Genomic DNA, 72,089 nt, shown 5'->3' on the forward strand with positions numbered 1-72,089 from the left:
TAAGTTATGCATGGAACAATAAATGGGTCAGAATACCAAACTCCCTTTGATTTCACTGAGATTTGTGCACATGTAAGGATTGAAGAATCAGGTTCACTGTTATAAATGAGAGGTCTCCGAAAACAAAGGCTGCAAGGATACAGGCTAATTTGTCTGCTGGTGGCATTCCATTAACTTCAATGGATTTACATTAGAACCAAAGTTTATTACTACTGAAACTAGAATGTATAAGCGTGGTGATGGCTATATAACCAATAAAGTTAAGCTGTGCAAGTTCCTCAGAGCACATTATGATGTTACAAAGGCACTGTATGTTAACAAAAAGACTGATGGGCAAAAGTAATTTCTTTCTTGAACACCACCTGCTTCAAAAAATTCGTCCCGTTATGTAATTCTGCCTTGGTTTCCCCTTTCTCAGATTATGTATAACTTTGGAGGCTCCTAAAGTTCTGGTACTTCATTAGGGTCTCACAGGTTACCTGAGCTGTACACCCCTGCTCTTCGAACCATTTAAAATAAACATCCGACTGAGAGCTCTTGGCTACCTGCCAAGAATGTACCACGAAAAGTAATGAAACTAAAATGGCACACTTCAAAGATAAAGAAATATTTTGTAATAGTTCCATGATATGAAAATGGACATTAGTGTTAGATGAGACAGCAGGTCTTTTCAGCAAATTTATCCAGAAAGCATGTCCTTGGGGGAGGGGTGTTGCATTTACTGACCAATTTATTGATATTTCTTTTTGTTTTCAATGGGAAAAGAATTCTGCCTTTCTATGCATGTATGACAGAGTTTAATAGGATTATTCAGGTGCAGGTTTGTGGGACTGAGGAAAATTCTACTCAGTGCTCGTCAGAAATCTTACGCACTTTCATTCTCAACATGTTTTTTTTTTTAAATTTTAGATGATGTGTATATGAGCCAAAAATATCAAACTGGATGATCAAAACTGATTTGTCAAAAGTAAGCTGGAGTGTCTGTATTTGTTATAATTAAATGCTAAAACCTACTTTAACATATCTTAGTTATAACCGAAAATCTGAGCAGCAAAAGAGGATGAAAACCCTTCATGTTTTCCTGCAGGGCCTTCTCCTTTCCTCCCTTATCCCTACTTATATACACTTTCTGTACAGGCCTGCTCTGCTGATGCTCCTCTACTTCATGAAAGGGAGAAACTAACCAATGCTTCTCACCTGGCCCTTCCATTGTATTAGCTCAAGACTTGTAAGATCTCTTTTTCCTCATACAACCTGCAGAAAAGATACTGCTACTGCATCTCTGGGGTTTGCAGGCCCTTTTGCAGATCAAAGGTGTTGCCGGTACCCAGTGCCGAGAGGCTAAACAACAGCTGGAGTTGGTTTGCTACCTGGTGTGCTACACCCAATAATTACAACGGGGTGGAGAAGCAGAAAAGTTTATTTGCAGCTGCAAAAAGGTACATGGAAAATAAAATTTTAAATTTTGCACACAGAGCAGGAAGTTACACAGGCTTTTATATATATATATATATATATATATATATATATATATATATATATAGCATATTTATTTAATAGCAAGCTGCTTTAAGTATTTATATAGCCAGCCAATTTAGTTCCCAGCTAGTGCCCTTGTGCTCTGTATTATTTTTTAAACCATACATAAAAGCTGCTTTATTCAGCATTGTTTTTTTATATTTGCCCTGTTTGGCCTTTCTCAGTTTCAGGCAGTCTGACTCTGCAGCATATTGCTGCAGATCCTCAGCATAACTGCTGTGAGCGCCTCCAGGCGGGAGGGCCAAGGACACTTGGGCCTAGTACACAGAGCTGCTGCGAGCGCCTCCAGGCGGGAGGGGGGGCCAAGGACACTTGGGCCTAGTGCGAGGGGGCTTCATCAACACTCGTGGTCTTTCATCCCCTCAAGTTACCTAGTGGCCGTGCCCCAGTTTCCCCAACAACTCCCTCCTTTGAGAACACTCAACAACCTTGGCTTTGAGTTTTCTCACTTGGGCTTCTTATTTTTTTATAATAGGACTTTGCATAAGCATTTTGTGATAGCCCTGAAGAGAATGACTTATTAACTTTTGCAAAAGGGCCCTAACACATGATAATACCAGTTGTCATAAATATAAAGGGAAGGGTAAACCCCTTTGAAATCCCTCCTGGCCAGGGGAAAGCTCCTTTCACCTGTAAAGGGTTAAGAAGCTAAAGGTAACCTCGCTGGCACCTGACCAAAATGACCAATGAGGAGACAAGATACTTTCAAAAGCTGGGAGGAGGGAGAGAAACAAAGGGTCTGTGTCTGTCTGTAGTCGTCTTGGCCGGGGACAGAACAGGAATGGAGTCTTAGAACTTTTAGTAAGTAATCTAGCTAGGTATGTGTTAGATTATGATTTCTTTAAATGGCTGAGAAAAGAATTGTGCTGAATAGAATAACTATTTCTGTCTGTGTATCTTTTTTGTAACTTAAGGTTTTGCCTAGAGGGGTTCTCTATGTTTTTGAATCTAATTACCCTGTAAGATATCTACCATCCTGATTTTACAGGGGGGATTTCTTTATTTCTATTTACTTCTATTTTTTTATTAAAAGTCTTCTTGTAAAACACTGAATGCTTTTTCATTGTTTTCAGATCCAAGGGTTTGGGTCTGTGGTCACCTATGCAAATTGGTGAGGCTTTTTATCCAACATTTCCCAGGAAAGGGGGGGTGCAAGTGTTGGGAGGATTGTTCATTGTTCTTAAGATCCAAGGGTCTGGGTCTGTAGTCACCTAGGCAAATTGGTGAGGCTTTTTACCAAACCTTGTCCAGGAAGTGGGGTGCAAGGTTTTGGGAAGTATTTTGGGGGGAAGGACGCGTCCAAACAGCTCTTCCCCAGTAACCAGTATTAGTTTGGTGGTGGTAGCGGCCAGTCCAAGGATAATGGGTGTAATATTTTGTACCTTGGGGAAGTTTTGACCTAAGCTGGTAAAGATAAGCTTAGGAGGGTTTTTTCATGCAGGTCCCCACATCTGTACCCTAGAGTTCAGAGTGGGGGAGGAACCGTGACATGGTGGCACAGTGGTGGGATTAACCTGAAATCATTTTGAGATCCAGTTGAGATTTTTTGAACTAGAAATACAGATTTTAAAAAGGAATTTTTAGGAAGTCCAGAAGCAGCTTTGAAACTGAAAGCAGCTTGGTTTCTCTCTGCTTTGTGGCCAAGCAGAGACAAAAGGGGATTATCTTGTGAATTGCAGGTTTTCTTTGCCTGGAGGCAGGGTACTTAACTCCTGCAGGGAAATTCACAGTCTTCCAACCCAGAGGTTTTTTTTTTTCTTTTCTTCCTAAAAGTAAATAGGGGGTGTGTGCTCTACCCATTTGCCTGGAGACAAAGTGGCAGGGTTTTTTTTAGGATTTTGATTTTTTTTTGTTTTACAAGGAGCACAGGTTTGAAAAGAAATTTTTTTTTTTCTCTTTGGGCTGGGTAAGCAGGTTTCCAAGTAGTTGGAGGTTTTTTGCTTTAATTTGGGCCCAGAGCAGAGACAAGGGAATTGTCTTTTTCTGTAGGCTGACAATCACTATCAGAGAATAGGTATTCTATTCCAGCACAGCAAAATTTTACAGCCAAGTTTTGTTTGTTTATTTCTAAACCTCGGGTGTAAAGTTAGTTAAAAACAGAGAGGTTAGAATGGCCAAATCCTCGGCTCGACTACAGCTGGAATTAGCCAAATTTCAGGCTGAGGAAAAACAAAGGGAACATGAAAGACAGATAGAACTCATGCGGCTGGAGAAGGAGGTACAGAAGGCTGCCCACAAGAGGGAAATGGAGGCAAGGAAGCATGTGGAGGAGATGGAGAGGATAAAGGCCCAGCAGAATATACCAACAAACCCTAGCAATCCTTCTCCAGGTACCACTTCCCATCCCAGAAAGTTCCCCACCTACAAGGCAGGTGATGATACTGAGGCCTTCTTAGAAAACTTCGAAAGGGCCTGCCTTGGGTACAACATCTCTACTGACCAATACATGGTAGAGCTGAGGCCGCAGCTCAGTGGACCATTAGCTGAGGTGGCAGCTGAAATGCCTAAAGAACATATGAACAAGTATGAACTGTTTAAATCCAAGGCGAGAGTCAGAATGGGGATAACACCCGAGCAGTCTCGTCGGAGGTTCCGAGCCCTAAGGTGGAAACCAGACATGTCATTTACCCGACATGCCTACCACATTGTGAAACATTGGGATGCCTGGATATCAGGAGCAAGTGTTGAATCTCCAGTAAATTTGCCCTTCCTAATGCAAATGGAACAATTCTTAGAGGGTGTTCCTGAGGAAATAGAAAGATACATCCTAGATGGGAAACCCAAAACTGTAATCGAGGCAGGAGAGATTGGAGCCAGATGGGTGGAGGTGGCAGAGAAGCAGAAAACTGGTCGCAGTTGGAGCGGAGACCAGAAGGGACCACCCCAGACCACACCCTATTACCGGGGGCCGCCCAAAGCCCCACCTACCTCCCAAAGAACCCTCCAGACCCCTTATCGTCCCACCACCCCGTTCTCCAGCAACCCTCCTCGCCCCAGTGACCCGTCAGCTGGACGATGTTTTACGTGTAACGAGCTGGGGCATGTAAAGGCCAACTGCCCCAAGAACCCCAACAGATTACAGTTCATTGCACCGGAATCACACCAGAGGTCCACAGGCCCAGATACCTCCCAGATACCCTTGGAGCGGAGGGAAACTGTGAGTGTGGGCAGGAAGAAGGTCACCGCATGGAGGGACACCGGAGCACAAGTGTCAGCTATCCATGCTTCCTTAGTGGACCCCAATTTAATCAACCCAGAGATCCAAGTGACGATTCAACCCTTCAAGTCCAACTCTTTCAATTTGCCTACAGCCAAGTTGCCTGTCCAGTACAAGGGCTGGTCAGGAATGTGGACTTTTGCAGTCTATGATGATTATCCCATCCCCATGCTGTTGGGGGAAGACTTGGCCAATCACGTGAAGCAGGCCAAGAGGGTGGGAACGGTCACCCGCAGCCAGGCTAAACAAGCCGTGGGGCCTAGCTCTGTTCCGGAAACTTCTATCAGGGCCCGGTCAGAGGTGATGGACCCGGACCCCAGGCCAATGTCTGCAACAGCAGTAGTGGATCCAGTCCCAGAGACCCAGACGGAACCAGTCCCAGAACCGGAACCAGCCAAACAACCAACACCAGACCCCGTGCCAGCACTGAATCCAGTACTTGCAACCTCAACACCAGAGGGCCCCACCAAACCTGAACTGGCAGCAGCCGATAACCCTACACAAGAGGCTCAGCCGGAGCCTGAATCCCAACATAGTGCACCAGCGGAGAGCGGTTCACAGTCAACAGAAACAGCTCCATCCCCTATATCGCTTCCAGAGGGACCAAGCCTAGGTCCCCAATCCAATGAGGAACTGATGTCTCCAGCATCAAGGGAACAGTTCCAGACCGAACAGGAAGCAGATGAAAGCCTCCAGAGAGCGTGGACGGCGGCACGGAGCAACCCACCGCCTCTCAGCTCTTCTAATCGATCCAGGTTTGTTGTAGAAAGAGGACTTTTATACAAGGAAACTCTTTCTGGGGGACACCAGGAAGACTGGCATCCTCAGAGACAGTTGGTAGTTCCAACTAAATACCGGGCCAAGCTCTTGAGCTTAGCCCATGATCACCCTAGTGGCCATGCTGAGGTGAACAGGACCAAAGACCGTTTGGGGGGGTCATTCCACTGGGAGGGAATGGGCAAGGATGTTTCTACCTATGTCCAGTCTTGTGAGGTGTGCCAAAGAGTGGGAAAACCCCAAGACCAGGTCAAAGCCCCTCTACAGCCACTCCCCATCATTGAAGTTCCATTTCAGCGAGTAGCTGTGGATATTCTGGGTCCTTTTCCGAAAAAGACACCCAGAGGAAAGCAGTACATACTGACTTTCATGGATTTTGCCACCCGATGGCCGGAAGCAGTAGCTCTAAGCAACACCAGGGCTAAAAGTGTGTGCCAGGCACTAGCAGACATTTTTGCCAGGGTAGGTTGGCCCTCCGACATCCTCACAGATGCAGGGACTAATTTCCTGGCAGGAACTATGAAAAACCTTTGGGAAGCTCATGGGGTAAATCACTTGGTTGCCACTCCTTACCATCATCAAACAAATGGCATGGTGGAGAAGTTTAATGGAACTTTGGGGGCCATGATACGTAAATTCGTAAATGAGCACTCCAATGATTGGGACCTAGTATTGCAGCAGTTGCTCTTTGCCTACAGAGCTGTACCACATCCCAGTTTAGGGTTTTCCCCATTTGAACTTGTATATGGCCGTGAGGTTAAGGGGCCATTGCAGTTGGTGAAGCAGCAATGGGAGGGATTTACACCTTTTCCAGGAACTAACATTCTGGACTTTGTAACCAACCTACAAAACACCCTCCGAACCTCTTTAGCCCTTGCTAGAGAAAACTTACAGGATGCTCAAAAAGAGCAAAAAGCCTGGTATGATAAACATGCCAGAGAGCGTTCCTTCAAAGTAGGAGACCAGGTCATGGTCTTAAAGGCGCTCCAGGCCCATAAAATGGAAGCATCGTGGGAAGGGCCATTCGTGGTCCAGGAGCGCCTGGGAGCTGTTAATTATCTCATAGCATTCCCCACCTCCAACCGAAAGCCTAAGGTGTATCATATTAATTCTCTAAAGCCCTTTTATTCCAGAGAATTAAAGGTTTGTCAGTTTACAGCCCAGGGAGGAGACGACGCTGAGTGGCCTGAAGGTGTCTATTACGAAGGGAAATGTACTGGTGGTGTGGAAGAGGTGAACCTCTCCATGACCCTTGGGCGTATGCAGCGACAGCAGATCCAGGAGCTGTGCACTAGCTACGCGCCAACGTTCTCAGCCACCCCAGGACTGACTGAACGGGCATACCACTCCATTGACACAGGTAATGCTCACCCAATTAGGGTCCACCCTTACCGAGTGTCTCCTCAAGCTAAAACTGCTATAGAACGGGAGATCCAGGATATGTTACAGATGGGTGTAATCCGCCCCTCTGAAAGTGCATGGGCATCTCCAGTGGTTCTAGTTCCCAAACCAGATGGGGAAATACGTTTTTGCGTGGACTACCGTAAGCTAAACGCTGTAACTCGCCCAGACAACTATCCAATGCCACGCACTGATGAACTATTAGAGAAACTGGGACGGGCCCAGTTCATCTCTACCTTGGACTTAACCAAGGGGTACTGGCAGGTACCGCTAGATGAATCTGCCAAGGAAAGGTCAGCCTTCATCACACATCTCGGGCTGTATGAGTTTAATGTACTCCCTTTCGGGCTGCGAAATGCACCCGCCACTTTCCAAAGACTTGTAGATGGTCTCCTAGCGGGATTAGGAGAATATGCAGTCGCCTACCTTGACGATGTGGCCATATTTTCGGATTCCTGGGCAGACCACCTGGAACATCTACAAAAAGTCCTTGAGCGCATAAGGGAGGCAGGACTAACTGTTAAGGCTAAGAAGTGTCAAATAGGCCTAAACAGAGTGACTTACCTTGGACACCAGGTGGGTCAAGGAACTATCAGCCCCCTACAGGCCAAAGTGGATGCTATCCAAAAGTGGCCTGTCCCAAAGTCAAAGAAACAGGTTCAATCCTTCTTAGGCTTGGCCGGTTATTACAGACGATTTGTACCGCACTACAGCCAAATCGCTGCCCCACTGACAGACCTAACCAAAAAGAAACAGCCAAATGCTGTTCAGTGGACCGGAAAGTGTCAGAAGGCCTTTAACAAGCTTAAAGCGACACTCATGTCTGACCCTGTACTAAGGGCCCCAGACTTTGACAAACCGTTCCTAGTAACCACAGATGCTTCCGAGCGTGGTGTGGGAGCAGTTTTAATGCAGAAAGGACCTGATCAAGAATTCCACCCTGTAGTGTTTCTCAGCAAAAAACTGTCTGAGAGGGAAAGCAACTGGTCAGTCACTGAAAAAGAATGTTATGCCATTGTCTACGCTCTGGAAAAGCTACGCCCATATGTTTGGGGACGGCGTTTCCACCTGCAAACCGACCATGCTGCACTAAAGTGGCTTCACACCGTCAAAGAAACTAACAAAAAACTTCTTCGGTGGAGTTTAGCTCTCCAAGATTTTGATTTCGACATCCAACACATCTCAGGAGCTTCTAACAAAGTGGCTGATGCACTCTCCCGTGAAAGTTTCCCAGAATCAACTGGTTAAAATCGTCCTTGAGATGTGGAAAATATTGTTAGTCTTTATGTACTTGGTAGTATATTTAGAGATGCATGTGTCTTATTAACTCTGTTTTCCTAGAGCTCCAGGAAGAAATCCCAGCCAGTGTTTCACCCTAGCTGAGATTTGGGGGGCGTGTCATAAATATAAAGGGAAGGGTAAACCCCTTTGAAATCCCTCCTGGCCAGGGGAAAGCTCCTTTCACCTGTAAAGGGTTAAGAAGCTAAAGGTAACCTCGCTGGCACCTGACCAAAATGACCAATGAGGAGACAAGATACTTTCAAAAGCTGGGAGGAGGGAGAGAAACAAAGGGTCTGTGTCTGTCTGTAGTCGTCTTGGCCGGGGACAGAACAGGAATGGAGTCTTAGAACTTTTAGTAAGTAATCTAGCTAGGTATGTGTTAGATTATGATTTCTTTAAATGGCTGAGAAAAGAATTGTGCTGAATAGAATAACTATTTCTGTCTGTGTATCTTTTTTGTAACTTAAGGTTTTGCCTAGAGGGGTTCTCTATGTTTTTGAATCTAATTACCCTGTAAGATATCTACCATCCTGATTTTACAGGGGGGATTTCTTTATTTCTATTTACTTCTATTTTTTTATTAAAAGTCTTCTTGTAAAACACTGAATGCTTTTTCATTGTTTTCAGATCCAAGGGTTTGGGTCTGTGGTCACCTATGCAAATTGGTGAGGCTTTTTATCCAACATTTCCCAGGAAAGGGGGGTGCAAGTGTTGGGAGGATTGTTCATTGTTCTTAAGATCCAAGGGTCTGGGTCTGTAGTCACCTAGGCAAATTGGTGAGGCTTTTTACCAAACCTTGTCCAGGAAGTGGGGTGCAAGGTTTTGGGAAGTATTTTGGGGGGAAGGACGCGTCCAAACAGCTCTTCCCCAGTAACCAGTATTAGTTTGGTGGTGGTAGCGGCCAGTCCAAGGATAATGGGTGTAATATTTTGTACCTTGGGGAAGTTTTGACCTAAGCTGGTAAAGATAAGCTTAGGAGGGTTTTTTCATGCAGGTCCCCACATCTGTACCCTAGAGTTCAGAGTGGGGGAGGAACCGTGACACCAGTAATACAAGCAATACAGGAAAGAAAAGTTTCAAAAGCAGGCTAAATAAACCACTAAGCCAAAACGACAAACCCCAGCCTGAAAACGAGGTTTGCAACCAATCGCTCTCTGGGGCAGTATAGGCAACCTGTGCTCCGGCTCGGGCCTGGGCCTTAGCCTGTACCACCTTTTTATAGGTTTTATAACTGCTATTATTTATATATATAACATTGGGGCCCGACGAGGGCACAAACCCCTTCTTGGGATGCCAAGAGATAGTCCAAAGCCAGCCTGTTTTGGAGGGAAAACGTCCTGAGCTGCTGTACCTTTTTATTTAATGTTTTTATTGCTGATTTTAAATTACTAACCGAGTTTTTTAATTTTAAGGCAATTTTTTAAGTACCATTTGCAGCCTTACAGTATAGTGGCCTATGCATGCCATGGCTGGCCCGGTAAACAGTGGCACTATTTCCAGTACAGAGCATCCTACAAGCGTTTTGGTTGTGAGGGAATTTTTTATATTGCTTTTTAATGCTGTAGTTAGTTGCCGCAGGGTCTTTTTTTGTGACTTAACAGAGGTGTTTTGGGCATTTCTAATTTTTTTTTTGGGCAGTGTGGTAGTTATTGACAGATAAGGAACTCCATGAGCTATATAACAGCTACCTGTCCAGTTGGCTGGAAGCACCTTGTAAGCCTTTTGGCTACATATAAAATAGTGACCCTGTAGGGCCCAGTAAGGACTTTTTTTAAGGGAATTCCTGGGATATTTAAGGCTGCTTTGGCTGCTTTTCCAAACAGTTCATATGCCCCTAAGGGGGCATCCTATTCTCCTGATTGGATACAAGTGGGGGCGTTTCTAATTTTGCCGTTTAAATTACACTTGCCATAGGGACCATTACAAACCCACCATTGGCTTGCTACATTGGAGATATTAACTGGACGGCAAGTTATATTTCCAAACCCTTCTTTTGTGGTAAGAGTATTTGTAAGAGTTTTTTTAAAAGGGGAAGAACCATTACACCCACATTGTTGGCCTTTCCTGTTGGTTTTTATTTAATACCCATTAGCCCACTGTGTAATAACACAGGAGCTTTTTTTTACAGGACGTGCATAGTGATCAGATTGGTTTCGGGTAAAACATAACACTTTCTTAGCGAGTATTGCAACTGAATACTCCTGGTTTTGGTAGGTGGCTTGCTGTAAAGAGGTCTTATTTTAGAACGGCGAGTCCGTTCTTTTTTGCTTTTTGGTGGCGGCTAATTCTGCTAGGATCAAGGGCAGCATGTCAAGGGGCATTCCCGTTTTGGGGGACAGTGGAGTTGGAGCACATACCCAGCAGTCAGTCTGGTTTGTTAAATTAGCAACATGGTGCGCAAGCGAAACAAAGGAGTTATGCTCCCGATATGCACAGTTTGGAAATACCAATACAGAGAATAACAATGTTACTTAATTATTTATTATTAGAGTTTTTTTAACTCAGGGTCTCCAGTACCTGGGTGGGCCCATTTTAGCGTTAAGGTGCCCATTATTTGTGTTGTTTAAACAGTAGCTTTAGCCCGAGATTGTCACTAGATGAGGAGTCAGCAGGTTGGACAGTCCACTGTTCTGCTGACGAGGGGGCGGGTACTGCCTTCAGACGAGAGTGATGGATCCAGTTCTTGTGTCCCTCGATTTTTGCCGCTGTATGGGAGATCAGCAGGACGGTATAGGGTCCTTTCCACTTTTTTTGGAGAGGCTTGTCTTTCCAGGTATGAACAAGCACGGAGTCACCGGGCTGTAAGGAGTGGATGGGAGAGTCCAAGGGGAGAGGCTGGGAATCCTTGGTATACCTGTGAAGAGACAAAAGAACAGCAGATAGGGAACACATATACTGTGACAAAAAAACATTACCTAGCTTCTATTCCCCTGACAGAACCGGGGTGCCATTCATAGGCCATGCCCTTCCAAACATGATTTCAAAGGGACTAAGCCCTGATCTACCCTTAGGGAGAAAGCAGATACGGAGCAGGACGAGGGGCAAAGCATCAGGCCATCACAGTGAGGCTTCTTGGCACACTTTTGAGAGATGCCGTTTAAGAGTTTGATTGGTACGCTTCACTACCTCACTGGCTTGCGGTCTTCAGGGCGTATGGAGTTTCCAGGGGATTTGTAAGGCATGTGAAATGCTTTGAATGATTTTTGACGTTTGTCAGATTCCATTCACGGGGGAGTCCAAAGCGAGGAATGATCTCCTTAACAAACTTGAGGGCCACTGTTCTGGCAGTGCAATTACGGCATGGGAAGGCTTCTGGCCATCCGCTGAACCGATCCACTATGACAAGGAGATATTTGAACCTTTGGGTCTGGGGAAACTCAGTAAAGTTTATTTGCCACACTTGTCCGGGGCCCGGAGTGGGTTCTAGGGCAGCTGGTGGCACAGGATGTCCCGGTCGGGGGTTATTCTTTTGGCAGACTAAGCAGTCCGCTTGTACCTGGGCAGCCAGGGGTCGGAGTCCGGAAGTGATAAAGTATTTTTCCATTAGCTGGATAAGTGCTTCCCTGCCAGCATGAGTGGTTTGATGTAGTTTCTGCAGCACTGGCCGGATTAGGCCCTTTGGTAGGAGGACCTTCCCTTCTGGGGAATGGAGCTATCCCTCCTTTTCCCGGAGACCGAGTTTGTCAGTTAGCTGTCTCTTCTTCCCAGAGTACTGAGGGGTTGGAAGCTCCCCTACTGATGGGATAAGGGCATGCATATGGGCGTTCTCAGTCTGAGGGGATGGCAGGGTGGCAGCATGCTTAGCCTCTCTATTTGCCCGGGCGTTACCTTTGGCCACATTTTGATTCTCCCTCTGATGGGCTTTACAGTGTACCACCGCCACTTCTGAGGGAAGTTGTACGGCTTCGAGGCCCGTACTTGACTGGGGAGCCTTGGGCTGTCAGCATTCCCCTTTGCTTTTATAGGCCAGCATGAGCATGCAGCACACCAAAAGCATACTTTGAATTAGTAAAAATGTTGACCCGCTTTTCTTTTGACAGTTCAAGCGCACGGGTCAGGGCTATTAGTTCGGCAAGCTGGGCAGAGGTCCCAGCAGGCAAACCTTCAGCTTCCACAGTGTCATGGAGGGTCACAACAGCATAACCCGCCCTTCTTTGCCCACTTATTACAGTACTGCTACCATCAGCGTACCACTTATAACCTGCATTTGGGAGGGATACACTCTTTAAATCCGGACAGCTGGAGTACTGGGCATCTATGATTTTTTAAACAGTCATGTTTTTGTTTTTTTGTTTTTGGCAAAAGAGTGGCTGGGTTAAGGGAGGGGCAAGGCTGTAAGGTGACTTCAGAGTTCTTTAACAGCTTAGCCTGGTACCGAGCAATCCGAGCCTGGGTGAGCCAAAGCCCTCCCTTTGCATTCAATAAGGCTCGGACCATATGGGGAGTATAGATTTGCATAACCCCTCCCAATGTTAGCTTCTCGGCTTTTTTAAGCACTAGGGCAGTAGCTGCGACCACCCGTAAACATACCGGCCAACCCTTTGCAACCTGATTTAATTGCTTAGAAAAATAAGCCACGGGACGTCTCCATGCTCCTAACAGCTGTGTAAGCACTCCTAGGGCCACCCCCCTTCGTTCATGTACATACAATGAAACGGCTTAGAGAGATCTGGCAGGCCCAGAGCCGGGGCTTCCATTAATTTTTTTTTTAGGATTTTAAATGCCCTGTGAGCCTTTGGGGTCCAATAGAAGGGGTCATGATCTGCTTTTTTTACACAGTTGTACAGGGGTTCAGCCCACAGTCCAAACTTTGGGATCCATATTCTGCAAAAGCCTGCCATACCCAGAAATGCCCTGAGCCGCTTACGATTACTTGGGGTAGGAACTTGGCAGATAGCTTCCTTTCTTTTGCTTGAAAGCTGACGCTCCCCTTGCCGTGTGTGAAACCCGACGTACCATACCTCTGGGAGGGCGATTTGAGCCTTACTCCGTGCTACCCGATATTCCCGGAGTCCAATAAAATTCAGGAGCCCCACGGTGGCTTTAAGGCAGGGGGTTTGGCCCACAGTGGCAATTAACAAATCATTTACATACTGCAGAAGGAGGGCCTTCTCATTATTCCACTCCTCTAGGTCCCTGGCCAGAGCCTGGCCAAAGAGGGTGGGGGAGTTTTTAAATCCCTGGGCCAACACTGTCCAGCAAAGTTGCTTTTTAACCCTCTTTTGGTCCTCCCACTTGAAGGAGAAGATCTTCTGTGACGGGGTGGCAACTGGGATGGTAAAGAAAGCATTTTTTAGATCGAGGACTGAAAAATGGGTATACTGTCCCCCAATAGAAGCCAATAAGGTATACGGGTTAAGGACAAGAGGGTGCAGAGTCTTAACCCGTTCATTGACTGCCCTTAGGTCCTGTACCAGCCAGTACGTGCCATCAGGCTTCTGTACGGGTAGAATGAGAGTATTCCAGGCTGACTGACATTCCCAGAGAATACCATATATTAGCAATCGATTTATAGTTTTTTGTAAATCTTTTTTGGCTTTTTTTTTGATTGGATACTGTTTTACTTGCACTGGGTCTTTCCCTGGTATGAACTGAATAGTAATGGAGGTCTGGAGGGTGGCCTTTCCTGGAATTCCTGATGCCCACACGAGGGGGTACACCTGGTCTTCCCACGGGCTCCATTCTGGGGCTTGCATGGCTGAGGGCTCAACTGCAAGGGTCATGATTCATGCATTCTTAGGGGGTAAGGTAAGGGTTATTTTATTTTCAGTAAAATGCAGGGTGGCACCGAGGCGACAAAGCAGATCCCGTCCCAGCAGAGGTGTTGGACACTCAGGGAGGTATACTAGCTTGTGGGATATAGTCCTGTTTTTTAAACCGCATTCCGCTGGGGCATACACTGGGCACTTGGTGTTCCTGCCTGTGACTCCCACCATAGTAAGGGAATCTGCTACTGGCAATTGAAGGGGTTGATTTACAGCAGTTTGTGCTGCTCCAGAGTCCACTAAAAAATTTATTTCTGAGTTTCCCACCCGCATCTTTACTTGGGATTCCGGGGGTAGGGTGGTCCGTCTTTCCTGACACCCCTATTCCTGCTCCACCATCACCATCACAGAGGCACCCCCCTTTTCTTTCCTCTTTGGGCACTTATTTTTCCAGTGTCCCTTTTGTTGACACAAGGCACACTGGTTGCGACCCAGTCATCTCTCCTGCAGGCCCGGACGTTCGTGTCCACGGCCCCTTTTTCCCTGGCCACTTCTCTTAGTGCTGGCCTGTACCGCTGTTACCATCAGTCTTGCTTGCTTTTTTTGTTTGTTTGTTTTTTTAGACTATAAGCTTGGTTTGCAGTCTTTAAGATTTGTGCCATGGTCATGCCCATTAAAATTTTTTTTTGTAACTTTTTTTTAATATTAGGGGCTGCTCTGCTCGTAAAAATTCCCTTAATAATTGACTCAGTTGCCTGATCATTGGGGTCTGCATTAGTGTTCTGTCGAATTGTGTTCTGAATACGCTGTAGAAAGGCCCCTGGGCTTTCTTTTAAATCCTGCATTACTTCATATGGCTTTGCCCAATTATTATGTCGGACAGCCGAGTGATGGAGTCCATGCAAAAGCAACTCCTTATAGGAGGTAAGGCGGGTCATATCCCCATGATTATTTGGATCCCACCTGGGGTCTGCTCGGGGGCCTTGTGCATTCAGGTCAGGGACATTAATACGATCCCGGTCGTACTGTCTCTGCGCCTCCTCCCTTGCCTTGGACACAACCTGTTGTCTTTCAACCTCAGACAATAGGGTTCGCAGGAGGATGTTACAATTATCCCAGTCCGGCTTGTGACTGCTGAGGCACCCCTCAAAGACTGAAATAAACCGGCTTGGGTTCATGGAGAATTCCCCAGCCTGTGTTTTAAAAGCTGCTAAGTCTATTGGATTGAATGGCACATGGGTGTAAACTTGCATAGTGGTAGCCTTACGTCCGTCTGCCCCTGGGCAAGCCACAACAGTCTCGGTAAGCAAAGGATAGAGTTCCACCGAGGGGGCAATCTTTGTGACCCGAGGCATTCTACCCTTATAAGGTGGGGGTGTGGGGGCCGAAGGGGATACCGGCTCTGCCATTACAGTGGGGGTGGGGGTCTGGGGACTAACATTAGCTGCTACCGAACCAGTCGGAGTCAAATTACAACTCTGCAGAACTACAGCTTTATTCTAGGTTTCAGAGTAACAGCTGTGTTAGTCTGTATTCGCACATTGTAGGGAGAGTGGTCGCTTTGGATGAGCTATTACCAGCAGGAGAGTGAGTTTGTGTGTGTGGTTTTTGGAGGGGGGTGGGAGGGGTGAGAAAACCTGGATTTATGCTGGAAATGGCCCACCTTGATTATCATACACATTTTAAAGAGAGTGGTCACTTTGGATGGGCTATTACCAGCAGGAGAGTGAGTTTATGTGGGGGGGCGGAGGGTGAGAAAACCTGGATTTGTGTTGGAAATGGCCCAACTTGATGATCACTTTAGATAAGCTATTACCAGCAGGAGAGTGGGGTGGGAGGAGGTATTGTTTCATGGTCTCTGTGTATATAATGTCTTCTGTAGTTTCCACAGTATGCATCCGATGAAGTAAGCTGTAGCTCACGAAAGCTCATGCTCAAATAAATTGGTTAGTCTCTAAGATTTATTCTATTTTTTAAAGGCATAAACGCTTGTGCATACAAATAGTTATTTCATTTACTTATTTACTGACCAAACAAAACTAATTGGAGGATTGTGTTGTAATTAATTGACCCTTTTGGTGGCCACCACTTCTGGTCCTCTAGTTGATATTGAGGCCAGTCAACTGTACAGAATTGTTTTAATTGGCTCTTAGTCATTGGATTCGCACCAAATACCTTCCAGTTTGCTAGAATGCATTTTAGGGGCGTACACTGTGCCCTAACCCCCAAGCTTTGTCCCTGTTCCATACCTACAGGGTAACTCTGGGCGTTCCCAGGTTCCAACAGAGCATACAATCCGGATTTCAAAAGGTTCCTACCTTATCCAAGGGACCGGTTCTTCACCGTCATCCACAACTGCTCCTCCCATATGTCCAAGGACCGGTTCTTCACCGTCGTCCACAACAACTTCTCCACTATATGAGTGCGTTGCACCGTTGTGCCCTCTGGGGTCGATCAAATCGCGTCTCTTCCAAGGCCCCGGTGAACTCACCGGTGTGCACTGGGCATCGGTTCTCGCCGCAATCCTCGACCTCCAGGAGGGGTCCGGGCAAGGCTAAATTGCAGCCTTGTCGAGCACCCAGGGACGCCAAAAGCTGTTGCCGGCACCCAGTGCCGAGAGGCTAAACAACAACTGGAGTTGGTTCGCTACCCGGTTTGCTACACCCAATAATTACAATGGGGTGGAGAAGCAGAAAAGTTTATTTGCAGCTGCAAAAAGGTACAGGGAGAATAAAATCTCAAATCCTGCACACAGAGCTGGAAGTTACACAAGCTTTTATACATACTTTTTTTCAGCATACTTATTTAATAGGAAGCTGCCGTAAGTATCCATATAGCCAGCCAATTCAGTTCCCAGCTAGTGCCCTTGTGCTCTGTATTATTTCTTAAACCATACATAAAGCTGCTTTATTCAGCATTATTTTTTTATATTTGCCCTGTTTGGCCTTGCTTAGTTTCAGGCAGTCTGACTCTGCAGCCTATTTGCTGTGAGTGCCTCCAGGCGGGGGAAGGGGCGCCAAGGACACTTGGGCCTCGTGCGAAGGGGCTTCATCGACACTCATGGTCTTCCATCCCCTCGAGTTACCTAGTGGCCATGCCCCAGTGTCCCCAACAAAGGGGTTGTGAAGAAGTCTGGGTTACTTGACAGCTCCACTTCTACAATAAGTAGTGAACCATAGCCTTCTTGAACTACTGGACTCTAATTTCAAGGCTGTTTTGTTCAGCTGGACCAATAGGGAAAGTTTTTAACGAAAGGGCCGATTGGGGTTACTTTAACTCCCGTCTGGTACCCTAGCTTCAGTGCCATAGCATAAGGCCGCAGTTTCTCATGAAGTCTGATGTCGCTTCAAGTAGTAATAAACGTGTCCCTCCAGCGACCACCTTTCATACCAAACTGCTGGGCAGCTAACCCCCCTCACCCGAGGCAGCCACCTCTGGGGGAGAAGGTGGCAGTGCTCAGGGGTACAGAGGGATGTGACTGGGTGGTTTTTTAGGACAGGAAGTGAAGAAGAATCCTGTAGGCAGGGGCCACTGTGGGGAATCGTGTGGCAGAGCATAGGGATGCAGGTTGGCATTGGGCTAGGCCTTGCTAGTACAGAGCGTGGTGGGGTCCTTAGGGATGGGGCATGACTGTGCCCTGGGTTTGCCTTGCCCCAGGGGGTAAGTGCCAGTGATGGGGGTGCCCTATGGGCTGGCTCATGAAGGGTCCTGGGCCTCAGGCTGCCATGGCTGTCTGAGGGCGACCTCCCCACCAGCCTCTGCGGGTTAATGAGCGATGGGGGGCGGGGCAATGGGCCAGCTCCCCCCTGCGGTCCCGCCCCCTCCGCTTGCGGTGTGCTTCCCGGCACAGCCCCCTCCACGCAGGACCAACGGCCAGCACGGCCCCGCCCCCGGCGCTGCTGATAGGGTGGAAACCGTCGCTGCGCCCTGCCTCTCACAGGAACCTGTAGGAGCCCCAGCACCGCCCCTCTCGCCAGGTCCCGCCCCTTCCGCTCGGGCCGCGGGCGGGGCTGCCTGGTCTTCGCTGGCGGCCCTTCCGCCCGTGTGATGGGGCAACCAGCCGCCCGGGAGCGGACTCCCCTCCAACGCCGGGTAGCGCGCTCGGTCCCGCGGGCAGGTAAAGCCCGGGGCCGCAGGGGCGCTCCGCTGGGGGCGGGGGGGGAGGAACGGGCTGGGGCGGGGGCTTTGCTCTGGGGCGGGGGGGAGTATCAGACCCCTTTCCCGACTCGGTTACCCCATCCCTGGGGGGCTGGTCTCTCGCCTCCATCTCCTGCCCGGTGTATGGTAGATGCCCGCTGCTCAGAAGCGCTCTGTGCTGGGGGCGGGGGAGGCGTCTCTGTGTTTACTAATGTCCTGTACAAGCCACGTTCCCCCCCAGCCGCTCAGCGCTTGGCCCCTCAGTCTCCGTGTGAGCCCCGCCTCTGGGAGCGATGTGGTCACTGCTCGCTGGCCGGGTGCTGCTCTGGCCGAGATTGTCGCGTATCAGTTTAACATCTGGTACTTCCCCGCTCTGCAGCGGAGCGATGATATAGACTTGGTGATGTAATATTATAGTTCTCATTGCTCAATACGATGACCCTGGGAACAAGACGCTTGGAAAATAATTACAAAATTTAAAAAAACCCCAAAAACTTATTTCTCTGTTTACCATGTATGGCTATATATTGTATATTTATTAAAAATGGCACAATACTTTTATATAAAACCTGTGTTTTGGAATGTGCCTATTTTAGGATACGCTCTAAAATTGTGTTGAGGTTTGTCAGTCTGTTGCACTTTTTGTTGCTGCCTTTGCATGCCGATCAGCCTGGATAATTGCTCTATTGTGAATAAGGTCCAGGAGATGCTATAGACACACAAGATTTGGTTTCAAGGTCAGAACTTCATTGCATACTAATTGCAGCCAGTTTGTTCATTGGTGTAACATTGAAAAAAAAAGTTTTTTATTTTTTTTTTTATTTTCTCTCTAGGAAATTGCACATTAGTTGTACAAGTTATTTGCAACTTATGTTGCTTTGTGTACAAGGGGAAGGTTGCCATGGCAGTCTTAGCTTTACATGTTGCTAGGTTTTGGTGACTTGTCATGTTCATTTTATTTTAAATTATTTTGTGCAAGTTTTTTTATATTAACCAAGGTAAGGAGGAAAAATCTTTCCTGTGGTATGTATCAAAATTTTCCAGCAGTGGCAAAATCTTTAATAAACTGGTCTACATTCTACATACATGCAGTCAAACGTATGCTAATGTTTGACAGTTAAGATGCTCTGATTAGTAGGACTCTTATAATCTACAAGGAGAACTGACCTAACTTGATTTTATTCTGTCACCAGTCTTCTTTATATCAAATTATTTCTAAAGAAAATAAAATATAAGTTTGGTAACATAAGGATGTCACTGTTTGCATGAGCATGAATAATTATTGTGACAATGTGGCGTTCCAGTTTTTGCTCAAAACTCTATGGTAGTTGATAGCAATTGGGGTTCCATTTCACATACTTAGGAGAAAGTTCAAAAATTGTAACAAGTTGGTACTTCCACGTGAAGGTCATGTTTGAATAGCAAGGCACTGTGGAGAAGCTTGCACTAATGCTGCTTGTGTTGTTGTGGTTTGGTAATTAAATGGAGGATTTGGATTTCCTCTGAAGTAATGTACAAGCATCTTAATCTACTGACTCTTGAAATCATATTTTAAACGTGGCTTTTTCTCTCCCCCCCCCCCAAGCTTTGTAAACAAATGGAAGAAAAGGCAACGGGGAGAGGGAGCATTAATGTGTTTCATCTCCCTGTTTTATGGTTTTACAAATAGTTATGTTAAGTCACTTTCTTAGGGTTTTCTGCATGACACTTGCCGATAAACTTCAGAAAAATAGCACTTCACTCAGACTCAGATTTATTTAAAGCTGTCAGCTAAATTCTTGGACGATTCCATCTGCACTGAGTGTACTCCATCCCCACAGAGCTCCTTTGTGCTGCTGGATGGCACATGCGCTACCCAACAGTGTGTCAGCCATGCTCCACCCCAGGGTGGCAAGGGCTGAGCAGAGCTTTTCCTAACCTTGCTCTTCACAGTAGCCAGGGCCTGCTGTACTGCCAAGCACAAGAACTGAGAATAAGGAGCCTCCTGTGCTCTCATTAATACAACTCTCTCCCTCCCCCTCACCCCCCAGTTCCCAGAAATGTAGAGGAGGAAGCAGACGGACTCAAGGAGAAGAACATGGAAAGGAGGTAGGAAGGGGAGTACTGGGGGCAGGAGCAAAGCAGGGAGAAGCACATACAGAGCTGGAGAGGGGAACAAAAGATGAGAGGGGACAGAGGCAGGACCCAGGAGGAAGAAGGGAGGGAATAGGAGCAGAGGAGAAATGGAGGCAGGAAGTGGAGGGAAGGGGACAGGAACTGGGGATATGATCTGGAGGTAGGTGCCAGGGTGAAAAGAGAGAATAGAAACAGAAGGTGGGGCCGGGGAAGGAAGATTCATGGTTATGTAACTAGAGCACACTCCCTTCCAGAACCTGGAATTCACCCAAGATTCCAGAGTCTCAAAATTTCTTCTGCGGTTTAGCAAATAGCTGTGAAGCACCCTGGCAAAGTCTCATTACCCTATAGAGGCTGGTCCACATGGAGGATAACGGCCTGTTCCTGGTACCCATTACTCCATGAGCTCAAGTACTAGAGTCTGTGCTCTGAATCTAAAGGTCCCAACCCTTTTGATAATCTCCACGTGGCTCACTGTGCCAACCCTGGTGCCAGCTGTGCCCGTATATCTATTCAAGGGGCACCATGATAGGACCTAACCACATGAGGCACACCATCAGGGGCTCATTCACCTGCACCTCTACCAATGTGATATAAGCCATCATGTGGCAGCAGTGCCCCTCTGCCATATACATTGGCCAAACCAGCCAGTCTCTACGCAAAAGAATAAATGGACACACATATGACATCAGGAGTTATAACATTCCAAAACCAGTCGGAGAACACTTCAAAACAAAACATTACAAAAACTAATTTTTGCCCTGCTCATATTCACACCTTCTTGTCAACTGTTTGAAATGGGCCACCTTGTTTACATTGGCCTCATCAGCACTACAAAAGTGATTTTCACCCCTTCTTGTCAACTGTTGAGAATAGCCCACTTCCACCTTAATTGAATTGGCTCCTTAGGAGTTGCCTTACTAATGGGGGGTCAGTGTTATCTTTTCATATGCTGTGTATTTATCCCTCCCTACTGTATGTTCCACTCCATGCATCTGTTGAAGTGGGTTTTAGCCCACGAAAGCTTATGCCCAAATACATTTGTTAGTCTCTAAGGTGCCACAAGGACTCCTTGTTGTTATGGCTCACTGTAGTTCTACATGATGGAATTCTGTGTGTGTTATCTTTTAAAAAACATAGGATATTAAACTGAAAAACGTAAACTTCTATTTTCTTATGTAGAGCCTGAATATATAGTGAATGGTCTTCTGATTTTCAGATAACTTCTTAAAACCTGTTCAAAAACCAGATGTAAACACTGCTGATCCTGTTTGTCCATAAGTTACAGGTAGATCTTTTATTTGTCCTCATAAGCATATATAATCCCTTAGACCTGTCCATTTAGGTTATGGCAGAATGAATGGATGAATATTACATTTGCCTGGGCTTCTAACCAAGTTCTTTCCTTTATATGCACTCTGTTCAATTTACCTTTTTTCCAGCCTTTTAAAGGATCCTTTGCATTTGGGTGTGACAAACTTTCTTATTTGATACAGACCAGTGTCTTTTTGTTTACATGCCGACATTCATATCAGAGTTCCTTCATGTGCAGTTCTTTCTCAATTCATAATTATTATTGACAGTACTATGTGAAATTCATAAATCTTAATCTGATCCTGAAATCCTTTTACGTATGTAGGCCATGACCCTGCACTAAGGACTGCACGATTGAACCCCATGCACTTGCATGGAGCCCCACTGAAGTCAAGGGATGCTGTAAGCCAGTTCTTTGATTAGCTAGTGGAGCATCAGGGTCCTTGGACTTTCATCTACTATGCTAATGCTACACAATCTGGGGTAGCGCACATTTTCCATGACACAACATTTTGGGGGTAGGAAGTGAAGAATACTTGAACTTCAGAGGAGAATTAAATAGACTAAAATGTGAATACTATAGCTAGAATTTTTTCCACATGTTGAGTCTAATCACATCTGTTCTTGCAAAAAGTGTCATGTGATCTTTGGCCATAAGTAAGGCTACAGTTTTGTCATGGAGGTCATGGAAGTCACGGCATCCATGACTTTCAAAGACCTCCGTGACTTCAGCCTGCAGCAGCTGGGAGTTGCAGGGTCCTGCTGCCTTCTGTGGTGGCTGGGAACTGCGGGGATGGGGATACCCAACAGCTCCGTGCAGCCACCAGTGGTGGCAGGGGGACCCCAGCAACTCCCAGCCTGGGTGGAGAGGACCGGGGGGTCCAAGTACCCATGAGTGGTGAGGGCCCTGTAGTTCCCAACTGGCCACGCAGGGCTTCCATGAATTTTTCTTTATTGCCTGTGACCTGTCCATGACTTTTTACCAAAAATATCCATGACACCATCTTAGCCATAGCCATAAGTTGTTAGGATCTCTGTTCTACTTCTCTGAAAGATGGCATCTTCTGCACCGGATAACCATGATAATAACAAAATAATTAGCCCCAGCAAAGCACCAAAGTTACATTTACAGGAATAAGTACAGTTATAACTGAGTCCTAAAAATCTGCACTTTGGTTACTCAAGTAGTTATGGTAGTCAATATATATCTTCCTACTAACAGGGAACAACTCCAAAGGAATTGCTTCATTTTGCTCAGTATAGAATAGGCAGTTTTAAAAAATAAACAAACTGTTCTCCATGTTTAATTAGCTTGGAGTCTTCGTTTTCTCTCTGGGAACTAAATATAGTTATCAGTATCCATAAACGGTAACGTCAATCGTTTTTATTTTTCTGGGGATTTGACACAAACCAGTGGAAGTGAGGAGTCGATTAATGCTGATGATCCTTAATATAAATTGTTGGGTCATTTTGTGGGGTTTGACTTAAGAGCAGCAAGTCCTTCTGTGTCACAATCATGACACTTATTTAAATACAGCTTTTCCATATTTAATTAGAGCTCCTAATTTAGGTCCCAGTCCAACAAAGTGATGTGCATAGGCAGACCCTATTCCTATACAGTCCCCCTGGATCACTTTGCAAGATCAAGTTCTTAGGTTTTTTGTTTGTTTGTTTTAACAAGGAATGAAGCTTCCTATGACATTCTCATATTGAGGGTTACTCTGCCTTTTCCCATTTTGTTTCATTGCAGTATGAGCAAAATTGTGAAATAAGTGATAAACTTATCAGGTGGTTGGGCCAGCATGTTCTTTAGTTTAAAAATGTGACCTGTGAACGTTTTTATTAGAGGGCATACTGTTGGTGGTGGTTAATGCTGATGTTTTTGTTGATGGTAGACCTGCTCATCTCATGAGGGTATTAAGATTGATCATTAGGCCCCAGTACTGCAAAGATTTACACACATACTTGACTTTATGCTCTTGAGTAGTTCCATGGATGTCGGTGGGACTCGGATATGTAAACCTTTTCAAGATTGGGGCCACAACTGATAACGGGCTTTGAAGACCAGGCATATTATAAACGCAAATAGTCTTACTCTTGAGTACTGATTTAGGTTTTTTTTACATTAGTACCAAACAGTTGACATGATGATGATGCTCTGCTAGAAATGATTTTTTTAGTTTGGAAAAGCTGAAAACCTTCAAATTGATCTGTTTAGGTGGGCCCTTGCATCCCTTAGAGCCCAACTGATGTTAACATAGCTCTGCAAGCATACAGAAGTCTGTCCATACAGATCAGCTGGCAAGACTGGGGCCAAAGTTATTTTATCTAGAATGGAAAGACGCTCATGGAAAACTTGATAAACTAGTAGGATATGGAACTTAAAGGATACTTTATTTTGTACCTACATGTGGGGAAGATTCCGTAAACCTGTTGTTCTTGATAGCCTTTCAGTGTTTAATATAATAAAACAAATATGGAAGCCTAATACTTCTAATCCTTCTAGTATAATTTTAAAGCGTCAGGTGTGTAGGTGTGCGTGCGTGCGCGTGTGTGTTTGTGGTGTACAGCACCCAGTGAAAGATTCCCAAGTCTCTGGGCACTTACGCAATGTAAGTGTTTAGTAATACTGTGGACATGGGATACACTTCTTGTAAGTCTGTCTTCTCCTTTTTATTTTAATAAGTATAATAAGCAGGATGGATTTGATTTAAATCACTAGTCAGGAAAACTCGATTTAATCATGATTTCTACATAAAAGTGCCTTCTTATTGGTTGTTACGACCTTAATACATATTCTTCACAACTCAGACACAGATGTAGGTTTCATTTTTAGAAGGTACACACCATTCATTTTTAAAGTGATTTATTTTGAAAACTTTTCAGATTAGTTTTACAGCTATATCAGAAAATGAATGATTGTTTGATTATTTCATTTACCAAAGGTAACTGAAGCAGATATTTATGAAGTCATTGGGAGGTGAACTATCTCTAGTTCAACAGGTTAATCATTAATATTGGGAGGATTTTCTTGCCATGTTGTATTAAGAGGAGAACATCACCAGGCAGACATTTTAAATTGTTTGTTTTATTTAACTAAAACAACAATGTTATATATTCTGGATTTTTTCTCCAACAGCTAACAGATAATATTATAACAAAACAAGCATATTAACTTTTGAATGTAGTGAAACATTCAAGTTTTTTAAAATCAGGTTTGTTTTTGTTTTGTTTTTTTTAACTAAAATAGTTAAATGAAATTTAAAAAAAAAAACAAAAAAATTAAATCGACTGTGAGCCAGGTCAACATGAGAAACTTAAAATATTGGGTTCTGCAACTAACTCAGTCGTCTTCACCTTCTTTTTCCTGTTTGTTCATAATCTGGAAAAGAAAAACAAGCTTTCCTGCTTTTTTCAGGTCCCAAAGGATTTATCAATTTGGAATTAATTCTTTCTATACCGACAGAAGAAGCTACTGCTATTAAAAGTGAGATTATCACTGCAACAGTCTCTGAATCCAAGTGCTTAAGTGACTTCCACCAGTTCACTGGTGTGACTTTCTTTAAAACGTCATCAGCAAACCTATTTCTTGAATGGCTCACCCTTAAGTTCTGAAGTTTATTATAGTTGGCATTATGGAGGGATGATGGCTGGATGTCCATGTCATAGCCAACTCCTCTTCTTCAGCAGTTAAGGTTTGACTCTGGTACCAAGTATTGAGAATATGTGCAAGAAAATGAGCTGGAGATAGTTTGACCTGTTTGGGTTTTTTTAATGCTTGTAATTTAACTCTGTCATTGCATATTTCTCTTTTTAAGATCTCACTCAGTTCCTTCCAAATTTTAACGGCGTCAGCAATAAAACCGCTATTTCCCTGCCTTTTGTTCAAGGCTACATGAGTTCAACATTTCTCTTAAGCCCAATGTTGAGAACTTTGGCTGTGACAGTGCCATCTATTTTTTTTTTCATGATTTTGTTCACAAACTGCCATTAAATTAGGCCAGTTCTTGATAAAGTGCTCAAAACAGTCCACTACTGAGTTCCATCGCACGTCTTGTGGGAGAGTTAGCTTGATTCCTCCAACTTTTTTCAGAGCAGCTGCTGCAAAGTGGTTGGTGCAGAAGTCTTTTGTAATTTCAACATTAGCCTTTATTTGTGGAGCACTGAGGTCTTTGGCTAGGAGGAGCATCAAATGAGCACTGCAACCGTATATTAGCTTGTGACTCTCTTCTCAATCATTTCTTCTCATCCTGAATACATTTGTAGCATTGTCTGACCAAGCTGCGACTAGACATTTGAATTTTTTTCACAGTTTGTTATAGCTTTTACTGCTGCTACTTGTAAGTATTCTGCTGTGTGTGCATTTCCTGATGTATCAATTGTTCCTGTAAGGAAGACATTCCCTTCTTCTGCTGTCACACAAGCACATACAACAGGATCCTCGACATTGCTCCACCCATCAAGACTCAGATTAACAGTTAGCACTTTTAGAGAGAGGTAAGGGATTGACTCTATGTACACAAATTTGCAGAGGGACAATAGGGTTGAGGTCTGTTGTTTCTCACCTCTAAATATTTTATTTATTTACAAAAACATTTTTGCTGTTAACAATCATGTTCTCTCTGGAGAGAGAAATCCATGGTTTGAGAACTGCAAAACTAGGCATCTCTGATGGTATCTTTTACTCTGAGCACTGGGTCCCATTGGTTAGATAGAAAGATTAACTTAAATAATCTATACAGAAGCCCCTGGAACCCCATAAGATTGGGTTCCTAATCCATTAACTATTGGAACTCTTTTACAAAACTTTTCTTTAACGTTACATGAATATATTGTCTCATACTATAGAATTAGAATTTATAATCCTATACCCTGATGTGATATCTTTGAGCTATAATGTATCTTAATTAAAACTATCTTTAGATGGGTATTTTCCTCAAAGAGCTTTTTATCAAAAAAATCTGATTTAAATTTAATTTTTTTTAAATCATTTATTTTTATCCACCCTGATAATAAGTAAATACTTAAATTGCAGAAAGCTCGCAGCTGCTTACTGAACTGGAGAAATCAGATTTTAAATGACAAAAATTGGAAAAATAACCTCGGAAGCAACCTTTCATTTTTGGTACTCTCTTCTACAGGTAACAGATTTAACAGGGGAAGCTGATTCCTTCTTCCTGTTTCTCTTATTTTGATCACAGTAGAAGAGGGAAGATGTAAACAGAAACTGCCACTTTGATATAAGTGTATTTTGTTGAATATTGTAAAAATTGGCACATTTTTCAAAATTAAAGCAGCGAATCAGTTCTTCAAGTGATTGCACGTGTCCAGTCCTTTAAAAATTGGAAGTTAAATCCTGCTGAGGAAAATAGAAAGCATAAGCTCTGGCAAGTCAGGCAGGCCAAAAAAGAATATGAAGAGCAACTAGACGAAGACTCAAAAACTAACAGTACATTTTTTTTTTTTTTAAAAAGTACATCAGAAGAAGGAAGCCTGTTATAAATAATCATTGGGGTCATTGGATGATTGAGGTCTACAGGAGCACTCAAGGAAGATAAGACGATTGTGAAGAAGCTAAATGAGTTCTTTGCATCCCTCTTCACTGTAGAGGATGTGAGTGAGATTCCCACACCTGAACCATTCTTTTTAGGTGACAAATCTGAGGAACGGTCCCAGATTGAGGTGTCAATAGAGGAGGTTTTGGAACAAATTGATAAATTAAACAGTAGGTCACCAGGACTAGATGGTATTCACCCAAGAGTTCTGAAGGAACTCGCATATGAAATTCTGGAACTAACAACTGGGTGGTTTAAACATGATTTAAATCTCCTTCTGTACCAGATGATTGGCGGATAGCTAAAATGACACCAATTTTTTAAAAAGGCTCCAGAGGTGATTCTAGCAATTACAGGCTGGTAAGCCTAACTTCAGTACCAGGCAAATTGGTTGAAACTATAATAAAGAATAGAATTGTCAGACACCTAGATGAACGCTATTTGTTGGGGAAGAGCCAGCGTGGCTTTTGTAAAGGGAAATTATACCTCCTCATTCTGTTAGATTGCCTGCCCTCCTTCCCCCTCCCAGTAGAAAGGAACTGAGGTGGTTTGGGGTAGTGGGACCCTTTATAGCTGCGTGCTGTGGCACGAGTCGCCAGAGAGTGCCCATGCTGTCCCAACAGTACTGCTGAGGGGAAAATCTCCAACAATTGTGCATGAGGCACTCAAACACCTACAGTGGAACGGACACGTGCAACACGTTTCAAAGAACAGCAGTTAGCTACCTTTCTGTAACTGCTTTTTTTCCTCTGTTTGCTATGCAATGTCATTTTTTGAAATAAGAAAATAAATACTTGGCACTTGCATAGTGCTTCAGATTTCGAAGTGTTGCACAAACATGAACAGAATGGTACAATAAAATTCAAACATGTTTGTTACACTCTCTGGCATGGGAAGTAGGGTACTCAGTCACTTGGTTCCAAAGTTCTTTGTCACTGCTTGTGCCTCAAGTTATAACTGTGAATGAAAAGTGTTTTCATGTTTGGTTAATAGGCTAGAGGTCGAGCATTTCAGTGTTCAAATGAGCACTGGTAGCCCAGGTGATTTAACAATGTGTAAAAATAAAGTAGCAGTTAGTGTGCTGTTCAGCTCACTGCAAAACATAATCACTTTCTGCTGGTTGCAAAGCCAACTTGCAGAGCTTTGAGTAATTTTTTAATGTTTTGTCCATTTTACGTGCAGACATTACAAACTAAAGAGGCTTTCTTTAAACATTATTGAACTTTAGAATTAGCAGTATAAATGTTATATAAAACACCATGTCGTTCAAAAAGTAAAATCTATTGAGAACACTAATCTATTTTCATTACTGCAACTATTCGAAGAGTAGTGCAAGAAAGGCAATTTCTCCTTTACAGTTGAAAATCTAGGTCACCGGGTGGGTTTCTATATTAGATACAAGATTGCCTAGCTTTTCTTCATAAAATAATGCTTGTTTAGCATAACCTAAGACTCAAAGTGTTGCTGACCATGCCACTGGCTGTCAGATCAGCATTTTTGTAGTAACTGTATAAAAGCAAGGTTTTGTGAAGAAAATAAGAGTGTAACTTAAAATATTGTTATGTGTAAGAGTGTTTGCTTCAGGTAAACATTTTTCTTCCCCTTTCCAGTTTGTGTCCACCACCATATTCTTGATCATGCTCATACATACAATGACACACATTGCTTGAAAAACTTAAAATCAGCTATTGACTGTGCAACCACAGTAAGTTTGGATTTTGCAATATACTGTATGTGGTGACATTTTGAAGGCAAAGTCAGGGTCAGCTCAATGCATTAATGAACATTCTTCAAAGACAAAAATACTGCATTATAATGAGAGCTTTATTTGCTTTATGTAGTTTGAGAACTTCACAGTACCATTCTATTAAAGAAAAGCTTGTAATAGCAACCTCTGTTGCAAGTTAGATGCAGAGCACCTTGGAAAAAAGTCCTCCAATAAAGGCAGTACTGTGTAACCAGCTCTCCATGCTTCAAGCGTGGTACTACTAACTGGTGTATGAAGGTAGACTTCCTATTGCAATGATGGTTGGTTCACATTCCTATTGTTCCATATTGTGTATTCATGGCTTAGACACCATCACTTCTGTTGCTGTCTAAAGGTGTTTACCTATCAGCCTACTCAGACCTAAGTGTCAAAAGGGGGAAACCAAATATAGTTGTTTATCTTTTGAAGTGAGGGATGGAAAAAATGGATGCAAGCAGCATTTAAAACAGTAATGCCCATGCTGCTCCATTCAGCAACAGTCTTTGATCCTCTAATACCCGTTCTGCTCATTAACTGGCACCAGTGATTTTATTGTTCACCTTTCCACAGAACCCTTAGTTTGAGAGTTATGAAGTCCTACGAATGCTTACATTTGGGAAGTTAGGAGCACAGGTCTGTTTTCATGGCTGACTGCTGGTAATTCCAAAAGCACAGAGCTTCTGTCGTGTTACTAACTTTGGATAATCAATGGTAAGATACTGTAATTTCGTAGATTTAAATATGCACTTATTTAGCAAAACAATTTATGCTTAATAAAGCTGGTTATGGTCTGTTTCATTCAAACTTTTTGCTTTTTAAGAGAGTCATGGATATTTGTGGTGTCAAAGTATTGGAGTGAAAGAGAACTGTGTATTTTCAGGTTTCAGAGTGGTAGCTGTGTTAGTCTGTATCAGCAAAAAGAACAAAGTACTTGTGGCACCTTAGAGACTAACAAATTTATTTGGGCATAATCTTTCATGGGCTAAACCCATTTCATCAGATGCATGCAGTGGATAATACAGTAGGAAGATATACACAGAGAACATGAAAAAATGGGGTTGACATACCAACTCTAAAGAGAGTAATCAATTAAGGTGGGCTATTAGCAGGAGAAAAAAAAACTTTTGTAATGATAATCAGGATGGCCCATTTCAAACTGTTGACAAGAAAGTGTGAGTAACAGTAGGGGGAAAAATTAGCATGGGGAAATAGTTTTTAGTTTGTGTAATGACTCATCCACTCCCAGTCTTTATTCAAGCCTAATTTAATGGTGTCCAGTTTGCAAATTCCAATTCTGCAGTTTCTTGTTGGAAGAAACTTATTCTGCAGTTTCTTCTTCTTCTGTTTTAGAAGCTTTTTTGTTGGAGAATTGCGACTTTTAAGTCTGAAATTGAGTGTCCAGGGAGGTTGAAGTGTTCTCCGACTGGTTTTTGAATGTTATAATTCTTGACGTCTGATTTGTATCCATTTATTCTTTTGTGTAGAGACTGTCTGGTTTGGCCAAGGTACATGGGAGAGAGGCATTGCTGGCACATGATGGCATATATCACATTGGTAGATGTGCAGGTGAATGAGCCCCTGATGGTGTGGCTGATGTGATTAGGTCCTATGATGGTGTCCCTTGAACAGATATGTGGACACTTAATTTCAGACCTAAAAGTCGCAGTTCTCCAACAAAAAAACTTCAAAAACAGATTCCAACAAGAAACTGCAGAACTGGAATTTGCAAACTGGACACCATTAAATTAGGCTTGAATAAAGACTGGGAGTGGATGAGTCATTACACAAACGAAAAACTATTTTCCCATGCTAATTTTCCCCCTACTGTTACTCACACCTTCTTGTCAACTGTTTGAAATGGGCCATCCTGATTATCACTACAAAAGTTTTTTTTTTCTCCTGCTGATAATAGCCCACCTTAATTGATTTCTCTCTTTAGAGTTGGTATGGCAACCCTCATTTTTTCATGTTATCTCTCTCTCTCTCTGGGTGTGTGTGTGTGTGTGTATTATGTACTGCATACATCTGATGAAGTGGGGTTAGCCCATGAAAGCTTATGTCCAAATAAATTTGTTAGTCTCTAAGATGCCATAAGTACTCCTTGTTCTTTTTGTGTATTTTCACAGAATGGTAACGCTCAATAGATTCGGTTTTTGTTTTGTTTTTTGCACATAGACCTTAAGCGTTTGTCACAGTTCAATAGTTGTACGTGTCCTTAATTGAATAATTGGGAGGAAAGGGGGAAGTGGCATGCAAAAGGGCAGAGTGACTATTGACAATCAATGGAAGGCCTCTGTAGCCCATAAGCAACTAAAGCTAGTTGCAGACATATAAGAGTTTATCAAAACACGATTTGCATTCGTGTTATACAGGTGAAGTACTATGTACTATGTGTAGCTAATGAATTGAACAGATTTTTTCTGGTTGCCATTCCTTCAAGACTTTAAAACTAGTAGAGCTCATTCTCTTGCACCTAATTTTTATTCATAGACTGGAAGAGGTTGTTTTCCTGCTTTTTAACTTGCAATCAGCTTATTAACTTTCAGTGAATTAATGAATTGAACTAGTTGAATTTATTAACATTTGTTTAATACACAGTAGGTTATATTACATTAGCAGAATTCTTTTTATTGTGTACGTTAAAATGGCTTTATATGAATAATAAATAAAAAGGGGGGAAGGAGCCTTTTTAGTTCAAACAAACTGGGCAAGATAACTGAACCAAAATTAACTTGCAACTGTTGAAACTGGCTAAAAGCTGGGGGGGATTATTCCACATCATCACAAGGGTTTGTTACTCTCATAGTTTTTTAAATCTACCTATTCCCTACCTCAGTTTTCTCTCCTCCTCCTATGCATTTGATATTAGTAAGTAGCCCCTGTCAGTTGCATCGTACTTTAGATGTAGACCTTTCCCAAGTACAACCCTGCCAGTACTGATTAGTATGTGCTTGCTCAGCATTATTAAATCACTCTTATTACATGGAGTTTGAGGGGTGATATTTGCCCTGCAATGTCAGAGGGAGAGGTGTTACTGTGTAGTGTTATAAATCTTAATAAAAATTAACTGAGTTCTCTGGGATTCTACAAAATTTTCTGAGTTCATCCTGAGGAATTGCTTTTGTGATAAGGAAAATCAATGGATTTTCGAGTGAATTCTTGGTGAGTCTAAGCCTTTGGCGCAGTGTACAGTATCCATTACAAGAGAGTTTGGAAGCAGCTACTTCAGTCTTTTTTTTCCCCTTATATTGCCTCTCTATTTCTGAATAGGAAAAATCAGAAGCACAGGTTACTGACTGACAGAAAACCAATTTGTAGGTGTTAATGCAAGATGCTTTGGTACAAAACAAAAAATCCTGTAAGAGTTCATTTGGAATTAGTGATCCGCATAATGCAGCCTGCTGCTAGTATTTGTGTATTGAATAGAAAAAGTGAGGTTATTTGGAATGGAAAATATTACAACTTCTTTATACTGAACAAAGGCAGTGAGGGAGCTGTCAGCAACTGGAATGACTCCTTTTTACAATGACCTTTGTAAATATCTTTACTCAAATAAGTTTAAATTTGAAAAAGTTAAAGTGGAAGTATTGGGACCATGTACTTCTTCCTTGTAGTAATATTCCACAGTCCAAAAAGCTGTCTGGGAATACTGGAAATTTTCCCAACAGCGTAAATCTTATTTTCTTTTATGTAATATCATTAATGCTAGTACTGCATTCTTTTTTTTTAAGACTATTTGGATTCTTTTGGAGATAGATGTAACGCTTGTTTCATAGCAAAATACAGGTTAAATGATTGTTACTTCAAATTGTTTTACATTGCTGCATCTGTCACTTTGATGTTACTATAGTTGAAATGGATAAATTAAAATATGCTTACACTCTGAACATGCAAAATGTTAGCATGAGGCATTTAGCCTTCTCGTTGCTCTTATGCCCTATATAGTATATAATTACAGTACATATCTTGTCATGAAACAGTGAAATATGTTGATACAGAAGCTTTCCTTATGTTGCAACAGGAGGCTCCAATGGTTGTGAGTTTCTTCTTGGAAATGACAATTCATAGCTGGACAGAAAATAGAGTTTTCTGAACAGGATGCTGTGTTGCTGACACAGAAAAATACCCATTCCTGTTCCATAAAATGTTCAAATGAGACTGCTATTTCAATCAGGTTTAAGGGAGAGGAGTAAATATCAAGAACAATCTTGTGGAAATAGGAGTGATCTGGAATCTCTGTGGGGAAACTGAGCTGGAGTGGGTCTCAATCAGTGCTGTCAGGCATTGGGGGAACTCTGAGTTTTAGGGAGTAGGTAGCAGACAATGAAAAAGATAAGTAGCTTAGATAGTGCAGTGGGTTAACAGTAGTATATATTTTAGGATATCTATGTTCAACTCTGAAAAGGGCATAAATTAAAACTCATCCTATTTTCTATTTCTATACACCACAAGCAGAACATGACTGGATATAGCACTGTCTTAAGGAGAGAGATCAGGACTGAAATAGCAGTGTATTATAGGTCAGGACTGAAGAGTCCATGGTAAAGTTCCATATGGAAGTTTGCATGCCGTCTGCCTATATTTTTACCTGGCTTGCAAATTGCACATTGCGGAAGAGTGCGGAGATGAAATCTGTATCTAAACAGAAAAGTTTTTGTCATTGGAAAACAAACTATATATACTGATACCCTTATGTAAGAACTAAATTATGCTTTAGAAAACAGAATGGATAAAGGAATGTGGTTAAAGAATAATTATGTTCTGGTTAGCAGTAGCTCAGTACAATCTATTCTGTTTGTGATTTTAGTTAACTTTTTTTGAATAGCTTGAATTCTACAAAATACCTCAAGGATTCAGGAAATGAATCTAAAACATCCTTAAGAATCCATAATAGTAAGTCGGATCAGTGAATATTATAAAGTAATTCTAAATAAGTATTAGTTTTACTGTTCATTTAGTAGTGGATCTACGTCCTAATACTGAGGGGAAATAATTTTAATAAAATCTTTTCTTATTCAAGTAATTATGAGTACACAGTGTGATTAATGTGTGTAATTAATGTAAATTCTTCAGGAATATTTTTTGGACATTTTGAGCCTTATCTCTCTGCATTATATAATAAATGTATTTTATTGGCAGGTAGAGAGTAAAACAATGGCAAGCAACAACCAGCTTTGCATCCGACGTTGGACTACTAAGAATGTAGCCAAATGGCTAAAGGAAGAAGGCTTCTGCGAGTATGTGGACGTTTTGTGCAATAGACACAGACTGGATGGTATTACATTATTGACACTGACTGAATATGATTTGCGATCCCCTCCTTTGGAAATTAGAGTCCTGGGGGATATCAAAAGACTAATGTTGTCGATACGCAAATTGCAGAAACAGCATATTGAGGTTTTAGAAGAATTGGGTTACAACAGCGATAATCCCATTGGCACAATGTCTCCTTCTGTTGGCTCCCTTCAAGGTACGGATTGGTTTTGTAATGGTGAAATACCACGGGACTGTGGACCAGTTACTGACCTGAATGCTGATCAGTATCAATACACAAATGGGAAAAACAAACATCCTATGCGAAGACTGGACCCTGAATACTGGAAAACAGTCTTAAGTTGTATATATGTTTTCATAGTGTTTGGCTTTACGTCTTTTGTCATGGTTATAGTACATGAGCGCGTACCTGACATGCAGACATATCCACCGCTACCAGACATATTTCTAGACAGGTAAGTACTTGTTCAGAAACAGAATGATGGTGTTAAATCACAAAATTCTTATACCTTTATAGATATTTTGAATCTCAATATTTTTCATAATAATCTTTCAATATCTAACACTTCTGTATGTATTCGCCCACAGTCTAGATTGTAATGTACTCCAATTCTCGAGATTAAAAAAATATAATTTTAAAAGGCTTTTGTGAAGAAAGAAATTGAGCAGTTGACTTAAAGGGCTGCTGTTACTACTGTACAATTGGATTTTAAAGGAAAACTGCTGTGATTAGTTCTACTTCCTTAGCTAAATGGTTACTTAAAAGATGTGTACACTACCTGACTTGACTGTCCCTTCCTCCCACACGCCAAGTAAATTGATTTTAAAGAATCATAACTCCCTTCTCACATGTTCATTGAAATCTCATAAGTGACACTAGTTGTTGTAATTTATCATATAGCAGATAGCACTTCCATTAACCTGAGGTATAAGATCTCCTTCCACCTGAGTACTGCTTTGGTCATGTTTTAAAAGTCTGTTCCCTTTGGGATGCTTCACTTTCAGGTGACTTATTGTGTTGTTTTTTCCTGCTGTGATGCCCTTTCTTCCATTCCGTGTACTAGCTGTAAAGTTTAATTTAGTTTGTGCTGGTGCTTCACCAAACAGGACTACAAATAAATTGCATTTGATGACAAATTGGTGTTGCAGTGTTGGGAGCAGAGCAAGAGTACATAGAAGAAGCAAGGCACTGAACTGGGGTTGTAGAAGAGATTGTATTTTAGACTGTAAGTGCTTTGAGGTAGGAATTGTATATTCCTTTGTGTTCGAACAGTATCAGCATATTGTGGGTGTTACAGGAACACAGTGACATGGATTGTGGGATGGACTGACAAGCCTTTGTGATGGTTGGTTTTTTTTTGTTTTTGTTTTTTTAAAATTTCTTTAAATAAGCTGGGCCAAACATTATCAGTGTTCTAGGTACACAGATAACAAGCTGATATTATTCAGTATATGTGCAACTCCTTTTTCAGAATTGCAGAATTTCCTCTTTGAATCTTTCTTTGAGGCATGCAGCACTTGAATAAGATTACAGCCACTTTGGTGCACTAAAGTAAATGGCAAATGTTGCCTTTTAAAACATTTTCTCCTATGCAATCTTCTGTCACTTTGTGATAATCTTTGAAGTAGCTATGCAATATGTACAGCATGCTGAAAAATGATGTGACAGTCCTTGACAACTGATGAACTGGCATGCTGGAGAAATAAAGTGATCTAAGTGCTAATACCAGGTTCAGTTTATTTGTATTTGATACTAAGAGCTCACTTTTCTTTCTGGGTATGAAGAAACTGAACTGCTTCTTGCCAAACCACGCAACTGTATTGGGAAAAGCTTTATTGTAACCAAATAATAATCTTTTATTTTCAGTCACCCTTTGAACTGGATAAAGTTTGTAGTTCAAACTGGAGACTGAAGACTTACAAGTTGCAAATGTGGAGGACGCTAACTGTCTCTTCATCTGCTATCACTAAAGACCAAATACAGAGTTGTGATAGCTAAAGTGCTTAAACTGTGTTGCTAATGTACAATTTATTTCTCCAACTTCCTTTGTCCTATACCAGTTTAAACAAAATGGTTTTTTACTCCCTTTTGTCACTAGGTAGAAACTGGGGTACTCCATAAATAATGACGTATAATAATACAATTAGGCTGGGAATTTGAAAGGAGCTGAGGGAGGTTTCAAAGAGGTTGTTTACACTGGAAATTATTTTGTTTGTGGCTGACTGCTCAGCCAGATGTAATGAGGAATGTCAGGTTTGCTGATGTAGAAATCACTAACTGGAGTTCTATTAACATACTGTAGCAATCAGCTGTCATACATTTTCCACCTTTAGTCAAGAGAGAGGGTTTGTTATACTTACTTACCTGTACTACTTGGTGGACTGAGTGCTAGTGAGAGAGCCATTAATTATAAGTAAGGCTATGTTTTAGTCACAGGTATTTTTAGTAAAAGTCGGACAGGTCAGGGACAGTACACACAAATTCACAGCCTGTGACCCGTCCATGATTTTTCTGAAAAATACTAGTGAATAAAACTGGAGGGTAGGAAGGGGGGTTGCCTGGGGGCCCGCAGGTGCTGTGGGAGGGCGGCCCGGATGCTTGGGACGGGGAGTGGGGCGGCGCAGCCCAGGACCCTTGCTGGTGCTGGGGGCACGTGGCCCAGGACCTTCGCTGGTGCTGGACAGTAGAAACTGCAAAAGTCAATGAAAGTCACAGGATCCATGACTTCCGTGACAAACCCACAGCCTTAAATATAGGGGAATGACATCCATGCTGTAAATGTTTCCTTTAAATCCGGAGAGAGCAACTGCTAGAGCTACTTAGTTTCTGCTCAGCCATGTGAGTTTAATGTGGAATAAATGCTCCTTTCCAAGTAATTCACACATGCGCTATACTACAGACTTCTTATAAAGTGCACAGAAATAAGACCTGACCTCTATCAGGAGGGGCTCAGTCCTGCAGCCTTTATTCATGAAAGTAGTCTGTACTTCACAGGTAGTCTCCTTCAAGGCAATCGGACTAATCCATGTGAATAAAGGCCACACAGCCTAACATTAGTTTAAACGTTACTCAGCAAGTGAGGACCAAAGGGAGAGACAGAAGAAGGGAGAATGATAGTCCGGACAAGACTGGGTGGGAGAGTCTGTTCCCAGGACAGAAGCGCTGTAATCACAGTGTTGGGAGGGGCTACGGTGGAGAATGTTAGCCGAAACAACCAAAGCATTGTCTTAGGATTACAACAGAGTCAGTGTCTGAGTAATTGCTTTTCTACCTTTTGTGTAGCAAAGGGGACATGTGACGGAAAAACAGCTTCAGCTGAAATCTATAGCAATTTCTGTTCTGTACTGTTACTGGCAGTACCCGCTTTCTGGGAAAGGAACTTTGACAAACAAGGCTAAAGAGGTTCATACACAATCATTCTGTAGTTGAAATCTAATTTAAAAAAATGCTTTGTAGCTTCTCAGCAGTTCATTGATATATACACAGCAGAAGAGGCACCAAGAGGACAGGAACTGAATAGGTTTGAGTGGCTTCTCTTGGAGAGGTTTTACTCTGCAGCCAGCAATAGCTTACCATTAGCTTTCAAAAAAAAAATTCATTTTTAACTGATTCTCTAATCAGCACTCTTGGGGTATGTCTACATGACTGCCCTCCCTCCCCCAAAATACCCCCAAACAAAACCCTATCAACATGGCAGTGCATCTTAGAGTCTGGGTTCGCATTACAGTACTAAGAATAGCTGAGTAGATGTTTTGGGCTTGGGCTCGGAAACCCACCCCTTTCCTTGGCCTTCAGAGTCTGAGCCTGAACATCTACATGGCTCTGTTTAGCACCCAGGGTATTTTGCTGTGGAGATATATATGGGACTGTGGTAGGTGTTTACCAACTATGCAAACTGTTCTACCCTCCCCATTTTCCAGTACAATACTACAGCAAAGGACTGTGATCCTTGTATATTATATGGCATTGAGTACTCCCATTACCATCAATGAAGATCTTTTGTTACTCAAGTCAGAGCTTGAAAACCTAGTCACACATACCCGGGATGTCAGGTTTCAGAGTAGCAGCCGTGTTAGTCTGTATTCGCAAAAAGAAAAGGAGTACTTGTGGCACCTTAGAGACTAACCAATTTATTTGAGCATAAGCTTTCGTGAGCTACAGCTCACTTCATCAGATGCATACCCAGGATGTATTTATATTGGCAGTCCAAATGAATGACTCCTCTCTGTAAAGCTGCTGCATCCTTTCTTAGGAGAGGAGGAAGCTGGGGAATTATTGCCCCAGGCGCTGCTGATCCTCTCTTTAGAAAACAAAGGGGTTGCAAGGAGTGAGGAACACAAAGGGTGCTGATGGGTTGAGTATATGGAGGTTGTAGGAGAGATCAAGCAGATAAATAACAGGAGAAATAGGAGATTGGGTGGGTGTTATGGGGAAGGGAAGGATGAGGCAGAAAACAGTGTGGGGAAATACCAAAAGATCTGTCAGGAAAATACCAAAAGGTCTGTCAGGACGAAAGCGGAAATACCCTGATGATGCTGCAGGTAAGAATGCATGACAGTATTAGCATTGTTCTTTTTAAAAAAGAAAATGAGTGGTATGAAGTGAGGAAGGAAAAGGAGTTATAAAAAAAGCAGTGGAGACCTTGTAGCACGTATTGAATAAAAAGCTGACAGTGTGCTTAAATATAGTAGAGTGCACAATAAGCAGTACAAGGTCCTCTTTTATAAATTACAGCGGACGTAGTTTTGAGAGAAAGGTAGCATGGGTATTTTTTCCTCATGGTTAGTGTATTTAGTCCTAAGCTTACAGTTCTGGCATATGAACCCTAATTACAAATTTAATTTAGCCTTTATCACAGAATGAGTTTGATGGTCCTGTCCTCCTGCATTGAAGAGATTTATTATGCTTTAAACACTAAGTTGAAATGGAAGTGTTTTAAGAACTTTGTGCTGACTATGTTTTTATTGCAGTTACAATATAAGTGATACATCGTGGAAGTTAATGTGTCAAGATGAGAGTGATACTGTTTTGGAAATTCATTATAAAGAATCTACTAAAACCTTAAGATTAGTAAAGAAATTCTGGTAGGAAATCCATGTAAAACATTGAGTTTTACAATAGGTTTTGGCCTTTGATCAATTTCATTTTAAATGTCCTCTAAAACATTTTTAAAAGGGTTGGGAGGGGAGTAAATAAATGAACTAGAGCCTAAGGCATTACTAAGTCTGTCAAAATAAAGTTCTTTGTGCTGTGGAAGTCTTCAGCGTTAGTTTTTCAGAGGAATGCCATACAAGATACTAGTACCAAAGACACTATGGCCAAAACTTTCAAATTTGGGTGCCTGTAGATTCATATATTTAAGAGCAGAAGGAACCAGTAGATTATTTAATCTGACCTCCTATATGCTATAGAACTTTACCCAATAATGCCTGCATTGAGCCCAATAACTTGTTTGACCTAAAGCATATTGTCCAGAAAGGTATCCAGTCTTGATTTGAAGATTTTAAAAAATGGAGAATTTACCACTTACATTGGTGTTTTCTTCCTGTGGTTAGTCAGCCTCACTATTCTACATTTGGCCTGAATTTCTCATTTGAATTTCTGCCTTGAATTTCCAGTGATCCGTTCTTGTTACACCTTTCTCTGCTAGGTTAAAGAGCTCTTTAGTCCCTGATATTTTCTCCCTGTGAAGGTACTTGTACACTAGTAGGCATCTAAATCTTTATTTTGTCACCTAAATAAATGGCTTCATTTTCAAAAAGTGTTGAGCACCTGCAACTTTCGTGTACCTCAGTGGGAGCTTCACATGCTCAATGCCTTTTGAAAATTAGGTCATTCATTTACGTGCCTAATTTAACACACTCACACACTCTCTCTCTCTCTCTCGTAAAAGTTACCTTCTGTTATGTAGGTTAACTTTTTCCTTCTGCTTTAGTGTTCCTAGGATACCTTGGGCCTTTGCCATGACTGAAGTGTGTGGTGTGATTCTCTGCTATATTTGGCTCCTGGTTCTCCTCCTTCACAGACACAGGTATAGTACTTTCAATTAAAAGAACTCTTAATTCAGAAACATCTGTTGGCAACCTAATAAAGATTGAATGTGACTGGAATCCATCATAATAACTATAGCCAAGACTTACCTGTAAACACGATTGTTATTTACGTCATTAAGATGGCACGATGAAGCCAAGGTACAATTCTTCCTTCCACCTACCATAAAGAATTCCTTTGTTTCCTTTATTTGTTCCTTGAGGATACCACTATTTTGTGCTACTTTACTTCCATTGGAGCTGGTTGTTGCCACTTTGTTTTGCAATGTTGGTTGAACTGGGATCCCATGAAAACCAATCTTTTATATCTCTTCCCCACCCCACCCTCTGAATGTCCACCATTTCTAAATGACCAGCCTGTTTATAGGAACTGGGTGTATATGTCCCCAGACTGGGAGATGAGCGACATGTGTCGCACATGGCTGGCTAGCTCCACCCTTGGGGGAAGTGTGAACATTTCTTCCAATCGTTGTAGTCTCTTTAGTCCAGGGATTCCAGTGTGTCCTCTTGCAGGGCTTCCTTTAGAAGCTTCTAAACTGCTTCTCTGAATGACTAGCTAATAGCAACTTAGTTCTAATGAGAGAACCAAGAAAAATATTTTTACACACCTTACGCTTAGAATAAACAATATCTTTGTAGTTGGGTCAGACTTGACAATTTGAGTTGACTTTTATTCTCTTCTAGAGAAGCATAACATTAACCACTGCCCAAGGCAGACAAAAACCACCTTTGCTCCTTTTTGGATCATGAGCAGGACAAAGGAATCATTGACTTGCCTGTCTTAAATAGATCAATATTCAATGATAGTAAATTTGGGAGGGTCAAACTAATTTTAGTATTGCTGCATTTTGTGTTAGTGCTTTGAAACATTTCATCTCAACACTACAGAGTTAACTGGACAGCTTGTGGCTGAAATACCTGTGTAGGACCTCATTTAAGTTTGTAGCTCCAAAGGAGATACATTTGTTGTTCTAAGCGCGCTTGTATACAACATACACATTGTCCCTTCGCTGAATAGGAGATAGAGTATGTCCCCTCAGTCTGAGGGGAAAACCCCAAGAGCATAGCAGACATGGATGAAGAATCATGGGGTTTTTTATATGCTTGTGAAATGAGGGCTGGCATTCCTGAGACTTGACTTTTGTCACTTTATTATGGACAAATTGTGAATGTGAATACTAAATTCAGAGACATGTTGGCTTCTGAACCCCTGTATGCAGTGATCTGAATATCTTTCAGTCAGACTTTCACTATGACACACAATTTCTTTAAAAATGTCAGTATTTCATTAAGTTGCCAGTACATAAAACAGCATTGCTATTTGAAAGAAAGATAAAAATTAGAAATAAAACTTAATACGGTGTTAAACTAAATTGTTGTAGTTCAAGAAATCCCTGTCCCATTAAAAATCATGCCATGGGGATAAGTTAGAGAAGAATGCTGTAAATCTCTCATAATTCTCTTTAATTTTCATAACCAAATGCACAAGAATTCAAATACTTTTGCACAACTCTTTCATCCCTTTTTGTTTTCCCAGGTCTATACTCTTACGCAGACTGTGTAGCTTAATGGGGACAGTGTTCTTGTTGCGTTGCTTTACAATGTTTGTTACCTCACTCTCTGTGCCAGGCCAGCATCTGCAGTGTTCCGGAAAGGTAAAGGAATATTCTTAAATGTTTGTTTTCTGCTGATTTTGGTTTAACCGTCTCATTCAGATGAAAATTATTGTGATAGGGATAGTCATATTGTACGCATATATGTAGTTAGCTGCAAACTTCTGCTTGTTAAATACCGACTCATGTGCAAAGGCATCACATCAAGGATCATGAAGTTGATAGTTACTTATATAACGTTTTTGTTAGAAAGCAGCTAAAATATTGCATTCGTTTTGGGGCTTTCAGGGTAGTACTCTATGTAAACAAGAGAGGATTAATCAGAGGAACACATATGAGTGACTGAACGGGATGATTTATGAGGAATGACTGAAAATTAAATATTTATACCTAATCTAGCCTGCTAAAATGAGACACAGCTGCCAAGTATTTGAAGGATGGAAACACTACGGAGAGAGAAGGCTTGTGTAGGGCATAAGACTATAGCTAGAAATAAAGGGATGAACTTATGAAAAATGTTTAGGCTGAATAGCAGGAAAATCTTTTTGACTGACTCACTAGGCTGTGGATTAAATCCTCAAGAGAATGTGTGGAAGCTCCATTATGTGAATCACTTATAGCTATAGATTAAATAAACCACAGAATTTAGAGAAAGTACTTATCAGAGGTACTTTGTATACCTCTATAATTATAGTTACAGATCCCAGTTATGCCAAAATAGAATCCATGGGCTGTTCTGATGATCTGTATTTGCAGTAAAAGTTAAAAATGGAAACTGGGAATGTGAGTGTGAATTAAATATACATAGTGCTAGGCAGCAACTGAGTTTCTCTTAGATATGTTTGGACAATAGTAAAAACTATTCTTAGCAATGGCTTTTAAATATTAATGTTGCTGTTTTAATTTTAGTTGTATGGCAACGTGTGGGCAAAACTTCAGCGAGCATTTGCCATATGGAGTGGTTTTGGAATGACGCTCACTGGAGTACATACATGTGGAGACTACATGTTCAGTGGCCATACTGTTGTCCTGACTATGCTGAACTTCTTTGTCACTGAATGTAAGTACACAATACCAGTGTCCAGACATGTGCGAGTATTATGAAGACGTGACAGTGACTGTAATTAAGGGTGCACGTGGCATACTCCCTCCCTATTTTTATTTCTTCTGTTCTCAAAATCTCCTCCTTTTATGACTGAAAGCTTTCATTATTAGTGTTGAGCTGGAGATGGAAGTTACTTAAAAAGAACTAAGTCCCTGAGTATTTTGACCAATCACTGTAGAATCTAGGTGTCCTAAAAGATTAGCATGGAATGTGCTTGATAAGATTTGCGTACAGTCACTCAAGCATCTAAAGTACCTAGCACATTTTGGGTGCTATAAATGAAAAAAAAATCTGCAGTGAGATAATTAATGAAGGATCTGACCTGTAATAACTGGAAAGTGAAGGGTAAGCGCTTTTCAGAATGCACCTAGCTGCTTTTCAAGGTCCCCAAACAGTCTTCTTACCAGGCTTCCTGCCCTCCTTTTAAAAGTGCTTATGGGTGGAGCCTGAGCAGTTCTAGGACATACATTCCATATGGGAGCTGATTAAATGGATTTTCTGAGCACCTTCGGGCTCAGAAGCAATTCAGTGGGGTTTTGGTAACCTCAGCCCAAAAGGCAACTTTCTAAAAAGTTTTTAACAAATGAAGATTGGGGATGGAAAATGGAAGTGCCATATCAGTTTCAACTATATTGTCACTGCCATGTTTTTAAAATCGTCTTAATTTAAGACGGTCTTAAATGAACTAAACAGAGATGTGAGTTTGCTGTTCAAGTTACTTTCTTGTACAGCAGTGATCTTCCATTCTTCAACTGTCCGTACCCATGCTCATATTTTCCCTTTCTCTAGTACTTTCCTCACTTCTCAATTTTATTTTAGAAGTCTTCTTCACATTGCGTTATCCTTATCTGATCCCCGCTCCCTTTTTTTGTTTCACCCTCTTTCCTGCACTGTCTTTTCTTGCATCTCTGCTCTGTGTGCACCAGCAGTAGATTGGAATTGACTAGAATCCTGATCTCTAAAGCAGTGGCATTCTCTCAGTGATTGGGATTCTAGTTAAATTTATTGTGCTGCTAAGACACACAGATTGAGCGGAAAGGCAGTGGAGAGCAACTTCAGAGTCAGAGGTGAATAAGGGCATATTGAGAAACAGCCTGGCAGGTACATGGCCATGATTCTGTTCTATTACAAAGGGTGTATGAATAGCAACCCTCCAACTGTGGACCAGTATCTCTTGGCATTTTCTTAATGCACTGTTTTGAAAGAGTATACTGTACATCTAGCTATATGACTCTGCCTTATGCTGTGGGACACCTTTCAGTGATATTTCTCACACTCTTCAGTTTAGCTGCATCTGTATTAAACCTTTAAATTAGAATAAAGTTTAGAATAGGCTAATCAAACTCTCTGCACATGACTATTAAAATAATGTAATATACAGGTAAAAGGCACATTATTCGTGTTTCAGAGAACAGCCGTGTTAGTCTGTATTTGCAAAAAGAAAAGGAGTACTTGTGGCACCTTAGAGACTAACCAATCTATTTGAGCATAAGCTTTCGTGAGCTACAACTCACTTCATCAGATGCATACCGTGGAAAGTTTAGAAGATCTTACATACACACAAAGCATGAAAAAATACCTCCTCCCACCCCACTCTCCTGCTGGTAATAGCTTATCTAAAGTGATCACTCTCCTTACAATGTGTATGATAATCAAGGTGGGCCATTTCCAGCACAAATCCAGGGTTTAACAAGAACGTCTGGGGGTGGGGGTAGGAAAAAACAAGGGGAAATAGGCTACCTTGCATAATGACTAAGCCACTCCCAGTCTCTATTCAAGCCTAAGTTAATTGTGTCCAATTTGCAAATGAATTCCAATTCAGCAGTTTCTCGCTGGAGTCTGGATTTGAAGTTTTTTTTGTTGTAAAATAGCGACTTTCATGTCTGTAATCGCGTGACCAGAGAGATTGAAGTGTTCTCCGACTGGTTTATGAATGTTCTAATTCTTGACATCTGATTTGTGTCCATTTACTCTTTTACGTAGAGACTGTTCAGTTTGACCAATGTACATAGGAGAGGGGCATTGCTGGCACATGATGGCATATATCACATTGGTGGATGTGCAGGTGAATGAGCCTCTGATAGTGTGGCTGATGTGATTAGGCCCTGTGATGGTGTCCCCTGAATAGATATGTGGGCACAGTTGACCCAACTTGATTATCATACACATTGTAAGGAGAGTGATCACTTTAGATAAGCTATTACCAGCAGGAGAGTGGGGTGGGAGAAGGTATTTTTTCATGCTTTGTGTGTATATAAAATCTTCTAAACTTTCCACGGTATGCGTCCGATGAAGTGAGCTGTGGCTCATGAAAGCTTATGCTCAAATAAATTGGTTAGTCTCTAAGGTGCCACAAGTACTCCTTTTCATTATTTGTGTTAAAGACCTATAAAGAGGATTGATAAAAGATACCCAAGTGAGTTGTAAAGAAAATTTTTAAGTAGTTAAAAATACTTCGGTATCTCAGTACCTCCAGGGTGAGTAAAAAGTATTAACCCTTGTCTACAACTAAAATGCTACTTGTTCAAGGGAGAACGAGACTATAGCTCTCTAGACCCGCGGTCGGCAACCTTTTAGAAGTGGTGTGCCGAGTCTTCGTTTATTCACTTTAAGGTTTCACATGCCAATAATACATTTTAATATTTTTTAGAAGGCTATAAGTCTATATATTATATAACTAAACTATTGTATGTAAACAAGGTTTTCAAAATGTTTAAGAAGCTTCATTTAAAATTAAATTAAAATACTGATCTTACGCCGCTGGCACGCTCAGCCCGCTGCTGGTCTGGGGGTCTGTTCGCTGGCTTCTGCCAGCCAGGGTCCTAGCTGCCGGCCATGTTCAACCCTGCTGCCAGTCTGGGGTCCCGACCCTGTTCACATAGAATGGGTACCTACCTTCTCCCTGGTTCTAGCCATTCTCTTCCTCTCTCTGCACTGAGATGAGGGTGGGAGTGCGCTGAGTACAGGGCTGGGGGTGAAGGAGCAGGTTGGGGTGTAGGGTCTGGCCAGGAGCTAGAATGAGGGAGGGGGCTCAGGGTTGGGGCAGGAGGTTTGGGTGTGGAGCGCTTACCTGGGCAGCTCCCATTTGGTGTGAGGGGGGTGCAGGTGGGAGTGTGTGTGTGTGTATGTGCAGGAGCTCCTGTTTGATGCTCAGGGTGGGGGGTGCAAAAGTCAGGGCATGAGGTGTGGGGGGCTGGGGTGTGTGTGAGGGGGGTGCAGGGGTCAGGGCAGAGGGCTGGGGGTGTGGGCTGGGGTCGTGGGGGTGCACCCAGCCCCCTGCCCTGAGCAGCTCACGGCAGGGGGATGGAGGGGATATGCCAATTCCACCCCCTTCCCCAAGGTCCCCGGAGCAGAGAGCGCGAGCAAGCTGCGCTCTGCTTTTCCCTCTCCCCCTCTGTAGCAAGGGCCATCAGCTGATCGGCTGCAGGGAGGGAGAGAAGGAGGGGCAGGAACCCAGCACGTCGGGGGAAAAGAGGCGCGGGGAAAGGGGAAGCTTGCCTGCCCTGCAAGGAGTGGGCGAGGGGTGGAGAAGAGTGGGCCGGGCGGGATTTTTAGTGGCACGCTGCTTTCTGCCGGGGTCCCCGGTAGACAGCAGCGTGCCATTAAAAATTGGCTCGCGTGCCGTCGGTTGCCGACCCCTGCTCTAGACTATACTATGGTAGGCACTATCACTTAGCTATCACTTTGGTAGGCACTTTACAAATACCTCAGGAGGGTAGAAGATCTTTGTAATGGGTACAACAGAATACGAACACTCAGATGGACTTGAATAAATGATACTGTAAAAATTCATACAGGATTTGTATTGTATGCATGTCCCACAACTGCCTCTCTAAATGAAATAGCTGTAATCTCTTATCTTGTGGTTCTAAAAGGGTTCACTGTGGCATAATTGGACATGGATGCTTTATTTTTACTGAATAGCAGAGCGATAAGCTTCTTATGGTGTTAACCTGAGTCTATTACTTAGAAAATAAAACTTTGCAAAGATACAAGCTTTTTGACAGATCTTCACAATACTTGATGCTGATATTAATTATCAGTCACTTTATAAGGTAATGTTAATAATTCAAAATGTGATTTATTATTTTTAATGCATTAAACAGTAAATGAAGAGAGCTAGCTTGACTAGGAATTGTAGTTAAATTACTTCAAAATCAGTTACACGTGCACCTGGAAACGTCTTTCTCTTAAAGAAAAGTGTGCCAGACCTACCTATATTCTGTATAGTTGCCACTGGAGAAGGTATTCTGTTTGTAGTCATGCCATATGTTACTGTGTAATAGAGCTCTGCAGCGGGACTGGGATCCTGCGGGACCCGCTGCCATAATGACAGGGGCGGGAGTAAAGAATAGCCCTGCACAGGGCTCTGCTGTGTAATATTTCTATGTACTGTTAAACAGATGCTACCTTTCTCCCCTGGGGTCGTTGAACTTCAATGATGGGTGAAGTGATTTATATTCATAATTCTTAATGAAGTATTCTGATTGAATTAATTGGGCTGTGTATATGAGCACCAGATCAGGCCCCTAATTTGTTCAGTCCTTTGGATTGCTGTGTAAATGTAAGATCGTGTTAGGTGTCTCATGGGAGTGGGTGTAGTAAACTTGCTAAGAACCTTGGTTTGTGAAACAGTCTAGGTGAATCTTTTAACGTGCTACTTTGTCCTTTGCTAGATACACCAAGAAGCTGGAACTTCTTGCATACTTTATCTTGGGTCCTGAATCTCTTTGGAATCTTCTTCATTTTGGCTGCACATGAACATTACTCTATAGATGTCTTCATTGCCTTCTACATCACCACAAGACTCTTTTTGTACTACCACACATTGGCTAATACCAGAGCATATCAGCAGAGTAGGAGAGCGAGAATCTGGTTTCCAATGTTTTCTTTTTTCGAATGCAATGTTAATGGTACAGTTCCGAATGAGTATTGCTGGCCCTTTTCAAAACCCACAATAATGAGAAGGTTAATTGGATGAAGAGTACCTAGTTTAATATAAGTTAGTCTGAAGTATCCGTAACAAATCTTTACAGAACTAGCTGGAAAAATAAGAAAATAACTGTTTCCATCCCTGTGGTCTCCTCATGCCCTGCTTCTTAGAGTCTCCGTCACAAAGTTGGGATTTCCATACTTCACAAGGTAGTAGAAGAAAGTAACGCTAGGAGGCTAGCTAAAGGCTGCCCATAGATCATTATGAATCTGAAATAGAGAAGTCATTATTTCCATTGGCATGATTCTACAAAAATGCTTTAGGGTAGAGAATAACTTACACTTTTTTAATGTGTGCTTTACCTGACTTGCTGTTTTGAGGTCCAGATGATCTCTGGCTCTTGAATGTTTGCCTGTACAAATAATACTAAGTACTAATTTGTTAGCCACTGACTTTCTTTTAAAAATAATATTAAATATAACTTTTTCCATTGAGGCGTGTACACTTACAAAATGAGATTCTGAAGAGTAGCTTGTCAGAATAAGGAAGGCATTTTTGCTCTTTGCTAAACGGTTTCCCAGAAAACTTAAATAAGAATTCTGAAAAAGGTATAATAGAAATGTGTTCTGTATATATACAGAATGCCAAAAATGAAACCGCCTGCTTTTTTGATTTGGGGGTTGTCAGGTATTAAGATGGTGTTTTGAACAGGACTTATTTGGTCAGAGTAAACAGTTTATGCCATTGTCCAACTACTTGGACGGTTCCTTGTTGCATTTCAACAAATGGGTTAGAAATAAAAGCTACATCTGTTGAAAATGAGGTTGAGGTAGCTTTAGTGTTTTAGAGTCACATAGTTACTCTCTCTTCTGTAGGGTTTATCAAACACTTTGCCTAAACCTGTGCATGCTTTTTATGAGCAACTCTTTAACCACTAGAAGAATAGAACCGTTAAATTTATGTAGTGCCTCATAAATAGATGGGGAAATGCATGTAGTGACTTTTTTTTTTTTCCTTCAGGAAAAGTTTTAAAGCAAGTTTCAGAAATAGTGCTATGCTGATCATCTTTTTTTTTAATTAAATTTTTTTGTCCCAATCCATCTGGAATCAGCAAACATTGAACATATTTGAATGCCTAAGAGTTTTTTTGACAAACTCTATATACAGTAAATGCTTTTATACTTAGTCTTAGCAATTATGAAAATAGACTGGTTGTTAGAAATAAGCTGCTTGTTTATGACCCTAGGAGTTAGTGTCTTAAGCGGTTTAACTTCTGTGATAAGGATCACTTTTTTGAGAGATCCTGATTTTGCTTGGAAAGACCTAATGATTAGAACTGGAGCCTGAAGTAGTGTGTGCAAGCAAGGCACAAACCTGTTAGTGATCTTACAAACCGTTATCCATATATTTTTGTGTGCAGGAAGGTAGCTTTAACTGTAGTTACTCAGATTTAGTGGGGAATGGTAGTTAACTTGAGAGTTGTGAATTGCAACAAATATATAAATGTTAGTGATTCGTGCTAATTCACTATCACATAATTTCAGAATGGCTAGCGTGTGAGAAGAGGTAGTGCAATGTCAGCCTCGAAAAATTTCCATGACATTTTGCCATCCTGATACAAACAGTTCAGTCCCACTTTACAGTGACTATAGGAAAACTGCAATACATAGTGTACTTGCCTGTCAACAACAGCAAATTTACCCAATCAAGTAGAATTTTGCAAGACTGAGTTAGGTATTTGAAGCTCCACGATCTAGTATGGTCTCCCATCTCTACATTTATGGGCCTTAACAAAGCTACTTTAAACTTGGAATTAGAAGCAGTAATTAATGAGAGAATATATTACCCACTCTTCATAATGTTTCTTTTAAAAGTTTGCAAGTTTATTTAGTTCCTGTTCCTGGGAGGAATTCCATATCCCAGAGTATCTGTACAAATGCAGGCGCACACCTAGTGTAACTTACATTGCTCTGCAGACTTTGATATCTGTAACATTCCTGTTCTTTAACAAACCTGCTGCTAATGGTAAATCATCCAAACCTGCTGAGTGCTCCCAGCACCTAAAGTAAGGAAATGCACTGACACTTTGCAAAACAGAATCTTTAGTCTCCAAGGACTTACGTTTTTATGATAAACTATCCTTGTTTGCTGCCCTTGCCTTGCTGATAGGAAGAGGCAATCTGAACATTCCTCTCCGGCACTCTGGAATAAAACATCCCCACTTATGGACACACACTTGCTTCTGCAGCAGCCAATAATTCATTGGGCCATTGTTTAACAGTGTTATTTCTTTAACACTTTAATGTGTGTCCAAAATGTGTAGAGATGTATATTCTTTGAGGTTTTTGGAGCCTGAAGTAGTGATACTTCAGGGGAGAAAAGGAATTAAAAATGCAACTACATTTGCAAAGCCGTTGACTCTGAAAGTAACTCCAGACTGCAGACTTCTGTGTCTGAATTGTAGAATTCTTTTTCAGTCTTTTATTTACTCATGTCTAGTAAAGAGAAAAGTTCTATAACTTATCACAAAAGTGTTTACATAAACTAAAATGACATCTCAAGATTTTTATGTGTAATACTTCAAGTTCAAATCTTTGTTTTTGAAGCCTAAACATTCTTGGGTTTTCATTTTGCCTCCAGCTTTATTTATTTCTCAAGTGCTGTTTACATCTAAAGTATTGACAAGTCAGTATTGCTGTTTGTTTTTTTTAATTTGTTTTGAAAATAGGATATTTGCTCTCTACACCATTGCTTTATGTATTCACACACTGATCCTCTTGCTGCTAAGAATCTGTTTCCAATATTTGTAACATGCAGGATTCATTTCCTGAGAACTGGGCAGGGTGTTAAGACCGTCAGTCCTTCTGTTTCTTGAAGGTTAGGCCTATCTGCCAATAGACACAAAGGCAGTAGCTCATAACGATTTTCTGACTATTAAGAGAACAAAACATTTCAGGTGCTTTTATTCAGCATTTCAAAACAAGAGTTGGCCCTTAAAGTAAAACTGGCAACTTGATTGAAATGAATTGGTCGGGGGGGGGGGGGGGGAGTCTAAAGTCAAGTGAGGTACAGAATTTTTAAAATGTTTTATACAGGTTTTTCTGCTCCTCTGCTGTTAACAAGTCTTGGTGTTTGTTCTTGCAGCAGAAAGGGTGGGCCTGAATAATACTAAATATGATCAAGCTTGCTGTGCCTCCCCTTTTTATGACCACACACACCTGCCTGCTGCCTCTTCTATTTCATCTTATCTGCAGCTCTTTCTGACAGATGTCCTGTTGCAGAGACTGGGGTAGAACGGTACATGAGTTCCCCCTCAAAACAGGACATGTGTGATGTCATCAGGTTAGTGCTTTATACAGGAAGTGCAAATGATGAACAAACCCATGAAAACGGACTTTCAAACACACAAAGTAAATAAACTGCATCAAATAGAGAAACATTTCTCTAATCTTTCAGTTACAAGGAATACCTGAGATTATTGGAACAATAGGGTCAGATTTACAAATGGAAGTCATTTTTCCCCCAAAACTGATTGTCCCTGTTTAACTTGGCTGAAATAGTTGAGGTATTGAGGGACTCTGTGGCTTAATACTTGAGACAAAAGTGTAAATTCAGGCTTAGATTTTTGGCGTATATAGTGAAGGTGACACACAAAGGGGAAAGTGCCCTTTCTCGGTCTCGTGACATAAGAAGGCTGAAAGCTATGTGCAATTTTTGTGTGTTCAAAATATCAGGTCTTGATTCTTTTTGCTGGAGGAGTCCTTGGAGGACTGGAAAATTATTGGAATTGTGACACTACCAGAGAATGAACCCGAATAAAAGAAAACAAGTACTTTTTAAAACCGTTTAATGCAAACTCCTGATAAAGACTTTGGAGAGCATCTTTTTTTCAAAGATTCAACACCTCTGCTTTTCAGCTGAGGACTCAAAGCTTCCACTCCACTTCTCTATTCCTTTTTCGGAGTCCTCCAGCAAAAACAGGACAACTCAATAGTTCTGATATTTCTAAGATAATCAAATCAGCAGAAACATTTTAATAAGCCCCCAAGTCTTCAGACTTTCAGGACTGACTTAGAGACAGATCCTGCAAGATGTTAAGCACACAGCTTGAGCTAGCAAAGCACATGCTTCACTTTTTAAGCACATGAGTAGACCCATTAGCTTCAGTGAGATTACTCAGGCTTCAAGTGCTTCCCTGGGTCTGGACCGGTGTGCTCAGCACCATCTAGAACCGATCCCTTATATTATAAATAAGTGGGCACATGATTTTGTTTTCTATTTTAGGTCCCATTAAATCTCCATGCACCATATGGAAAAGATATTGTACTGGAACATGTAAGATAAATGAATGCTAGAAGTAAAGTCACTTCTGTAGAGATGACATCAAATCTAAGAACATTGGTATTAGTGGTTTGATGTTATAAGAAGCAGGGCTCAGTGAAAATGAGCTGGCAAGCCCAACTGCCAGTGCTAATATGGTAAACAAAACCTTTTTACAAGTTTCTAACCCCAAAAGCCCCAAAACTTGGCTATTTTATAAATGTGTAGATCAAGAATTGCTATACTGAACAGTTTTCCCATTTGGCTAACTGTATTTTTTTTCATATGGTGCAAAAAAGAATAACACATGGGGGAATGGTATTAGTGGAATTTACTGTGATGTTGAACAAAAATCAATATTTAAAACAGCATTCCTAAAGTCTGCATAACTTTTTATTAGAACAGCAGTATTAAGTACTTATACACTACAGTGCTACACTGTTTCATTACTCGTTGCACAGTTTCTTATTAATACAATAAAATCAAGTTACTTGGAATTGTCTGAGTTTTATGGAAGTCCTTTTGTAGACTTCAAGTACCACATAATAAAAGTAATGAATAATTTAGTCATTTGTCCTTCCTGTATTGTTTTTTCTATTTGAGAAGATTAAAAGATATTTTTATCAAGAAGGATTTTGCCATAATTTATGTTGCTTTATTAAAAACAATTTAGGATTCTTTAAAAGAAAGTTCACCCATGGTAATTATAAAGCCAGCATGGCTTTGTAGGGTTTGCAGTCTGTAATTAGTAGGTAGCCCAACAATGAACTAACGTGAACTGTGAATTACCTCGCCTGCCTAGAGGCCTTTTTGTGTCAAGGATTCATTGGTAGACCACTAATAATCCATATATATGTATTTTTCTGATGTTCCTTTGAGAGATGGAGAGATTTTTGAAAGATTGTCTGATTTTTATGATTTGATTGAAACAGTATTATGTTGTGGGCAAAGTTGACGTGGAATTAACCTACAAAATAGTTCTCCTTCATTGTAAACGTCTGAACACTAAAAGGCACAGTACTATATTAAACCTGTTTTCAGTCATCCGTTTTGTAGTTTATGGTAATGCTCATAGCTTGAGCCACAAGTGTGTTACAATGAACAGAATGTACATAGTTTTACGCGATATACATTTTCAGAACAGAGTTGTGGTAGTTGTGTAAGAATTTAAAGTAACTTAAAAAGTGGAGCGTATTGAATTCCTGTATTAACCCCATGATTTAAGTAGTGACTTTACTTTCAACTTAATGTAATGTCCTCTTTCATTCAATTATAAGTGACTTATTATACAGAGGAATTACAAACTACACTAATGTATAGTGCTTAGCATAACAAGGTGTATAAAAACTAGTACTTAAAGGTTTTTGGGGAAAATGTTTCTTTGCACTAAACAGATCTTTTAGTTAAGTACACACGTGTACATGTGTACGTACACACACACACACACACACACACACACACACACACACGTTACTTGAAAGTTCCCGTGGCAGTGAAGTTTGAAGCACAGTAATGTAAATATTGTTTTGACTCTAAAATTAAACCCAGATTTAATTAATATATTATTTTTATCTTGTATTAAAACAAATATTTAAAAGCATTAAAAATAAAATCTTTGGAAGATGGCTGAAGACTGCTTTTCTTATTTTAAATTTAAGTGAGTGGTCAAGTATCTAGTGAGGTATTGGTGATGGGGCCTGAAAGCTGTATATTACATTTGTAAACATGTAAAATAGTGGCTAGAACAGGGGCCTGGGTATCAGGACTTGACACCTCGCCCCAGTATGGTCAGATTTCCTTTGACTTTTGGTGAGTCACTTGACCTCTTTGTTTGCTTGCTCATATCAACACCAATCCCCCCTCCCACCCCTCCCACACACTTTGTTCCCATCCCCACACACTCATTTACTAGCACCTAACCCTTCCTTCTCTGCTTACTTCCATCTCTGGCTCCTGCAACCTCCTCTTCCTCTGTCTTTTCCCTTATCTCCACCCCCAATTTCTAACTCCTTTACATTTCAGTGTAGCTGCTTCCACCTAATACTTGCTGCCTGGATACAAGTGTGGATGGGGTGGACAGAGCACAGGAGAGACAGTCTCTCTGCCCTCCCTTCCTGTGCCTGCTGCCACAGTGCCCCCCCAACCTAGTAGCAGGGAGGAGTAATGGCCGGGTAATTCCTGCTCTGTTACTGAAGCCCTAGGATGGAGCATGCTTGGTGCAGGGAGAATCTTTGGAGAATTTACCTGCACAAGTTTCTACTGAGCATGAGCAAACTCAGATTTTACAAAGTTTATGGTGAATTTTCACAGGCACCTCCATGGCAGGTGACCTCTTCCCCCTCCCTCCCCTCCTCCCTCAAATTTCTAGCCTGTGTGCCAATGCTCTTAGCTCCCCCTGTAACAACTCCATGTTTCGTGCACTGCATGAGGGGAAGAGAAGCCAATCAAAACTGCTGTAGGAAATAGCGGTGGGGGAGGGAACAGCTAAAGCTGGATGAGAAGAGGGAGCAGAAAGAGAGCTTGGGGTGGCTCCGCTCCCCTCTCCCTGCCTTACAGATAATGGGCCAATCTGCTTCTCCCCTCTGTCCGTACACCACCACCCAGGGAACAGGCAGGGACGATCTGCTGACGCTGGCTTTCTCTCCCCGAGCCTGGGCGGGGATGAAGACCTTGCACAGCTGCAGAAGGAGCAGAGATGTGTTGGGCAGCAAGGGTCAGATGTTGGAGGGGAGGGGTGAAAGATTGTTATGGGACCGGTGGGCAAGAAGCAGATGTGGAAGAGGGAGCTCAACATTAATTGTGTTTGGGGCACCTGGTGCAAAGTCAGTGTCTGGGTTGAGGCCCCAACTGAATTTCTCTGGTGGCCAAAGATGGTATTTCTCACTATAAATTGCCAATACTCATTGACACAGGCCCATGTTGGCGGGGGATAGGGGCACAGAGAGTTTTTAAAAAATCAAACAACTTAAAACACACATTTAAAAAAAATGATTTGTTGGGGTCTGACTTGTGATTTTTATTTATTTATTTTTTTTTGTGCTGGGGGGGATGCCAGTACTGCTACCAGAATGCGGCAGAGATACTCCAGCAGGGTCAGTCAGAGACTGGCTGAAAGAGAGGCTCAGTGCCTCCAGCTGGGAGAACAGCCCCCCCCTTCCCCCATCCTGCCTGTGGGCTTGTGTGTGTCCCCCCCCCCACACCCCAGGAAGAAGGCCAATACAGCCAGAGTAGCCCACCCAGCTAATGAGACTGCTTGCAATTACAGGAGCCAACAGACCAGATATGTGGACAGTTAAAACGCAGCTGGTGGGCAGTTCTCGGTGAATGGCTTTATTCACGATAACATGGCGGGTAGAAAACTGAAGAGAAACCTAAAGAAGGCTGATTAAGCAATCTGTTGCAGGGAGACTAATATAAAACCCTGACTCCAGACTTCCTGTCATGGGAGAGAGCCACTTTCCCTTTACACTGAACAAGGAAGCTTATAATAAGAAAATGGTGATATCCCAACAGCTCTCCATCTCTCCTCTTCACAGTGGAACCTTGCCAAGAACTTTCCCCAGTTCCTTTCTGCCTGGCTTCCTTCTATAGAGTGAAAGAAACAGTATGTGTTCCTTCCTAGAGACCTTAGCAAAGGCACAGAAACTCTCCTTCAAGCTTGCTGCTTTATGAAGAAACATTTCTCTAATCCTTTGCACCTTTGTATTATTATTTTGCTTCCAGAAGCATTGAGAAGCCCCAGCCCTGATCAAGGACTCTTTGTAGACTCTCGGGCAGGAACTCTCTCTTACCATGTGCCTGTGCAAAGTACTTCCAATATTAATAGATTAAGCATGGGAGACAGGAGGTGGCAGTGTTCCCATTTTACTGATGGGGTGTGTAGCAGGGCAGGGGGTAAAACCCCTGTCACAATGCTGGTTGCAGACAGCTCTCTGGTCAAAAGGCCAGGTAGAGAGACATGGGTATACAGCAGGGAGCCCAGCTGTAAGCCCTAACGAGGGCTAGCTCAGAGCAACAAGCTGGGCTGAGTGGGAACAGCTGGGCTAAAGACTGGGAGGGCTACAAAAGCCTTGGGAAAACCTCAGTGATGGGGTGGCTGGGGAGGAGACAGGAGGGCTGTTTCTGCTGTCTCCTTACCTACTGGAAGGAACCTCAAGGGCTAGAAGACCCTAGGAGAGGTCTGTGGTGTGGTTGTTGTTGGGGGAAGTGGGACTGCACAAGGACACTGTAAATAAAAACACAAAGGTGAAACCACTGAAGAAGGTGGCGGGACTCTTTATTATACCAGCCTAAACACAGGGTGCATGCACCAAAGTGGGAGTGCCGGCACAGACCCTGTGCCAGGGTGCAAAGAAGGAATTAAACAACTAGCCTTAAGTCACACAGGAAGACTATGGCAGAGCTGGGTATCGAACCCAAACTAATTCCAGTCCAGAGAACCATCCTTCGTCTCTAAATGGCGTGCAGGAGCCATGATATGCTTGACTAGACATTTCACCATGCAGCTAAATCAGCCAAGCACATGAATAAAGTGCCGTCCTTATTGGCGCTGTGGAAGTATAACGTTGTATAAGTGTAACGTTGTATAAGGGGACATGCTGGATACATTGTACATGAGAGGGCATGCCAAAACATGTTACAAAGTATCTGAGGGAGCACACGTAGGGACAGTTAGCTTTTGAATGGAGAAGCAATTAAGATAGAGCCAGCACGTCTAAGAAGCAGGCATCAGAATGGAAGGTGTGAAGGGCAATTAGTTAAGTTAACTGGAAGCTGCTAAAGGAGATTGTTAAGGGTGGCAGGTAATTGAAAATATGTGACTGGTCTCAGGGATCTCGAAGGGTGGTGACTAAAATCTTTTTCTTCTTTTGTCTGTAACTTCTCTGTAACTTGTTCTCCAAAAAACTGTATAAATTAAAAGACACAAGCCCCACTCGGGGGGCTCACTTCTAAATGTATTAGCAGAGCAGCTTTGCTAATAAAACAGAGTGGTCTGATAAATTGTGAGTCTGAGTCAAACTTTGACAATTTGGAGGTTCCACCGAGATGGCAAGCGGCTTCACTGAGGCTGTGTGATCCCTGACTGCCTTGCAGGACGATCGTGGCAGCCGGCGCCTGGATGCTTAGTCCAAGCGATCCTCCACAAGACAGAAAGGTACACAGCAGCAGCGCAGTCTATGCCATTGAACTTGTTGGTTCCCACTCTGTTCGGGTAGGGGTCTTTGGATCCAGCTTCTGGAATCAGACGTCTCAGGTAATTATTATTTTTGTGCTTTAACCGGTTTGAGGACTGTCTTGTCTTGTGTCTATCCGTCTTCCCCGTGGTGTGTGTGTGTGAATCTGGGAGCCATCTCTGTCCGGAGACTGGCTGACCAAGGGGTCCCCGTCCCCATGGTCTGAATAAGTGGAATCTTCACAGCTGCAGCCGCACCACGCCTTGGGTATAACCCCTGGTGTGAAAGCAAGGGCAGTTGAGACAGTAGCCTGTGGGCTCCTTTCTGTGTGTTGCACCGGGTACCGCTCTGCTGAGCCCGAATTTCCTTCTTGTGTGAGTGCTGTGTGAAGTCCTCCTGGATGGGTAATCAGAAGTCTAAGGTAGAACAGTTCCCTGAGGGAACTCCAGCTTATTTTATGTATTTTAGGAGAGGTCCGGACTCTTGTAGGTTTCTTGAAAAATGGTCCAAATTAGCTCTAGAGAACCCCAAATTACATTGGCCACTGTTAGGTTCTTGGGACAAGGATCGAGTGGACGCTTTAAAAAGCAAACTCGTCCTCCCAAAAACCAAATTGGAGAGAGGAGAAGTAGACTGCTTCATGCAGTGGTGGAAAGAGGCAAATCGTAGATGGACTGAGTCAAAACTCACCTCTCTTAAAAATTCTATCAAAAAACTAACAGTTCAATTGGATGCAGTCTCTCCCACCACTAGTCCGAGCGCTCCCCTTTGCCCAGTCCTGTGCAATGATCCGGATCAAACCCGACCCCCACCATACTCCTGCGCAAATAAGAAATCAGAAAAGGAAAAATCTTCAGTGACTACAGATAATGAAAGTGAAGAAGATACCCTCATTGGCCTCGCAGCTCTGCAAAATATTATGAAGAAGAAATCCAAAGCAGACTGCAAAGATTCTCTTGACATCTCTTCTTGGAAAAGAGAACCTGATGGGAGGTTAATGAGAGACTCTGATCAAACTGTTGTGGCACCCTTACAAGTCCTTAAGATGGGAGAAAGTGAGTCCATATGGGATTATAAGCCCTGGACTCGTACGGAACTTTTATCTATAGTTAAAAGTTTTCCCAAACCACAGGAAAACTCTGTCAAATTTGCTGAGGAGATTCTGTTAATCTGTGAAACCTATGAACCCTCTGAGAAAGATCTCCTCCAACTGTGTAAATTGTTATGCCAGTTATTATGAAAAATGGTTGGCTGCCACAGACTGGCCAGCTGAGGCACGCCACTCAACCATAAAAAGTACTGGCCCAGATTTGGCATACAGAGACCGGTGTATGGCTCTTTGGAAGCACCTGCATCAAGCCATTCCCAAAGTGTGGTCTCCTAAAACAAACTGGACAGCAATACGTTGCTGTAAGCAAGGGCAAGGAGAAAGCCCAGGCGACTATAGGTCCCGGCTAACTGATATTTTCCTACAACATTCAGGAATACAAGAGCCCGATGTAAATGGGCAGGGGGCCTTGGCACATGCATTTGTTGATGGTCTTCTCCCTGCCAGAGGCAGCATGTTGAAATGAATAAGTGTGGGATGGGAGACTGAAACCATGGACAAATTGCTGGCAGTAGCAGAGCATTGCCACCGCACTTTAAAAGGAAAGGAGGAACAGTCCTCCCAAAAGTTAATGGCTCTGCAGATACAGCATTATTCAGGACTAAGCAGACCACACCGGGGACAGGGACAGGGTTGCGGAAGGGGGCGGGGGCTGGATTAACTGGGGTTTGTAACTACTGTAAACAGCCTGGACACTGGAAAAGAGAGTGTCCAAGACGACCTAATAATTGTATGGGAAATCAAGTGAACCCCCCACTGGTTCCTCCAGCTGATCCCCAACCCTATTTTTCACCCCAACAATGACGGAATGCTGGGGAACCTCACAAAGTTTTAGCTCCCTTATTACCTCTGTCCCCTACTGGAGAATGTGTCCTGACTGTAAATGATCTCTCTCTCCCTTTCCTTGTTGATACTGGAGCTTCTCTTTCTACAATCCTTAGCACTGACTTGCCTGAGGTTCCCCGATCTGGAAAATCTGTGTCTGCTGTTGGCATTACAGGGATCCCTACCTCTTTTCCCCTCTCAAAACCTTTGTCTGTTCAGGTCGGTCCCCTCTCTGAGGAGCATGCATTCCTCCTGTCTGATTCCATCCCTGCAAACCTTCTGGGACGGGACTTGCTATGCAAACTTGGCTGTTCTATTTACTGCTCCCCAGATGGTGTCTATCTGCAAATCCCTCAGTCTTCCTTATGTGATTCTGTAGCCTCCCTGCTGTCTGAAACTTCCCTCTCCACTCCGCTCCCTTGCTGTCCCTTAACTCCGTCCTTAGAGCACCTAATCTCTCAGGTTCCTTCCTCCCTATGGCCATCGCACCCATCTGAAGTGGGCCGATTAAATACTGACCCAGTTTGGATTACTGTAGACAATTCCAAACCTCTGCCTCGCCTGTCTCAGTATCCTTTGAATCCTGAGGCAGAGGCTGGGATTGCTCCAGTTATATCTGCATTAAAAGAGCAAGGAATTATTGTCCCTTGTTCCAGCCCCTGTAACACCCTTATCCTCCCAGTTCAAAAGGCTGATGGCAAATCGTGGCGATTTGTTCAAGACCTTCGAGCTATTACCGTATTGTCATACCTTCTTTTCCAGTGGTTCCTAACCCTGTTACAATATTAGCGTCTATTCCTCCAAATGCAACCCACTTTACTGTTGTAGATTTGTGCTCTGCTTTCTTCTCTGTCCCAGTTCACTCTGAATCCCAGTATCTCTTTGCCTTCTCCTACAAGGGTCAGCAATATACATGGACTACCCTTCCCCAGGGGTATACAGAGAGTCCATCCTATTTTTCTCAAGCCCTAGCCAGGGATCTCGCTGATCTGGTTTTCCCATCAGGATCCACACTGATCCAATATGTGGACGACTTACTCCTGTGCTCCCCCTCTCTGTCTGCCTCAGAAACTGATTCACTAACACTTCTCACAGCTTTAGCAAACAAGGGTCATAAGGCTTCTCGCACAAAATTGCAGCTCTGCCAAACCTCTGTCACATACCTAGGCTTCCTTCTCTCCCAGGGCTCCTGTACACTCTATCTAGCCCAGGTACAAGCCATCCTTAGCTTTCCCCAGCCTTGCTCTCCATGCCAGGTCAGAAAATTCTTAGGCATGACAGGGTTCTGTAGGAAATGGATTCCCCAATATGCTTCTCTGGCTAAACCACTCCAAGAACTCACTCAATCCTCTGTACCTAACCCCATGCCATGGCCACTTGAAGCAAATGCTGCTTTCATCTCCCTTAAGCAGAATTTAGCCTCTGCCCCTGCCTTAGGGTTACCTAACTATGACAAGCCTTTTACCCTTTTCTGTCATGAACAATCTGCTTGTGCCCTCGGGGTTCTTACTCAGGAGCACGGTGACAGAAATCGCCCAGTGGCTTATTTTTCTGCAACCTTGGACCCTGTAGCCCAGGGTTTACCCCCTTGCCCATGCGCTGTAGCTGCTGCAGCGCGCCTGGTCGAGATGTCTGAGTCCCTTGTCCTCCGCTCTCCTCACACTCTCATGGTTCCCCATTCTGTGGAAACTCTCCTTCTGCAACGCAACACTGCTCACCTCTCCTCTGCTCGCCTCACTAGGTATGAACTTTTGCTGCTTTCAGCCTCACATATCACTATTAAACGCTGCTCCCGGTTAAACCCTGCTACCCTCCTTCCTTTACCTAGTGATGGTGAACCCCATGACTGCCTTGCAACTGTCTCCGCTATCACTGTCCCGCGCCCCGACCTTTCAGATGTACCTCTCCCTAACTCTGACCTGGTATTATTCACTGATGGGTCCTGTTATAGAAATGACCAAGGCCACCTTCTTGCAGGGTACGCTGTGGTCTCTCTCTCTGAGACCATAGAAGCTGCACCCTTACCCTCTGTGACCTCTGCCCAGGTGGCTGAACTGATTGCTCTAACCCATGCCTGCTTTCTAGCCGAGGGGCTCTCTGCCACTATTTTTACTGATTCTCAGTATGCCTTTGGGGTTGTGCATGACTTTGGCACCCTCTGGCAGGCTCAAGGTTTTCTTACCTCTACTGGTACCCCTATCAAGAATGGCCCCTACATTGCCACCCTCCTGTATGCAGTTTTACTACCGTCTGCCTTGGCAATTGTTAAGTGTACTGGCCACTCAGCGGCAGACACCGAGGTGGCAAAAGGTAATGCACTTGCTGATGCTGCTGCAAAACATGCCGCCACTATAAAACCTTCACCATAAGCGTTTCTTGGTCCCCTCTCTGTCCCTGTAACGCCACCGTCCCTGTCTCATCTTGCTCAGCTCCAGGATTCTGCCCCAGAAACAGAGAAAGACTCCTGGAGTGCTTTGGGTTGCTCTTTGCATTCTGATTCCCTTTGGTGATCGCCCACCGGTACCTTTGTAGCCCCCCCCTCACTCTACCTGTCTCTAGCCGCCCTGCTACATGGTGTTTCGCATGTCGGCAAGGAGGGGATGGTCTCTGCTATGAGTAAGGCAGGGTGGTGGGCTCCCCATTTCAGCTCCTTTGCAACCTGCCACTGTGCCGCTTGTGTTACTTGTCAAAGCCACAATGTAGGCAAATCTGTAAAAGTAACACACGGGTTCCGGGGTTTGCCTCAAGCACCTTTCCTACATTGGCAACTTGATTTTGTACAAATGCCAAAGTGTCAGAAATATGAATTCATTTTAGTTATAATATGTCTGTTTTCGGGTTGGATTGAAGCCTTTCCCTGTCGCAAAGCTGATTCATTGTCCGTTGCAAAATGTCTGTTAAACCACATTACCCCTACCAAGGGAATTCCTGCCACTTTGTCTGGTGACCGGGGAACACATTTTACTGGAAAAATTGTTCAACATCTAAGCCAGGTATTACATGTCACCCACCTGTTGCACTGCCCTTACCATCCAGAGTGCAGGGGCAGTTGAAAGGCGAAATGGTTTGCTTAAAAATAAGCTGGCAAAAATCTGTAGTTCCACAGGGTTAAACTGGCCAGCTGCTTTACCACTGGCCCTTATGGAAATTCAGTCATCCCCATCCCAGAGACACAAATTGAGTCCATTTGAAATCATCATGGGACGCCCTATGCAAACAATGGCTACTATTACCCCAGCCCCAGACCTAAACCTAACTCACAGCACGCTCCTCCAGTACTGCAAAGGATTAATGCAAGCTGTGAGCTCCTTCCATTCGCAGGTGTGAGCAGCTTGGCCGACGGAACCCACCTCTGCTGCCTGTCACACTCTTGAGCCTGGTGATTGGGTCTACCTGCGGCACCACCTTCGGAAACACGCCTTGGAACCCCGGTGGAAGGGTCATCAGAATGGAAGGTGTGAAGGGCAATTAGTTAAGTTAACTGGAAGCTGCTAAAGGAGATTGTTAAGGGTGGCAGGTAATTGAAGATACGTGACTGGTCTCAGATCTCGAAGGGTGGTGACTAAAATCTTTTTCTTCTTTTGTCTGTAACTTCTCTGTAACTTGTTCTCCAAAAAACTGTATAAATTAAAAGACACAAGCCCCACTCGGGGGGCTCACTTCTAAATGTATTAGCAGAGCAGCTTTGCTAATAAAACAGAGTGGTCTAATAAATTGTGAGTCTGAGTCAAACTTTGACAGCGCACTTTATGAGCTTACCAAAAGAAATTTGTGATTCAATTTTCCCAGGCTCAAAACAAGTCCAGATCTCACCACAGCATTTGAAGGCCTTTTCTCTCAGTGAAGGGTATTTCCATGGCAGGGTCCTGCTTGCAAACCCTACCTGTTTCAGCTACAGAGCTGTTCAAAAAAGACTGGTAAAGATTTTTAATAATAGTGGGGGAAAGTTCTGAACCATTTTGGCTCAGCTCTTATGAAAAGAAAATCACCTTTGGGCAGAGATCAAGTCTGAAAAATTTCAGACCAGAATGCGAAAAATACAGGAAGTTACGAGCAACTGAAAAATTTGATCTTAGACTGGAAATACTTATGCCCCCTTAACTATACTGGTCACTGTGGTTCTTCCTTTTATAAACTCAGAGCTAAAGTTTTTCACGTGAACCAGGAAAAGGCCTGGTGCCAGGAAAAACTACATGTACTTAAGGTTTCACGTGCAGCTTTAACGTCATTTCCTCACTGTTCAGTGCCAAACCAGGCAACTTTTGGGTTAGTTCTGTGTATGGACTGTTACAATAATCCATTGGGAGAAAATGTATCCACTTATTTGAAATATTGTATGTATATATGGCTTTAAATCTGCTTGTGGCTATCACTTTGAATAATGTGTATTGATTGTGCATCTAATTTAATATAATTTCCACTTTTTAAATTGCTTAAAATCAGCAATATATTCGACTTGTCTAGCACTCAGATCACTTAGCTGTCACTTTTATGGATTATTTAAACTCAATTGGCTATAAATGTAAAAAAAAAATACTGGGGAGATTATCCTGTCCAAACCTAACTATAGTATTAGTTTACAGAAAGTGCAATCCAATCCCCCTAATTAGATTTAAGCCTCTAGGTCCACACCTGCAACTTTGATGGAGCAATATTTTTGTGTGTGGGTATATATATATGTGTGTGTTTATGAATAGCAATGGCACTAGTGCATGGAAATCAGGTAATTGGAGGTGCAAATCTGGAGGTTTGTGTCGACAAGTCATGCGACAACTGCAGGTACAAATGCACAGACTACTTCTGAAAACGTAACCCTAAAAATTACACATGGATATGAAACAAAACCTCTGATCCAAGCACCTCTGAACTTAAATTCGGCTCTGAATCCAAACTTCAAAGCTGATTCCTATCACTGTAAGGGAGGAGGAGTTTGGCTCGCTGATTAAAGAAATCTTGCAAGCTGTAGCAATTATGACAGAAGTGTTTCCACATTAGATGGGTAGTGGTATGAGTCAGAGTGACCAGAACGGCAAGTAGTATTCAAAGTGTGGGCATACCATGATTTATAAAGTGGCATTATGATATTTTCCATCTTATCTCTTTCCTAATGGTTCCTAATATCGTTACCTGTTTTGACTCCTGCTACACATCGAGCAGATGTTTTCAGAGAACTCTCTGTGATAACTTCAAGATCTCTTTCTTGAGTTGTAACCACTACTTTAGACCCCATCATTTTGTATATATTGTTGGCATTATGTTTCCCAATGTGCATTACTTTGCATTTATCAACATTGAATTTCATCTGCCATTTCATTGCTCAGTCATCCAGTTTTGTGAGATCCCTTTGGAATTCTTCACAGTCTGCCTTCGATTTAACTGATTGAATAATTTTCAGATTATTCCACCTCACTCTTCACTCCCTTGTCCAGATCATTTATTAATATGTTGAATAGCACAGATCCCAGTACAGATCCTTTAAGGACTGTGACAGAATGTACCTCTGTGTCTATACCCCAGACACAATTGTAATAATCTTTGTACAAAGTATGTTGTGTGAGGTATCATTTGAAAACTCATAATTTGCTGCTCATTATTGTCTTGATAAAATGTGTGTGGCAACATTGCATGTGAAGTTAAAAGATTCCACTGTATGATGTTAACACATGTTCCCAACTGAGGTTTGCAAACAGGTCTGTCTCAAACAAAGGAATGGGTGCTCCACTTAATTTGCATTTAAGCTGTAAACAGAGTCATCAAGCAGGAGGGGAAACAAAGGACATGCAAACAGGTGAGGAACAACCAGTAGATTCTTTATCTCCTTAGTCTCCATGGAAAATATTTTTCAACAGAGGGACTGACACTATAAAAAGGAGGAACAAACACCCCAAGGCACACTTCCCCTCTCTCTCTTCCCACAGCATTCATGGCACCAGAAGCGACAAAGGGAACCCTTTGTTGCACTCTGGAAGAAGGGGGCTTGACATAAGGGTTTGGTCAGTAAGACTGCTGAAAGCATATGGTAAGAAACTTTGTTTGAATCTGATGTAGTTTAAGTTAGGCACCAGTAGCACTTTAACTTCATTTTCTTCTAACTATTTCTGACTTCTATGTCTCATATGGCAAGTTGTATGCATATTATTTCTGTTAAAGAAATAACAGGCTTTATATAAACTTGTATTGTCCAGGAGAGGGCTGGGCAGTGCAGGACACACATTTCTAGAGGAAATCTAAGACTGGGAGAGTGTTGTGGTCACCCTGCAGTATAACCCAGGCTGGTAAGAGCCAAAGGTGTGGCTGCCTGGCTGCAGCATACACACAGATATAGCTGGAAGTACTGGAGACTATTTGTAAGTAGTCCAGGCTGAAGCTACAGCAGCAAAACAGGTTACAGGGCAGGTGTGGCGCAGCTTCTCATTGGTCTGGATTGTACCCTGGTATGTCTCAGGGACCCTGTTATTTACTTCTCTCCATTGTAAGACTGATCCTTTATTCCTACCCTTTGTTTCTTTTAACCAGTTACTGATCATTGAGAGGACCTTCCCTCTTATCCCATGACAGCTTATTTTGCTTAAGAGCTTTGGTGAGGGACCTTGTCAAAGCTTTTCTGAAAGTCTAAGTACACTATATCCACTGGACCACCCTTGTCCACATGCTTGTTGACTCCCTCCCTCACCCCTCCACTTTTCATACCCATTCATTCCTTGCACAAGAATCCTGGACTCTGTTACTCTGGAGGGGAGTAATATTAGGAAAATGATACCCTGAGCCAGTGTGCATTATATAATTTTAATATTTACTCTGAATTCAATCTAAGGCCGCCAATCTGGCAGATGAGCTTCAACTGGTATCTGGAACGATAATTGCTTTTGGTGACAAGTTGTTAAATCTCTGTCATTGCTCTCTCTCAACATTTAAATTGAGCCTGCAAGCTATGACTGTGGTGTTTTTTTATGTTGACCCCAAGCCACCATGAATGGGGTGAAACTACCAATTCCACATTTATTGCCAAATAACTATCAACAGCTAAACACCTCTAGTCACTACCAAGGCTGGAGTGGAAACATCAGTTCCTCTGGGATACTCAGTGGACAGTTTGTATTAACCTTGGCTTGTATAAAATCTTCACCAATCAATCAGCTACCTCTAATTAGAGTGCCTATCTTATAAATACAGAGGTGCTTAAAAAAATATTGAATGGCATGATTTCTACCAGCTTTTACAGTCTCTTGTATATACATATTATCACATATAAAATCCTTATGAAATCTTTTGAAATGCAGTTACTGTGCATATCGAATAGACTCCTTTCAGAGAAGAATGCACTGGCCATTCATCTTGAATAAAAAAGCAATACAATATTACTTTGTGTTGCTAGATTTTTCACTCATTTGAATGTGAGCTGGCCCTTTTTGATCTCAGTTGCTAACTATAAAATAAATCTTTCTCTGTGTTTAGCTCCAACGTTAGATGCTGGAGCAGCTTGCTACTTGCATTGCTGTGGCTACGCTGCTATTTTTGTGCACTAACTGGATAAGAACTACCGCAAGTATGTCTATTCAAGCTGGAAATTACACCTTCCCACTCCAGGGTAGGCATACTCCGCTTCTCTTTGGGTATGTCTTCACTGCAGAGTTAGCTTGTCTACAAAGGGAAATGATTGGCATCGTTACAGTGGATTAACTTTCCCCTACTGCTATACCAGTATAACTCCTACATGTAGACAGTCTATTCTGGAATAAAGCAGAAGCAGAGTAATTATTCCACAGTAAAGTTACTTTTATTCCAGAATAGAGTGTCCAGGGGGAGTTATGTTGGTCATTTCCCCTGTGTAGACACGCCCTTGCTCCTAACTCCCTTCCTAGCCTCACAAAAAAAGTCTCACCCAAATTTAGCAGTGCTTTAAACAAGTGGCTCTCAACCTTTCCAGACTACTGTACCCTTTCAGAAGCCTGATTTGTCTTGTGCACCCCAAGTTTCTCCTCTTAAAAAACTACTTGCTTACAAAATCAGACACAAAATATAAAAGTGTCACAGCACACTATTACTGAAAAATTGCTTATTTTCTCATTTTTACCATATAGTTATAAATCAATATCGTACTTACAGTTCAGCATAGTATATAGAGCAGTATAACCAAGTCATTGTCTGTATGAAATTTTAGTTTGTACTGACTTTGGTAGTGCTTTTTATGTAGCCTGCTGTAAAACTAGGCAAATATCTAGATGAGTTAATGTACCCTCTGGAAGACCTCTGCTTACTGCCAGGGGCACACATACCCCTGGTTGAGAGCCACTGTTTAAACCTGGGCTAACTGGGCCAACTGTGGGTATGAGTTAATGCTCATGTGCCACTTTGCAGTGGGATGCAGGCTAGGTCACTTGAGTGTTGATAGTCCTCCACAGATGTCCTACAATCCCTCCTGTGTGCCCAGGACAGACAGATGACATAGGATCTGTTATGCAGAAGGTCAGACTAGATGGTCATAATCATCCCTTCTAGCCTTTAAAATCTATGAGCATTTTAAGATCTGGAGGTGGTGTAGAATATGCATTACCCTTTGGTATTTTGCCTTTGACCCTGAATGAACCCTGGTCAAAATGTTGGATGTATGAAATGGTAGCTATGCGCAAAAACATATGCCTGATGTTTTGCCATGATCCATTTGTATGCTTGAAAATATTGGTAAATGTAAGGACTAAAGTTTGAAAGACAGTTATTTTACTCTGCTATTAGAAGCTGATTAATGGATTCCAGCCAGACAACAGGTGGGCATTTTCTATGCATGATGACTAGAACTTCCAGAATCCTGCCAACAGAAATATTCTTGATAAATTAAAATTACTAGAGCATTAAGTTTGTCATAGCAGCACAACACTGCACTGCATGTTTGCAACACAGATTTGAAATCCATCCTACTGGAAAATGAATTAAGGATGCACTTACCCATAATTATTCCAAACAAAACTCTAAAACTCAGTTGGAGTTTTAGGGTTACAGTCTGTGCAATTGTCAAAAAGGATGTAGCCCACTCCAACTATACTAGAGTTGTTCACTTGTGCCTACAACAAAGTGAAAAGCTGAGTAAAGCTGCAGTTGAAAGAAAACTAGCAAGCTATGTTATTTGCTATAATCCTGTAATGACTAGAATAGCAGCCACCGAGAACAGCCATCACAAACTTAAGCCAGAGTTTATACATGCTAGTTTCAATATCTTTGTACTTCTTTCATTTCTTTCCCAACCATTACAACAACACACTTCTTACACGAGAGGGAAAAGAATATGATTTGAGTGGGCGGATAGAAATTCTCCTTCCAAACCACATTCCAACCTAATCCCCATTCCCTGAGACGTTTGTTCTGGCCTTTTCTAGGAAGGCAGCCAATTCAACCTTTTTGCTACTTCTGAGATGAACTGTCAGAACAAGCCACAACATGTAACTGCATTTGTTAAAGAAACAGTATTTTATCAATATCAATTCATTCAATCAAGGAGTAACCATTTTCAGTTACTGGGATGCTACATTTCTATATTGACCACTATCATAACAGTCTAGGGCTTGTCTACACCAGTGTTTTAAAACTTTTTTTCTGGGGATGCAGTTGAAGAAAATTGTTGATGCCTGTGACCCAATGGAGCTGGGGATGAGGGGTTTGGGGTGTGGGAGGGGCTCAGGGTTGGGGTGAGGGCTACGGCCAGGAATGAGGGGTTCAGAGTGTGGGAGGGGCTCTGGACTGGGGCAGGGGGTTGGGGTGCAGGAGGGGGTCAGGGCTCTGAGCTGGGGGGTGCAGGCTCTGGGCTAGGGCCAGGGATGACGGGTTTGGGATGCAGGAAGGTGTTTCGGGTTTGGGGGCAGCTCAGGGCTGGGGCAGGGGATTGGGACATGGGGTTGGGGCGCAGACTTACCTCCAGCGGCTTCCGGTCAGCAGCGCAGCCGGGGTGCAGAGGCAGGCTTCCTGCCTGTCCTGGCACCGTGGACCGCGCTGCACCCCAGAAGCAGCCAGCAGCAGGTCCAGCTCCTAGACGGAGGCGTGCAAGTAGCTTTGCGCGACTCTTGCGTGCAGGCACCGCCCCACCTGGTGCCGGTGCTCAGGGTGGGGGCAGTGCGTGGAGCCCCATGGCCTCCCTACCTAGAAGTCGGACCCGCTGCTGGCTGCTTCCGGGGTGCAGTGTGGTGTCGGAGCAGGCAGGCACTAGCCTGCCTTAAGTGGGCAGCACCGCCAATGGGACTTTTAACATCCCAGTCGGCAGTGCTGACTAGAGCGACCCAATGCCTGACCTGCCACGACCCAGTTTGAAAAACACTCGTCTACACTACACAGCCTTTGCTGGTATAGCTATTCTGGCAGAGTCCCCCAGTGGAGAGACAGAGTAAGTCAACAGGAGTTCTGCTGGAATAATTATGCTGCCTTCCTGAATGACATTAGCTAAGCTAAGAGAGTGCTCCTTTTGTCAGCTTAGTTGCATCTACACTAGGTGTTTTGCCAGCATACCTATGTTGGCTAGGGGGTGTGGGGTTTTTTTTACACTCCTGGTCAACATAGCTATGACAGCAAAACTTTGTAGTTTAAACTAAGCCTCAGTCAATAGTATGTGCATTAGAAAGTTTGCAAGACTCTTATTCCAGACTGCATGACATCTGTTACACTGACACAGCCTACATCAAAACTGGAATTAAATTGGAGAAAGCCATGCTGTATTGTGGAAATGTGCAGCTGCATACTATCTGTAGGTACTGACTGTTACAGCATAGTTCTTAGCATCAGAACCTGGTGCAGATACCTAAAATTTTGTTTGGGAGAAAGGGGACAGGTAGGTCTCAGTCCCATGCGGAAATAAGCTTGACCCCTGGGGTATGGAGATGGACTTTGCAGGAAGTTCTCCTGTTTGTATGTAGAAAGGCCCAGAGCTGACACGGCAACAGTGTGGGAGGGTTTCCCCTTCCAGAGGCCATGGCCCTGGTTGGCCGAACTGAAGGGTTTTTGAGTTGTTCGCTCCAAGACTCCGCAGGGTGGGGGAAAGGAGCTGGTGGTGGGTAACGGTGGTAACCAAGAGGGAAAGGCTCTCAGGGAGGTTGGCTGCAGGTTTTGGGGGAGTCAGACGGCAGTTGTAACTGTGGGTGAGCAACCTCTTTTCTGTTGTTATGAAGCTGGTCCCAGGACCCCCCCCAGAGGCATCAGACATCTGTAAACAACAATAAATAGTTTGTTCTTCATCCTGGACATGATCTCCTCATGTCTGATTTTTCTAACACTGCTTCCAGTCATTGAACCTGGAACTCCCCTTGCTCAGCTTCCACCCTAACATCCGCGGTCCCTAACCTTACCCCGGGGAAAAAGCATACAGCTATGGGTAGCATAAAATCCCTCCTTTACCTGTAAGGGGTTAAGAAGCTTAAATAACCTGGTTGGTACCTGACCAAAAGGACCAATAAGAGAAGAAGATCCTTTCAAATCTGTGCGGGGAAGTTTTGTTTTGTGCTCTCTTTGTTGTTCGACAGAGAGAGACTAGGGCAGGAAAAACACATCTCCTAAAACCCTACCTGAAATAAGCATCTAAGATTACAAATTTTAAGTAATAGCAAGGAAATGCATTAGATTATCTTTTGTTTTAGCTTGTGAATTTTCCCTATGGTAAGAGGGAGGTTTATTCCTGTTTTTTGTAACTTTAAAAAGTTTTACCTAGAGGGGAATCCTCTGTGTTTTAAATCTTATTACCCTGTAAAATTACCTTCCATCCTGATTTTACAGAGGTGCTTCTTTTACTTTTTTCTTAAAAATAAAATTCTATTTTTAAGAACCTGATTGGTTTTTAGTGTCCTAAAAACCCAACGGTCTGGTCTGTGCTCACCTTGTTTACCTATTTGGTTAGTATATTATTCTCAAGCCTCCCCAGGAAAGGGGGTGAAGGGGCTTGGGGGGATATTTTGGGGAAACAGGAACTCCAAGTGGTCCTTTTCCTGAATCTTTGTCTAACTCACTTGGTGGTGGCAGCAATACTGTCCAAGGACAAGGAAGAATTTGTGCCTTGGGGAAGTTTTTAACCTAAGCTGCTAGAAATAAGTTTAGGGGTCTTTCATGCGGGTCCCCATATCTGTACCCTAGAGTTCAGAGTGGGGAGGGAACCCTGACAGACCTCCACTCTTCAGCTATGGCCTGTGGGACACTCTAGGGACCATTCTTGTCATTCCTGAGTTGTGGGATTTTGAGTAATGAAGGGAGGAAGTGTTTAATTATTGCTGGGTTATTGGATAGTTACTCATTTAATTTTTTCCCTGATTCCCATGCTTTTTTTCCTTTTGTCCCTGTTTTCTGCCATTTTCTCTCTCTCTCTCACTCTGTCTTTCAGCCCTGCCTTTCTGGAAATAAAACATTATTTATTCTTATCTGTTGGTCCTTGATTTCCTGTACTTATAAATTGTATTGGCCTAGTGGTCACTTTCTTGGAGTGCTCAGGACTGTGAGTCACTGTGTTACCTCTTGCCTCAGCAAGATAGAGACTTGCTGGTGCTAAACTGGGAGTCAGCCCCCTGAAACTCCCAGTCTCTTAGCCACCCAAACAATCGCCTCAGCTTTCTACCTGCCTTTACTTTGCCTTGCAGGTTAACATTTGGTGTCCTGCAGTTCCTGAGCAACTCTGAACAGTCGTCCTGTAGTGTCCAGCCTCTGTCACTGCACACTCACAGTAACTACCAGGTTCGCTAACCCCAAGGGAATAGTATATACACAGCTTGACTGGGACAACTCAGAATCAGGTCCTTTATACCACCCCACCATGGAGTTATAGGGAAACAATCATAAGTTCACTGAAAAAGATTAAGACTTAAGAGATACTGAGTAAGGATAACAATGGAAACAAATTATTACATATAAATAAAAGTATAACATGCTTTTTAGTGTC

The 72,089-nt window shown here is 42.7% G+C and overlaps 1 protein-coding gene across 6 annotated transcripts; it reads left to right on the forward strand.

Moving 5' to 3' along the window:
• The first annotated feature begins 17,892 nt into the window (after positions 1-17,892).
• On the forward strand, positions 17,893-50,802 carry SAMD8 (sterile alpha motif domain containing 8). 6 transcript variants are annotated; one of them, XM_073353178.2, is made up of 7 exons: positions 17,949-18,037; positions 29,359-29,499; positions 33,928-34,517; positions 39,999-40,094; positions 41,651-41,768; positions 42,636-42,786; positions 47,508-50,802. In XM_073353178.2, exons 2-7 carry the CDS (start codon positions 29,497-29,499, stop codon positions 47,810-47,812), a joined length of 1,263 nt encoding a protein of 420 aa, XP_073209279.1. In that variant the 5' UTR covers positions 17,949-18,037; positions 29,359-29,496; the 3' UTR covers positions 47,813-50,802. The 6 variants fall into 6 exon arrangements, with proteins under 6 accessions (XP_073209278.1, XP_073209282.1, XP_073209279.1 ...); XM_073353182.2 differs by lacking the exon at positions 29,359-29,499 and adding an exon at positions 20,088-20,145 and having other exon boundaries at positions 17,956-18,037; XM_073353180.2 differs by lacking the exons at positions 17,949-18,037; positions 29,359-29,499 and adding exons at positions 18,219-20,145; positions 21,392-21,460.
• Positions 50,803-72,089: the final 21,287 nt, after the last annotated feature.

Source organism: Lepidochelys kempii, chromosome 7 (assembly GCF_965140285.1).
Source record: "Lepidochelys kempii isolate rLepKem1 chromosome 7, rLepKem1.hap1, whole genome shotgun sequence".
Taxonomy (NCBI): Eukaryota; Metazoa; Chordata; order Testudines; family Cheloniidae; genus Lepidochelys; species Lepidochelys kempii.

Excerpts from the sequence above, each read along its gene's own strand:
- SAMD8 (XM_073353177.2), top strand. The coding sequence starts at position 17,968 with ATGGGGCAACCAGCCGCCCGGGAGCGGACTCCCCTCCAACGCCGGGTA. Across the intron at positions 34,518-39,998 it reads CCAGACATATTTCTAGACAG|TGTTCCTAGGATACCTTGGG; the intron begins GTAAGTACTTGT and ends CTTCTGCTTTAG. Across the intron at positions 42,787-47,507 it reads GAACTTCTTTGTCACTGAAT|ATACACCAAGAAGCTGGAAC; the intron begins GTAAGTACACAA and ends GTCCTTTGCTAG.